A 72,089-nucleotide genomic window follows, 5' to 3' on the forward strand; every position below is an offset into this window, starting at 1 on the left:
TTACCACATATACTGGAGGGTATATACCCTCACAATCTAACTTTCCCTGACTCAGTCTGCAGCCAAAAGGTCTACAACTGAAGGTTTAAAACTGGTGGCAGCGGTGGGATAGTTTTAAACGCCTGTGACGGGAGACGCGCTTAATAACACATTTATATTTCGTGGGTCCTGATTGAGCAGAACAGGTTGAGCAAAATAAACTGAGATTTATTCCCTTGATAGGCAAACACACGACAACTGCAGAATAAACTTAATAATTACACTCACGGGTAGAGAAACAGAGGATAATGTCCAGAAAGGTGCAAAACACCAGGAGATTGTCTTTTAAAATGTAGTCCTTTTGCAAGGGCACAAATTGCCAGCCCCAATCCTTCTGTGAATGTGCAAAGTCTTTTCTGGTTCTTTATGGGTTCGGTCTGGAATCCCCAGGGCTAACGAAATCCTGAAGCAGGGCTAGTTTCCTTGTTGCGATGTTTTTTAACCCCTTGCGTTCTGGAATCGTAGCCGCTGTACTTAGGTCTTATCCGCTTGAAGAAATCAGGTAACAACAGCAGGAACAACAACAGAAGGAACAACAACAACACAGGAATGAGGGGTACAGGCCTTTTTAAGGACAAGGGCCTGTGAAGTGTTACATTAGCCTCATCCCATTGGCAAGGAATTATCTTCCTCCTATCAGAGCCTGCCATGTCACATGGGCAAATCCTACAGCCAGCCCAGGTAACTCTGAGCATGCTCAGTAAGCAGCTTGGTAGCACTGCTAAGTAAAAAGGGGCCATTCATTTCTGGGGACACAATGTCTGGAGTTTGGTCCCAAGGTGTGAAATAGCCAGGATGAGTAACAGGACCTGCTACTCAGAAACATCCTGATTAAGTGACACTTTAAGAATCTGGGGTCTTTCATGTATGCATAACATTTGGTCCTTAATGCATTACAAAGGCAGGCAGGCAGAAAAAAAATAGCATCCTGCCAATACATTTTAAACAGAAAGGCACTTCATCAAAAATATATGTTTCCCTTATGACAAAGTTATATTTTTAATATGTGTGTACTTGGGGGATTACACTGAGGCGGCACCCCAAAAATCAGGGTGCTGGCTCACTCCGTTCCTAAATTAGCAGTCTTAAAAGGGGAACAGCATATAAAATTAACCAAGAAAAAAAGAGTGGTGTGGATAGCGCTAAAAACTAATCGAAACAAATATATTAGTGATTGTAAGGACAACAGTGTGAATATTAAATTAATTAATAAACAAGGCTGCCAGGAACATCTAACCCAAACACAGTTAGTGAGACACAGAAAAAAACAGATACAGACCGGCGCCTTATAGTCCAATTGGATGGTAAATAAAGTCCAATAGATGGCTTGAAATGTCCAATAATTGGTGTTCTAGTCCAGTGGACAGCAGATTCCTCAGCAGCAAAAGTAATATGCCATGCAGGGAAGACAAGAGAACAAAATCATAGTGTGACAAATTAACCCCTTCATCCCCAATACGAAATAGGGGTAACCAGCCGAGCCCACTGCCTTTATTAATGCGCTGATTACCCCCATTTTCACCACACCTCCCCCACTCAAAGCCCAAGGTTTGCCCTGGCCACATCCTCTGGTGGTTGGGCTGACCTGAGGGTTTTTGAAGTCATTAGGTCTTGGGGATTGTCCTGCCGGGAGAGGCCATCAGCGTTCCCATGCTCACTGCCTTTCTTGGGCTGAATGGTGAAGTCACATTCTTGCAAGGCCAGGCTCCAGCGCAAGAGCTTGGCATTCTCTCCCGACACCCTCTGCAACCAACTTAGGGGGTTATGGTCAGTGATAACAGTGAAGTGTCTGCCATACAGAGAGGGCTGTAGCTTCTGTAGCGCCCATACTATGGCCAGACACTCCTTCTCAATAGTGGCATATGCTCCTTCTCTGGGCAGCCGCTTGCGGCCCAGAAACATCATTGGAGGTTCCCTGACCTCCTCCCCCACCTGGCTGAGCACAGCACCAATGCCAAAGTCTGAGGCATCAGTCTGCTCCAGAAACTTGTTGGAATAATCTGGAGCAGCAAGAATGGGTGCAGTCTTCAAAGCCTGAAATGCTTTTCCCCAGGCTGGAGACCAGACTACCAGCACAGACTGTCGCTTCTGGGTCAAGTCAGTCTGGGGTTTGGCAATGGCACTATACTGGGGAACAAACTTCCTATAGTAGCATGCAGTGCCTAGAAATGCCATGCCCTGCTTCTTGGTTTTGGGAGTGGGCCACTGCACTACTGCCTCTACCTTAGCTGGTTCTGGCTTGAGGTGCCCTCCACCCACCCTATGCCCTAGGTATAAGACTTCAGCCATCCCTACTAAGCACTTGGTGGGTTTTAAGGTGAGACCTGCCTCCCTAATCCTGGCTAGCACCGCAGCTACATGAATTAAGTGTGATTCCCAGAAGTTACTGAACACAGCAATATCATCCAGATAAGCCCTTGCAAACCCTTGCATGCCCTCTAGCAAATGATTGACCAGACGTTGGAAGGTAGCCGGTGCATTCTTCATCCCAAATGGCATCACTAAGAACTCATAGAGGCCACTTGGGGTGATGAAAGCCGACTTCTCCCTAGCCTCCTGGGTCAAAGGGATCAGCCAGTACCCTTTACTGTGATCCCTGGTGGTCAGATACCTTGCCCCCACGAGTTCATCCAGCAACTCATCCATGCGGGGCATGGGGTAGGCATCTGAAACCGTCCCTGCATTGAGCTGCCGGTAGTCCACATAGAACCAGGTGGTCCCATCCTTCTTAGGCACTAGGACTACCGGACAAGCCCAAGGGGTCTGGGATGGTACAATTACCTCTAGGGCCAGCATCTCCTCCACCTCCCTCTCTATACTGCCCTTCACCTCTGCTGACACTCTATAAGCGTGCTTATGCAGAGGTCTCATATCCCCTGTCAGCACTGGGTGCTCAGTGATGTGTGTCCTCCCTGGCTTGTCTGTGAACAGAGCCCTATACTGCTCTAGCATAGCCCTGGCATCTGCTCTCTGCCTGACACTCAGCTGAGATCCTATCTCCACCTGCTCTATGGTACCTCCCTGCCTAGCCTCCCCTAGGAGATCTGGCCGAGCTATGTCCTCCTTGAGCACATGGATGTGATAGACTTTGGTCCTCCCTGTCTCCCTGTATGTCCCTACATACCTCTGCACTCTCTCTAGTGCCCTCCTGACCAGGCGGTGGGAGGTAGCCAGAGTATTCCTCATCCTGAATGGCACCCTGACAAACTCACAGAGGCCATTCTGAAGGCTGAAGTCTGACCCCCCCTTTGCCTTCCTCTCTACACTGTCTGCCACTTCTGCTGGTACTCCATAGGTATTCTTATGCAGAGGATGCAGATCACCTGGGAGCACAGGCTGATCTGTACTATGTGCCCTGCCCAGCTTGTCTGAGAACAGGACCCTAGGCTGCTCTACCCTAGCCCCGGCTTCTGCCCCTGCCTGCCTACCTTCCAGGGCCCCTAGCTCAACTAGGACCCCCCTAGGAAACCCTATCCTACCTAAGAGGCCTGGCACAGCCTGAGCTACTTCCTGAAACATGTTCCCCATTCCTGGTAACAGGTTCAGGAGCATCTGCACATAATCACCCGCTTTACCCTCTGGCTGGCAGGCATCCCTGGGGTGGCCAAAGTCTGCCACTGCCCCTGCTGCCTCCGGCCAGAAGTAAGGCTGCAACAGCTGGGTTCTCATGTGAGTGACCCCCTGATGCCCCACTAGTGGACTGGGAAAGGCTACCTGCAACACTTGCTGCCTACCCTTCTTGGGTCCCACTAACCGTCTTCTACCTGTCCAGCCCCTGGCTAACCCAGTAGAACCTGGCTCCCTACCCCAGAGCCCGCGGTGCCACAGCCTGTGGTCTGACCCCCCGCTTTCCCAGGACTCGGACGTCCGCAGTCCCATACCTTCTAAGCTGGGGTCAGCTTTCATCGCATCCCTATCTGCTGTCCCTAATTCTAACCACCCACCCTTAGTCTTTAAGTCAGGGGTAACAGGAACAGGTAAAGGGAACAGTAAGTCAGTCACTGGTCGCGACTCAGTAGTCTGGTTTTCCTGTCTGGTCTCCGCAGAGGCCACTGGAACCGTTGGTCCCAAATGCAGGGGGACAGAGGTTGATTCTGCTGTGATTCCTGATGATAGGCTCTTAGGAATCGCTGCAACAGCAGGCAATTTCGCAGCAACCACACAGATCACAGGCTCCAGGTTATTGCTAAGGCGCACCTCAGCAGTTTCCCTGGACAAAACCCCCACCTCCCTCATGCCATGATTGGCACCCCCATCCAAAATGATCTGGGCACCCTGTAAGGACCGCGGCCCTCCATCAGGCATGGTTCTTTGCACCCCGGTGCCCGGGAGCAAATCTTCTGGCTGCACCAGAATAACAGCAGCACCCAAATCTGGCAAGCTCCCTGCTTGCCGGTCACCAAAGGTAACCCTCCGTGGGTGCCTGCTCAGGACATCAGCAGGCTGCATCTCGACTGATGCACTTGGACATCCTCTGCTCACTGCTGCTGGCTCCGAGGTGACAAAAGCAGCATCTGCCTGGTGTAAGGAATCCACTACTGGCTTTGACTATAGCCTTGCAGAATCATGCAGTTGCAAGCTTCCCCTGGCAATCAAAGGCACATGTGCTGCCTCTCTTTGCAGCTTCTGCCCTGTGCTATATCATTGGAGGAATACTCACACACCCTCCTCCTGTGATTGGATCTCCGCCCTTCATATTCTAGGCGTCGGCACTGAACCAGTGCCGAGCATAACCATTCCTACCTCTATGTTACTGTCTCTGCCACAAACCACCCCAGGCCTCTCTCCTAGCGTTCTTACCTTCCAAGTTCCTGAGTATCTAGAGGCCTGTTCCTGGACGTCCGTGCTGAAGCGTTGTTGTCAGCACTGGTACCTGCTGCATTCCCTCCTAGCAGTGGCTACCCTTCCTTTCCTGCGGCCTGCTGCTATCTCCTTGCAGTGGCCTGCCCTGGACGTCTGCGTGGACTAAGGTCGTGATTATATAACCCCACCTCAGCCCCGCGGTCCGGTCCCGGTTTGTGGCGAGCATCGGCGTAACACCTGGGACATCCCTCTTGGTTGTGGCTCCATGGCTGTGCTCTGTTCCTCTGTGTGGGCCAGCCCAATCTGGGTTACTGGCCCTGCAGCTTGTGAACGTTGCCCCTGATGGGGTTCCCCAGACCGCTCACGGTCCGGGCAATGTGGTCGGATGTTGCCCACCTTGTGGCAATGATAGCACCGTCTCTCAAGCTTGAACTCCCCAGTATAGGGCGTGTCGCCCCCCACTGTATGTTGGGGAGTCCGCTGAGGTGCAGACTGGTCCCCCCTAGCCGGAATGGCTGCCTCTCTGGGGACTGCTGCGTTGCTCACCAAGGCTGTGCTGGTTACATATTCATTTGCTGGCTCTGCGGCTTCCACAGCAGTTACTCTGGGAACGTCCTGTTCCCCGCTGACAAGGTGGGAGTGAGGGGGCCTTCCAAGCGCTGTCGACAGGAGCTCGAGTCGCTGTTCATAGCTGAGCCCTTCTCCCCAGGCGGTGAGGAGTGCAATGAGTTCAGAGGTAGCCAGTCCGGTCGCCGCAGTGACTGATTCATCTGCACCCCCTGGCACCACGCCACCCTCTTCCAGGCGGTCACTGACATCCTTCCCCTGTCCTTGCCGCCCCGGAGCTGGAGAGATCTCTTGCACTCCGGGCTGAGTACTGTCTGCTGGCGGGGCCATCCTGTTCTCATATTCTTCTAAATCCTCCTCCAGCTGACTCTTTGACCGGCCGTCTGTCATGAACCCGTACCCCACACATCTATCCACTATCTGCGCCCAGTTCCAGGTACAAAACCTTCCTGAGCGTGGACTCATGGTGCCACTGGGGTATAGGTCCAGAGACCAGTGAATTATCTCGTGCTTCTTTGGAAGTGTGTGTAAGTTGCCACTTGTCTGAGGAGCTTGCAATCTACAAGGTCCTCACTATATTACAGAACACCACAGGAAACTGGAATATAGGCTCAATCAGTATCTCACCAGCTGCCACCAGTTTTAAACGCCTGTGACGGGAGACGCGCTTAATAACACATTTATATTTCGTGGGTCCTGATTGAGCAGAACAGGTTGAGCAAAATAAACTGAGATTTATTCCCTTGATAGGCAAACACACGACAACTGCAGAATTAACTTAATAATTACACTCACGGGTAGAGAAACAGAGGATAATGTCCAGAAAGGTGCAAAACACCAGGAGATTGTCTTTTAAAATGTCGTCCTTTTGCAAGGGCACAAATTGCCAGCCCCAATCCTTCTGTGAATGTGCAAAGTCTTTTCTGGTTCTTTATGGGTTCGGTCTGGAATCCCCAGGGCTAACGAAATCCTGAAGCAGGGCTAGTTTCCTTGTTGCGATGTTTTTTAACCTCTTGCGTTCTGGAATCGTAGCCGCTGTACTTAGGTCTTATCCGCTTGAAGAAATCAGGTAACAACAGCAGGAACAACAACACAGGAACAACAACAACACAGGAATGAGGGGTACAGGCCTTTTTAAGGACAAGGGCCAGTGAAGTGTTACATTAGCCTCATCCCATTGGCAAGGAATTATCTTCCTCCTATCAGAACCTGCCATGTCACATGGGCAAATCCTACAGCCAGCCCAGGTAACTCTGAGCATGCTCAGTAAGCAGCTTGGTAGCACTGCTAAGTAAAAAGGGGCCATTCATTTCTGGGGACGCAATGTCTGGAGTTTGGTCCCAAGGTGTGAAATAGCCAGGATGAGTAACAGGAAAAAAAATAGCATCCTGCCAATACATATTAAACAGAAAGGCACTTCATCAAAAATATATGTTTCCCTTATGACAAAGTTATATTTTTAATATGTGTGTACTTGGGGGATTACACTGAGGCAGCACCCCAAAAATTAGGGTGCTGGCTCACTCTGTTCCTAAATTAGCAGTCATAAAAGGGGAACAGCATATAAAATTAACCCCTTCATCCCCAATACGAAATAGGGGTGACCAGCCGAGCCCACTGCCTTTATTAATGCGCTGATTACCCCCATTTTCGCCACAGCATCTGCTTTGGTGTTTTTGGATCCTGGGCGATAAGAGATCACAAAGTTAAACCGAGTGAAGAAGAGAGCCCACCTCGCCTGACGCGTCCCGAATCTCCTTGCGCCTTCAATGTATTCAAGGTTCTTGTGGTCAGTAAGGATTGAAATCGGCGAAGTTGTCCCTTCAAGCAAATGTCTCCATTTTTGAAGAGCCATTTTCATAGCCAGAAGTTCCGATTTCCCACATCATAGTTCCTTTCCGTGGCAGAAAACTTTTTGGGAAAGAAGGCACAGGGGTGGAGTGTCCCATGAAAATCCTTCCTTTCAGAAAGAACGGCTCCGGCTGCCAGATCGGATGTGTCCACTTTGAGCACGAAGGGTTTCGTGGAATCTGGATGGATCAGCACAGGGGCGGAAGAAAAGGCGGACTTGAGTTTCTCGAAAGCTAAAAGAGACTCTGCGAGCCATATCTTAGGACTCGCCCCTTTCTTAGTGAGAACCGTAATGGGTGCAATCACCTTAGAAAAATTCCTGATGAATCGTCGGTAGCACAGATGCAGCGGCCGTTATTCGAACAAATCTCGAAATGAATTCCCGAGATATGCCGGTGATCCTCACTAGTTTTGCCGCAGCAGACTATAATGGCCCATCGGATTAACACAGCGGGAGTCCCTGCGGTGTGTGTCCTACCGGGTCTGCTTTTCTGTAAGAGACGCGCAGTAAGAGGCTGAATCCGTCACTCTAACTGCGCGCCTCTCACAGGCGATCGCAGGGGTTTTATATACTTTTAAACATTACAGTAATGTAGCAGGGGGTCTCCGGAGCTGAACCGCATTGATTTCAGGTCCGGGGACCCCTTACTTCCCGAGATACAGGCCCTGTTATGGGGTGCCGGTATCTCCTATGCATGGAAATGTCCTGATCACGTGACGTGAGATCACGTTACTGCTCTGTTACTGCCCCAGCTGTGCTATAACTGCCCCAACCATGCCTGCTACTGCCCCAGCTGTGCCTGGTACTGCCCGAGCTGTGCCTGCTACAGCCCCAGCCCTGCTCTGTTACTGCCCCTGCCCTGCCCTGTTACTACCCCTGCTCTGTCTGTGACTGCCTCAGACCTGCCTGTTACTGCCCCAGCCCTGCTCTGTAACTGCCTTGCCCGGTTACTGCCCCAGCCCTGCCCTGCTACTACCCCAGCCCTGCCCTGTTACTGTTCCTGTCCTTTTACTACCCCAGCTCTGTGTTACTGCCCCAGACCTGCCTGTTACTGCAACAGCCCTGCTCTGTTACTGCCCCAGTCCTGTCTGTCACTGCCCCAGCCTTGACTGTTACTGTCCCTGCCGTTTCTGCCCCAGTCCTGCCTGTTACTGTCCCAGCCCTGCCCTGTTACTGCTCCAGCCTTGTCTTGTTACTGCCCCTGCCCTGTTACTGTCCCAGCCCTGCCCTGTTACTGCCCCAGCCTTGTCTTGTTACTGCCCTGTTACTGCCCCAGCCCCCTGTGAGAGAGAAAGGGGAGACAGAGGGAACATTATGGATATAAGTTTAGTCCTTTAGCTTTATTACAACCTCGGGGGTTATGTTATCCCCAGGTTACCTCCTTCATATCATTGGCCAAAAGGGAGCAGTGAGGGAGCAGTGAGGGAGCAGGCGGTGTATACACCGCTACATGCAGAAGTAACTCTCTCTCCCTAGCACAGTGTCTGGGAAATGTTACTGTGCTGCTTCTATGTGTCACTGGTACTGAAGGCTAGAAAACTACAACTCCCATGATGCCCTGAGTGTGAGCATGCGCAGTAGGACATAGTGCTGTGACCCGGATGTAGCAGGCAGTGATACAGGGAGGCTATGAGAGCTGCACATTGCCCTCACCCGGTAGGAGGAGATTACTGGTAATACAGATACTTCCATGTCTCAGTGCGCTTAGCATAGTGTGGGGACCAGTCCCAATTAGGGGCCCCTATAAATTACAGTCACTTATCTGTGTGAGTTAAGCCTCTCTGCCCTATCCAGTAGGAGGTTACAGCTCAGCAAGCATCTGATCATCTCCCCAGCACCCACCCTGCACCCACAGAGGGGAACCACAGGTCCTGCACCCACCCTGCACCCACAGAGGGGATCCACAGGTCCAGCACCCATCCTGCACCCACAGAGGGGAGCCACAGGTCCAGCACCCACAGAGGGGAACCACAGGTCCTGCACCCATCCTGCACCCACAGAGGGGAACCACAGGTCCTGCACCCATCCTGCACCCACAGAGGGGAACCACAGGGCCAGCACCCAGCCCTGCACCCACAGGGGAACCACAGGTCCAGCACCCATCCTGCACCCACAGAGGGGAACCACAAGTCCAGCACCCACCCTGCACCCACAGAGGGGAACCACAGGTCCAGCACCCACCCTGCACCCACAGAGGGGAACCACAGGTCCTGCACCCACAGAGGGGAAACACAGGTCCAGCTCCCATCCTGCACCCACAGAGGGAAACCACAGGTCCAGCACCCATCCTGCACCCACAGAGGGGAACCACAGGTCCAGCACCCATCCTGCACCCACAGAGGGGAACCACAGGTCCAGTTACTGCCCATCCTGCACCCACAGAGGAGAGCTGCAGGTACCAGAGGGTCCATGAGCTGTGAGTCACAGGGATCTCTCCCACATTGTAATATTTAGATAGAGATGTTGGTGGATTAACCCCTGAAGACTGTAATATACAGTAATGGGAACCCCAGCGTGTTGTGTATTACACATATATCCTCTGGGTTAGAGAGAGGCCAGCAGGACTGCACCTTGGTTATCTTGGGGAAGATACAAGACTGATTCACCTTTATATATTCTGCCCCAAAGTGGGGTAATCATTATCTGTGGCCACCAGGCTGTGACTTGCAGAATATGTTCCCCGTCACTCTGAGCTCGGTTATTATTCTCTTTTGCAATCACCGGTGACGTGTGCCCCTTACATATTGTATATTAACAAGTGTTCCTGTGCCATATTATTGCCATATTATTTTACCATCTGATCATGAATAACACAACTGTTATATTTAATGGTGTTGGCTACTGTTAAGGTGCCTGTATCTGTGCTATATTACAGTACCGGGCAAACAAGGTACCGACAGTGGGGATAAGAGCAGTAAGGAAATGCCAGTGTAAGGGAGGCCCTTTCCTGAAGACCTTACACTGTAACTGGTAATTGGGAGACCTACAGACACCCGAGTAAAAGAGCATTATTATTATTATTATTATTACAAGTGCATCTTCAGTCATGGACTATAGATAATTGCATGAGATGCTTTAATTAGTTGCATTGTCAGCGAAGGTTTGAATACAGGAAGTGAGGGGGTTTGGTGGCTATTGAGTGAAAGAGAGTTCCGTAGGGAGTGAGGGATTATGGGAAAGGCTGTAACATGGGAGAGGGCTGTATAGGTAAATGGTGCAGAGATGAGGCGTCCTGGTGTTGAGTTTAGGAGGCGAGTACGGGTGTAACAAGAGATCTGAGGTGAGATATATGGAGGTGCAGAGGAGTTTAGAGCAGTGGTTTTCAACCTTTTTGTTGTGAAATTCTGGGGATCCCCCATCTTTCGCCGCCCTGTCACCCCCCCGTCATCTGCCTCTCCCCCGTCATCTGCCTCTCCCCCTTATGCTCCCCTCTTCCCTATATTTTCTCCCTTACACTCACTCTCTCCCTCTATCTCCCCCCTCTCTTCTATATATACACACGCACGCACACTCTTCCCCCCTCTCTCTCACTCAAACACACTCACTCTCTCCCTCTATCTCCCCCCTCTCTTCTATATATATACACACGCGCGCACACTTCCCCCCTCTCTCTCACTCAAACACACTCACTCTCTCCCTCTAACTCCCCCCCTCTCTTCTATATATACACACGCACGCACACTCTCCCCCCCCTCTCTTACTTAAACACACTCCATCTATCTCCCCCCCTCTCTTCTATATATACACACGCGCGCACACTCTCCCCCCTCTCTCACTCAAACACACTCACACACTCCCTCTATCTCCCCCTTCTCTTCTATATATACACACGCGCGCACACTCTTCCCCCCTCTCTCTCACTCAAACACACTCACTATCTCCCTCTATCTCCCCCCCTCTCTTCTATATATACACACGCGCGCACACTCTCCCCCCCTCTTACTTAAACACACTCCATCTATCTCCCCCAACTCTTCTATATATACACACGCGCGCACACTCTCCCCCCTCTCTTACTTAAACACACTCCATCTATCTCCCCCCCTCTCTTCTATATATATACACACGCGCCCACACTCTCCCCCCCCTCTCACTCAAACACACTCACTCTCTCCCTCTATCTCCCCCCTTCTCTTCTATATATACACACGCGAGCACACTCTCCCCCCCCCCTCTTACTTAAACACACTCCATCTATCTCCCACCCTCTCTTCTATATATACACACGCACGCACACTCTTCCCCCTGCCCCCTCTCTTCTATATATATATAAGCTGGCGATAAGAGCAACAATCGTCATTTTTTTTTTTTTGCCGAGGGGAGAAAGAAACTGTTAACGGCGCGGCGATAAGCCGCTCATCGCCAGCTTTTCAAATATACAATAATACAGCAAGTAGTAACTTACTCCTTAGAAGTTAAAAGTCCAGTAAGCCTTAAAAACTCTGCTCGCCGAATGGTGTAGCTCCTGGCAGAAATGCCGTGTTGAGACTAGTCGATCCCGCGCGCTGGGGTTGACTGCACGACTTACGGGTTCGGATGCACAGCGTGACCCATACGTCGCAGTCTCATACGTCTCCAGGACTGGTAGCACAAGCGTGTGCGAAATGCGTTGTGGGAGAGTCTACTTTGTTCTGGTTCAGTGCTAAACTGTGACTGTTCCAGTTTAATTCTGCCTTTGCACTTTGTGTGCTTAGTATTTCCCGAGGTGAGAGGTTCCTGCCAGCCCTGGAGACGTATTAGACTCCGACAGGCTTACTGGACTTTTAACTTCTTAAGAGTAAGTTGCTACTTGCTTTATTATTGTATATTTGAATACATATATTGTATTGTATGTCTTTATTTATATAGTGCCATTAATGTACATAGCGCTTCACAGTAGTAATACACGTGGTAATCAAATATATAACAGATAATATAAATAACAGATCATGGGAATAAGTGCTTTAGACATTAAAGTAACATTAAGGAAGAGGAGTCCCTGCCCCGAGGAGCTTACAGTCGAATTGGTAGGTAGGGAGAACGTACAGAGACAGTAGGAGGGAGTTCTGGTAAGTGCGTCTGCAGGGGGCCAAGCTTTATGTATCATGTGTTCAGAATATCCACAGTGCTATTCATATGCTTCTTTAAGCAAGTGTGTCTTAAGTTGGGTCTTAAAGGTGGATAGAGAGGGTGCTAGTCGGATACTGAGGGGAAGGGCATTCCAGAGGTGTGGGGCAGTCAGTGAAAAAGGTTTAAGGCGGGAGAGGGCTTTAGATACAAAGGGGGTAGAAAGAAGACATCCTTGAGCAGAACGCAAGAGTCGGGATGGTGCATAGCGAGAAATTAGGGCTGAGATGTAAGGAGGGGCAGAAGAGTGTAAAGCTTTAAAAGTGAGGAGAAGAATGGAGTGTGAGATGCGGGATTTGATCGGAAGCCAGGAGAGGGATTTCATGAGGGGAGATGCTGAGACAGATCTAGGAAAGAGTAGAGTGATTCTGGCAGCAGCGTTTATGATAGATTGTAGGGGAGACAGGGGAGAGGCAGGAAGGCCGGACAGCAGGAGGTTACAGTAATCAAGACGGGAGAGAATGAGGGCCTGAGTCAGAGTTTTAGCAGTCGAGCAACAGAGGAAAGGGCGTATCTTTGTTATACTGCACCGACACACTTTATTCGAGCAAATACCCAGTATGTACCTGGCAGATACCTGGAATGCGCCGCTCCTCACCTCTGACAAGCCCCGTTGCGTTTGCCTTCCCAGCCTGGGTTCATGCCTGGCTGACGGGCGGCTGATCTGTTAAATGATAATGATTAGGATTTAATAGGCTGCAATGCTTCGCGTGTCTACCAGATGGCATAAATTCATGAATTGTAATGCAGTATATATATATATACTGTGCAGTATTGCAGCCAGCGGGAATAAAATGCTTCAATCCCTGCCTGGAAAATACCTCAATGCACTCGGGCAGAAAACAGTCACAAACCTCAATACACCCGGGTATACCCGAATTCGTGGGACTACTGTAGCCGAGCTCGAATAAAGTGTGTCGCCAGTGTATTGCGGAGGAAAAAGCGACAAGTTTTAGAAATGGGAAATACATCCCCGATAGATGCTACTAATGTCTGGGTGATATTTGCAATATAGCATTAAAGTCCATGAGAGAGTATAACTTCAGGAGAATGCATGTGCAGTAAACAAGCTTGAATGCTCACTTTGTAGCCATAATGTGGGATATCAATGAAATGGTAAAGAAGCCCCACAGTGAGTGTGTGAAATGAGCACTCAATGAAGAGAGCACACCCCACACCCACTAATGGGACAACACACCTCAATCCCTAGGCATGAGCAAGTATATCGCCATACAATATATAAACTGCATAATGTTGAAACACAATCAGTTAACTCACGAATCATCAGGTCCTTCCGGTAAAGGTTAATCCAAGTAGAGAAGAATGGTGGAGCACTGCTAGAAAAAATGAAGGGCTGGAGGCTTGTGGCAAGTTAAAAATGCTTTAATCTATTGCATGAGTAGACCGGGCTACAGAAAGAGAGGTTCTCTAACGCGTTTCGCGCTGTCAAAGCGCTTTGTCAAATAGTAACCATTGTGTGCAGAAATCACTCATTTATAGATGCCGAAATGCGGAAGTATGTTTGCGCCAAAAACCACCCCCCGATCACGTGGTCGGGTGCAACTACGGGTGCCTCAAGGCTCAAGCAACCTCCCCAGTATCGCGCATGCAAAAGGAGACCAACAATATTAAAATCCAACAATATCCACCCACTTTCTGAGTCTCTGCCCTATCAGTCGCCTCCCTGTCATCCTGACCTTCCTTCCGAAAACCAAGATGGCGATCGGAACAATGAACTACGGAAGCCCCAGAAGGACAAAAGAGCCCACTGTACAAAGCAGAGACTTCAAAGCAAGAAAAACTTTATCAATATTAAAAAACAACACAAAAACAATTTTAAAGAGATAAAGAAGAAAAAAAACAAAAAAATATTAATGATATAATAAACCATGAATACTAGAAACTAAATACTATTTAGAAGAAAAAATATAAGAAATATCTATATTAACTATGAATGAACACACTTAAACCCTTAATAGTGAAAATACGTAAAATATGTAGTGATATGAGCATAGTAAGTGCAATTAATTATACTAATAATACTATATGAATCAAGCATATACATTAACTAATTAAATTTTATAAACATCATAATTTATAGATAAAAATATTATATTGAATATAAGTAATAAATCAATACATATATACATGATTATCTGATTGTGTGAACCATATCTCATAAATAAAATATACAATAATACTGAATTCAAAATCCTTATAATGTATAAACACACCCATAAATTAACAATGTAAATTAATCTAAGGCTAAAGTACTTATCAAAAATTGAAACATATTGTTAAATAATCGAAAAACAAAATCTTTAACAGAATAAATACCTATTGAAATTAATAATTTGAAAGAAAATGAATGTGTGAATGTTGATAACCCCTCTCTTTGAATCTGTTGAACAGATCTCTAGACTGGTTTTCAAAAGCTTCCTCTGTTGAGCACAGTCTTTTTAATCGCAAAAACTGGCCTTTCAAAATACCCTTCTTTAATGGCCTAGAATGGTCGCTATTGGCCATAAGGAATGTATTGCAGGAATTGGGCTTCCTGTACATGTCAGTTTGTATTGTCTTGTTGGTGTCGACATACAACATTAAGTCCAAATAACAAATCTGTTGAATTTTAAAATCATAAGTGAAAGTTAAATTATAATCATCATATTTAAAGTGTTGAAGAAAGATTCAAAAGAAAGAAAATCCCCATCCCAAATAAAAAGTAAATCATCTATATATCTCTTATAATATTTAATGTGTTGTCTAAAGTTATTAGAAGCACCATAAATAAAAGTGGGTTCCCAAAGCCCCATAAATAAATTGGCATATGAGGGTGCAAAGGAGGTTCCCATAGCCGTGCCCTTAAGTTATAAATAAAAGTGTGAATCAAAACTAAAATAATTGTGTGTTAACAAAAAAGTGATAGCATCAATCAAAAAAGTGCAAAGTGTAGTAGGTAAATCAGATAAGTGGAGAAAATGTTGTATGGCCGACAATCCTTGTTCATGTACAATATTACTGTACAGGGACATAACGTCCATAGTAGCCCAACAAAAAGTAGTTTCCCACTTAACACGTTGCAGATCTGTTAACAAATGATTAGAATCCTTAAGAAAGGAGGGTAAAGCTTGAACTAAGGGTTGAAGGAACCCATCCACATAACGTGACACACCATCTCCCAAAGATCCAATACTCGCCACTATAGGCCTGCCCGGTGGGCAGGTCAGTGACTTGTGGATCTTTGGGAGATGGTGAAAGATGGGCACAATGGGATATTGACAAGACAGGAAGCCCAACTCTTTGTCATTCAAGACACACAACAATTTGCCTGTGTCTAAGAGTGATTGTAGTTCTTTATTAAATATGACTGTTGGGTCCCCAGTTAATCTTTTGTACGCACTCGAATCTCCTAATTGTCTAAGAGCTTCCTGTCTATAACCAGCAGAGCACTGCACTACAATTGCACCCGCCTTGTCAGCATTTTTGATAACAATTGTATGGTCCTGCTGAAGATTAAATAATTCTATTTTTTCATCTTTTGATAGATTCCCATGGGGTGCCGAATTACGTGCACAGTCCTCTGCTAGTTTTTAAAAGGTCTTCCTCGACCAATCTCTCAAATGTGGCAATGTAAGGCCCTTTAGAGGTATTAGAAATGTTTTGAATGTGAGGGGCGAATGTGAGAGAGGAGTGGAGTGTGACCCCTAGGCAGCGTGCTTGGGCTACTGGGTGAATGATCGTAGTTCCAACAGTAATGTGGAAGGAGGTAGTAGGGCCAGGTTTGGGAGGAAGTATGAGGAGATCTGTTTTAGCCATGTTGAGTTTAAGGCGGCGGAGGGCCATCCAGGATGATATAGCAGAGAGACATTCAGAAACTTTGGTTTGTACAGCAGGTGTAATTTCGGGTGTTGAAAAGTATATTTGTGTGTCGTCAGCATAGAGGTGATATTTAAACCCAAAAGATGTTATTAGGTCACCTAGAGAGAGTGTGTACAAAGAAAAGAGAAGAGGTCCTAGGACAGAGCCCTGGGGTACCCCCACAGAGAGATCAATAGAGGAGGAGGAGGTGTTAGCAGAAGAGACACTGAAAGTACGATGGGAGAGGTAGGATGAGATCCAGGATAGAGCTTTGTTCCGAATACCAAGAGTATGGAGAATATGAAGGAGAAGAGGGTGGTCCACGGTGTCAAATGCTGCAGAGAGATCGAGTAATATGAGCAGAGTGTAATGACCTCTGTCTTTGGCAGTATGGAGGTCGTCAGTTATTTTAGTGAGGTCTTTCCGTGGAGTGAGCAGTGCGGAAGCCAGATTGTAGAGGGTCTAGGAGAGAATAGGTGTTGAGAAAATGGAGCAAGCGAGAGAATACAAGACGTTCAAGGAGTGTAGAGGCAAAAGGCAAGAGGGAGACAGGTCGATAGTTAGAAAGACAGGTAGGGTCAAGATTGCTGTTTTTGAGTAATTATATGACTGTTGCATGTTTGAAGGAGGATGGAAAGGTTCCAGAGCAGAGGGAGGCGTTATAAATGTGTGTGAGCGTAGGAATTATAGTAGGAGCAAGAGGTTTTAGGAGATGGGAGGGAATGGGGGCAAGTGGTAGAGGGAGAAGAGGTGATTGTAGAGGGAGAGGGGGGTTGGCCCGGTACTAAAGGGGTTGCACACCTTATGGCCACCCCCTGACCTCACCAGGGAGGCAAGGGGTTAACTGGACTGCGGTCCAGGAATGTGGCTTACACCTTGTCATGTCATTAAAATGTATGTTCCCCTGTTCCCATGTTTCATTATAATCCTGTTTTTTAATGTTTTAAAGTGCATTTCTGTATCTCCGGTTCAGGAGGTCGCAGAGAGTTGAAATTTGGCCAATATGTAGCGTCACTGTAGGCATTAAAAACTGGCAAATTTCGACCCACTGGGCCCACCAGAACGTAACTTATTAATATGAGCAGATATTAAAGTGTATATGGTATTTTGGATCTGCTCTGAAAATGCAGACTCCATCTGCTATGCTAATACTGTCGCGGCCGAGTTTATTCTTACCTTTGCCCGGTCTCGGCCGCGACAGTAACCGGGCGCGTGCCGAGGTGTCTCGGGCGCGCGCCGGAGCCTCGGAGGATCGATCCTCCGATCAGGGCTTCCCCCTCCCCTCTCCGGGTCCGCCGGGTCCCCCGGAGCCCCCCACCGCAATCCCCCACATCGCGGGACACCATCGATGACGCGCGGTACGCCGAGGGAAATAAACGAGCAAGCCTGGACACCTCCCGGCTTGCGGCTCCAGCCAGCTAAGAATAAAGTGTGCCGCCAGTGTAGGTCAGGAAGGGCAGCCGGATGATTTAGCATAAGCCCTGTGATCAAAAGTTAACTGCCCTGATTGTTTACACTAGGAACCAAGTCCTGATCAACAGACTCTGCCACTTTAATTGTTTACCTGAGGGCGGAGAAACATCAAACTGAAGTGGTTTGTAAGTGTTATATCTACACCTACAAACAATGGAGATCCTGCCAGATACTTCATTTGGTAGACTGGTCGTCGCCCCTGATTTAATTATGGGGCTACAGAAATAAGACCCTCAGAGTCCCAGTACGCATGGGCTAACTAGCTGGGGGGCATGGGTTAAACTGTGTCTCCACGTTAGGGATTGGATACAGATAATTGTTCACCAATAGTCTGTATTCAATGTTAAGAATAGGGTTACAAAGGTATATAAACTGTGTCAACCCTACAGTTTTTAGTTATTCTTCTGATTCCACCTGGAATGTCACCGGATTGCTGGAGAATTGCTAGCTGATACGTCTCCATTCCCCAACCCTAAGTAAGTGTTACCTTCTTGCCTGTTAATTGTACTATATTGCTGTGTTCACCTTTTTAAGGAATAAATATATTTTATTATATCTAAGCCTCGTTCAGTTCAACCCAGATATTTGGTGTTCATTATATCTTGTCATAAGCTACCGTGACAAGCTCTATAATTAACTGGTGGCAGCGGCGGGATTGAACTGAACCTGTATTACAGTGTACTGCGGGACCCTGTAATATAGTGGGAACTCGAAGAGAATTGCGAGTTCCTGGGACTAAAGATATTGAACACACAGTAGTGCAACAGTTAACACAAGTTGTAACACCACCTCACTGCTGCGACCGTGAACCATGAGTGAGGCTGAAGGCTCATCCAACATGAGGACCCGAGCTCAGCTGAAGGACAAGTGCCGTGAATATGGACTGCCCTATGAGAACCAAGAGGTCGCAGGCATGGTTGACTCAATCGGTGACTATGAAGCCCGGCTTGCAGAGCCTCAGGATACGGCTCAGCTTGCCCTTATACAGCCACCCGGAGATCAGGGAAGGAACCCAGTGCCGGGGCGGCTGAATCTCGGGGAGGGAACGAGTGCACCTCCCGGGAGCAGTGCAACAGGAGGGGTACTGGTTGCTGCGGCTACCAGTCCGTTCACCCCTGAAATGTTGGCACTAATTACTGCATGGGGAGACAGAGGGACACCGGAGGAGCGGCTGCAGTTTATCACTATGGCAGTGAACAGACCCGCTTATTGCCCCCCTGTCCAACCCAACACAGATGAACTCAAGCTGGACCAGCACAGTCTCACCAAGTTCGTGGAAGGTACTGATCAGATCGACAGTTTTTTAAAGAACTTCGAAACACAGTGCCGGCGGTACAAAGTGCTTCCCCAGCATATGGTTGCACGTTTATGGACCCCTTACTGTCAGGCTTGGCTAAGCAGACAATGATGGCACTTCCAGATGAGTATGCTGATGACTATGACCACCTGAAAGAACTGTTACTGTTTCAGTACGGTTTTACCCCTGAAGCCTACCGGGGTAAATTCCGGCAGGAAGAGAGGCAGCCCCAGGAGTCCTATGTTACCTACGTGACCCGCATGGCTTTGTACGGGATACGCTGGGTGGAGGGCTATGAGGCACGGATTTACCAACGCCTGCTGGACCTCATCTTTCAGGAGCAGCTCATGGAGCAGTGCCCGCCGGCGGTGAGGGCTTGGGTGTACGACAAGAAGCCCAAGACTTACCAGGAGGCGGCGAGGCTTGCAGATGACTATGTGGCCAGCTGAGCCCTGATGCCTGCCAAAGCAGTAGCCAAGGCGGTGGCGGCGGCACCGGCCAAAAAGTCTGCCAGTATCCCCCAATGGACTCAGAGGCCGCCTGCGGGCAGCAGTCCACCGAAGGCGGGGGAGCTCTGGCACGAGCGCCGGTGCTACAACTGCAACCGCCCTGGTCACATCAGATCAGATTGGCCGGAACCCATGCGTTCTGGCGGACCCCATCAGGGGTAACGCACCCCAGTGCGAAGCCGGTAGCCCGCGTGCGGGTGGCTTCCACCAAAGACTCCGGACCGGTTATGGAACCAACTCCCAGCGAGACGTCCCATGCCACACCTCTCCCGGTTTCATCGGTGCCTACAGCCAGGAGCGGAGGACATCTCAGCACAGACCTGCCGCAGACGGACGGCCGGAGCAGACATCTCACCTCGATCAGTCGGTGACCGGCACGCAGTCGGCTTGATGGATTCAGGAGCTTCATTGACCCTGGTCCGACCTGATATGGTCCGGCCAGAGGAATTACTCCCAGGCCCTGGGATACAGATCTCTGTGGCCGACGGAGAGCCACATTTCCTGCAAGTGGCCAGAATCTTTTTGGATTGGGGGGAGGGCCAGGGTGTGCGGGAGGTGGGGGTTTTACCCGGTTTGGATGCTGAAGTTCTTCTTGGCAACGATCTGGGTCCGATGACCTGCACCTGTGACCGAGTGTCCAAACCCGCTGCAGTGGCGGCGGTTACCCGGAGCCAGACAGCAGCAATGGCGGCGGCGCCAGTCCCCCAGCCTTTGGGACCAAAGTTAGCGGAGGGCGCAGAGGAGCCCGGGGAGGTAAGCCAGGATCCGTTGCAACCACAGACTGACTTACTGTTTCCCCTCACCATTCCCCATTCTCCGGACAATGACATGACTGGGGGGTGGCCAGAATTAGGAGCCCAGTTTAGGGAGGCAGTGAAGACATACCCTACCCTGGCCGGCGTGAGACTTCGGGCGTCCGAATCTCAGGCAGGGGAAGGCACTGAGCGCTGCCTATGGTATAAGGGACTCCTGTATAGAGAAGAAGGGAACCCAGGGATAGAGGAGGGATTGACCGGTAAGCGACAGCTAGTAGTGCCCCAGGGGTACCGACAGCAACTGTTACGGGTAGCGCACTCTATTCCGTTAGCGGGACATCAGGGGGTCAACAGAGCGCGAGCCCGGATATTACAGCGTTGTTACTGGCCGGGGGCATCTCTAGATGTGGGCACTTTCTGCCGCTCTTGTGATGCCTGCCAGCGAGTGGGTAAGGTGGGCGACCGCGTGAAGGCACCCCTGAAACCCCTACCGATAATAGGGGAACCCTTCCAGAAAGTAGCAATGGACCTTGTAGGACCCATTATGATTCCTAGCAGATCAGGGAAGCGCTACATCCTCACGGTGGTGGATTTTGCCACCCGGTACCCTGAGGCGGTAGCGCTTGGCACCATAGATGCCAAGACAGTGGCAGCAGCTTTGCTGAACATTTTTTCTAGGGTAGGTTTCCCTAGTGAGATCCTAACCGATCAGGGGTCGCAGTTCATGAGTGAACTGTTACATTGTCTCTGGGATGCATGCGGTGTACAGCACCGGCGCACTACCCCTTACCATCCCCAGACAAATGGATTATGTGAGAGGTTTAACGGTACCCTGAAGCAGATGCTTCGGACCTTTTATAGAGGCGGAGGGGAAAGACTGGGAGATTCATTTACAATACTTGCTGTTTGCCTACCGAGAGGTACCGCAGGAATCTACAGGCTTCTCCCCCTTCGAGCTACTATATGGCCGCAGGGTACGTGGACCTCTGGACCTATTCCGTGAGGGATGGGAAGGGGAGGCTACTGCTACTGATGCTTCAGTGATCCAGTATGTAGTAGATCTCCAAGACCGGTTAGAGATGCTCATGGGGGTGGCCCAGGACCACCTCAGGGCCGCTCAGACCAAGCAAAAGCAATGGTATGACCGGAATGCCCGTAGCAGGGAATTCATCCCAGGACAGCAGGTGCTTGTTCTCAAACCCACTCGGGAGAACAAGTTGATGGCTGCCTGGTCGGGACCGTACCCGGTTATCCGAAAGGTGAATGAGTGCAACTATGTTGTACAGCTGGAGCCTGAGAGGCACAAGACATATCACATTAACATGTTGAAAGAGTACAGAGCACCGAGTATTGGAGCAGTAATGGCCATTTGTAGCCCACTGCTGGAGGATCCGGGGAGCAATGCTCTGCCTGATCTCCAAGGGGAGGCTAGGCAGGGAAACACTGTGGAGCAGGTAGAGATAGGGGCACAGTTGAGTGCTAGGCAGGAGGTAGAAGCCAGGGACATGCTAGCTAAGTTTAGGGCTCTCTTCACTGACATGCCAGGGACTACACATCTCACAAAACACCCAGTGCACACAGGGGATTTGCAGCCTCTGCATAAGCACGCTTATAGAGTGTCAGCAGAGGTCAAGACCAGTATGGAAAGGGAGATAGAGGAGATGCTGACCCTAGGGGTAATTACTCCGTCCCAGAGTCCTTGGGCAAGCCCGGTAGTTCTAGTCCCTAAGAAGGACAAGACCACCCGGTTTTGTGTGGACTACCGCTTGCTCAACGCTGGGACGGTGTCAGATGCCTACCCCATGCCCCACATGGATGAGTTACTGGATGAACTCGCGGGGGCAAGGTATCTGAAGACTATGGATCTGAGCAAAGGCTATTGGCAAATCCCACTGACCCTGGAGGCTAGGGAGAAGTCAGCATTCATCACTCCAAGTGGCCTCTATGCGTTTTTGGTGATGCCATTTGGGATGAAGAATGCCCCGGCTACCTTCCAACGCCTGGTCAATAGGTTACTGGTAGGGATGCAGAGCTATGCCAGAGCTTACTTAGATGACATTGCTATCTTCAGTAATTCCTGGAACTCCCACTTAGGACATGTAGCCACGGTGCTGGATAGGATCAGGGAGGCTGGGCTTACTTTGAAACCCACTAAGTGTATGGTAGGGATGGCAGAGGTCCTGTACTTAGGGCACAGGGTGGGTGGAGGGCACCTCAAACCAGAGCCAGCCAAGGTAGAAGCCATAGTTCAGTGGCCTGTTCCAAAAACCAAGAAACAGGTCATGGCATTTTTGGGCACCGCAGGGTACTATAGGAAGTTTGCCCCACAGTACAGCGCCGTGGCCAAACCCCTGACTGATTTGACTAAGAAGCAACTGCCTGTGCTTATCACCTGGACTCCTGCCTGTGAAACTGCTTTCCAGGCACTGAAAACTGCGCTTGCTGGGGCCCCCATACTGGCTGCCCTGGACTATACCAAACATTTCCTCATACAGACTGATGCCTCGGACTATGGCATTGGGGCTGTGTTGAGCCAAGTGGGGGACGACGGTAGAGAGCACCCTGTGGTGTACCTCAGCCGAAAACTACTTCCCAGAGAGGTGGCCTATGCCACCATTGAGAAAGAGTGCTGGGCCATTGTGTGGGCACTCAAAAATCTCCAGCCCTATGTATATGGAAGGGCTTTCACGGTCCTCACAGACCACAACCCCCTGAGTTGGCTGCAGAGGGCATCAGGGGAGAATGCCAAGTTGCTAAGGTGGAGCTTGGCCTTGCAAGAGTTTGAGTTTACTATTCAGCACAAGAAGGGTAGTGAAAACAGCAATGCTGATGGACTTTCACGTCAGGACTATCCCTCTGAGACTGAGTTCGTTAAGGGTGCCAGCAGTGCCCCACTGCCCGTTAAGGCCAGTGGGCCACAGGTCACCCATTAAGAAGGGGAGATGTAGAGGGAGAGGGGGGTTGGCCCGGTATTAAAGGGGTTGCACCCCATATGGCCATCCCCTGACCTCACCAGGGAGGCAAGGGGTTAACTGGACTGCGGTCCAGGAATGTGGCTTACACCTTGTCATGTCAGGAAAATGTATGTTCCCCTGTTCCCATGTTTCATTATAATCCTGTATTTTAAAGATGTTCTAAAGTGCATTTCTGTATCTCCGGTTCTGGAGGTTGCAGAAAGTTGAAATTTGGCCAATATGTAGTGTCACTGTAGGCTTAAAAACTGGCAAATTTCGACCCACTGGGCCCACCAGAACGTAACTTATTAATATGAGCAGATATTAAAGTGTATATGGTATTTTGGATCTGCTCTGAAAATGCAGACTCCATCTGCTATGCTAATAGGTCAGGAAGGGCAGCCGGATGATTTAGCATAAGCGCTGTGATCAAAAGTTAACTGCCCTGATTGTTTACACTAGGAACCAAGTCCTGATCAACAGACTCTGCCACTTTAATTGTTTTCCTGAGAGCGGAGAAACATCAAACTGAAGTGGTTTGTAAGTGTTATATCTACACCTACAAACAATGGAGATCCTGCCAGATACTTCATTTGGTAGACTGGTCGTCGCCCCTGATTTAATTATGGGGCTACAGAAATAAGACCCTCAGAGTCCCAGTACGCATGGGCTAACTAGCTGGGGGGCATGGGTTAAACTGTGTCTCCACGTTAGGGATTGGATACAGATAATTGTTCACCAATAGTCTGTATTCAATGTTAAGAATAGGGTTACAAAGGTATATAAACTGTGTCAACCCTACAGTTTTTAGTTATTCTTCTGATTCCACCTTGAATGTCACCGGATTGCTGGAGAATTGCTAGCTGATACGTCTCCATTCCCCAACCCTAAGTAAGTGTTACCTTCTTGCCTGTTAATTGTACTATATTGATGTGTTCACCTTGTTAAGGAATAAATATATTTTATTATATCTAAGCCTCGTTCAGTTCAACCCAGATATTTGGTGTTCATTATATCTTGTCATAAGCTACCGTGACAGTGATCAACAGCGACACATCCTCCTCCGAGATAGCGGAAAAAGAGTCAAGAAAGGCAGGAGGAGAGTTAGGAAGAGGTGTAGGATGGGAGGAAGAAACAGAGTGGATGTTCTGACGTTTGGATTCCACTTTTTCCTTAAAATAGTCAGCAAAGTCCTGAGCAGAGATGGAGGAAGGAGAGGCCGCTGAGGGTGGTTTGAGTAGAGTATCAAAGACAGAGAACAGTCGGCGTGGGTTAGACTTGTGCATGTTGATTAGTGCAGAAATGTAGGCTTGTTTAGCTTGCTAGAGGGCAGAGTTGAAACAGGATAGCATAAATTTGTAGTGAAGGAAGTCTGCGAGAGTGTGAGACTTCCTCCAGAGGCGTTCAGAGGAACGAGTGGAGGAACGCAGCATGCGCGTGTGGGAATTTAACCAGGGTCTAGGGTTAAAAGGGCGAGTGCGGCAGAGAGAAGGCGGGGCATGTAGATCAAGAGAGGAGGACAAGACAGAGATTTAGTTCCTGACCAGGTTGTCAGGGTCTGTAGCAGAGCTTAGAGAGGAGAGGGAGGAGTGTAACGTGGACTCAAAGTAAGGTAAGTGAATAGAGCGCAGGTTTCTGCAGAACCGGGGGGTAGATTGAGGTGGAGAAGGGGAGAAGCGAGATAGAGAGAATGAGATGAGATGATGGTCAGAGAGAGGAAAAGGGGAAATGGAGAAATCGGAGAGAGAGAAGTTCTTAGTGAAAACCAGGTCAGACTGGGATATAGGTTCTCTTCTATTTGATACTTAAACTCTGTTGGCCCCACATTTTGATCCTTTCTTTTAAACTGCAATTGCACAGATTCTTTTAAACAGCAATTGCACAGATTGTTTTGTTGGGTACTAAATCAGTGATCACGTAATTACCAGTAATTTGTAATTTACATTGGTTTCACTAACTTAAGGTTTATACATGTAGTGATTCCATTTATGTGTGTACTTAAATAATTATTCGCTAGGTGATCATGTTTGTGATTTTAAGCTCAGTCTCTATTTCTCATAGGTTTGGAACTTGTTTAGACTATGGTTATATTACGTTACGGTTGCTTATGTATTTCTGTTAACATATTTATATATCAATAATATGAAACAAGTCCCTGATATAAACCTCTACAAATACTATACAATTCACAATGAAGATCTATTGGATATTGTATTTTCCAAGGTTTTCAATCAATTGTTGAATAATTGTTTTTATAATACTTTGTTTTTAATTTTTGTTATTCATTTTTTGTTTTATCCTGTAGTTGTTCATGGAGAGTGCTGTTGTTAAGTCTTAATAAAGTTGTTCTGTATTGATTCATTCTTTCCCCGGGCCAAATGAATCTTGTTGCCAGGCAGCGTGATGCATTGTGACGTTGGTCACAGACCACTCGACGCGTTGACGTCACGCGCAGTGTACGACCCAGGACCCAAGTGGGATAGCATTGGCAGTTGCTGTGGTTTGTTTACACAGATGCCGTGCTTCCCCTGGTGTACCTCTGCGCAATGACGTCACGCGCCTGTAAGGTTATGCATTACTACTGCGCTCACTGACGGGATGACGTCGCAGGTCATGGGTTCAGCACCCGTGGCACGTGATGTACCCGGAAGTCACCGCAACTGGTCCACGCAGCTCTTGGGTAAGTATAAATCGCACTCCTTTTAGAATTTGTATATTCACCTTGATAAAGGACTAAGTCCGAAACGCGTTGGTGTGTTTTGTAACATATTTCTGATCCAATAAATAGCTTTATTTTTGGGAACGTACACCTTGTGGTTTCATCGGCTGTTTTTACAGCACTGGATATAGTGCTTCGTTTTTTTCTCCCTCTTTCTTCCTAAGTAGTGGCCATCCTTGTGGGTGCTGGCTGCAGTCCACTGTTGAAGGCCAAAAGAAGAGGTTGGAGAAAGAAAGCGGGAAACCCAAGGGAGAGAGGGGTCATCAATGTAGCAATTGAAGTCCCCAAAGAGAAGAACAGGGGAGTCTGAGGAGAGAAAGAAAGAGAGCCAGGATTCAAAGTGAGAGAGAAAGGCAGAAGGGGGATGAGTAGAGGTAGGTGGGCAATAGATGAACGCCACGTGGACAGGGAGAGGAGAGAAGATCTGGACTGTGTGAACCTCAAAGGAGGGAAAAGCAAGAGAGGGGGGAATAGGAAGAGTTCGGTAACTGCAGAGAGAGGAGAGCAGGAGCCCCATGCCTCCACCCCTGCCATCAGTGCGCGGAGTGTGGGAGAAGGAAAGGCCACCATAGGAGAGGGCAGCTTCCAGAGCAGTGTCAGACTGAGTGAGCCAGGCCTCAGTTATAGCAAATAGGAGCAGGGAGTGAGAGAGAAAGAAGTCATGTACAGAGAGGAACTTGTTAGAGAGGGAGCGAGCATTCCAAAGGGCACAGGAGAAAGGGAGAGAGGAGGGAGGGTGGCAGGGGATGGGTATGAGGTTGGAGGGGTTGACACCAGAAGGAGTAGAAGTTGCATGTGGAAGGCGAGGACGAGAGCAAGTAGAAATAAGGCAGGGACCAGGATTGGGAGAGATATCCCCAGAAGCAAGGAGGAGAAGCATGGAAAGAAAGAGAATGTGAGGATGATTTGTAGGGGTGTGTTTTAGTGCAGGGTGTATAGCTGTGTGGTGACAGAGGGCACAGGTAAGAAAGGAGTTCATGTGAACTGAGAAGTGGGGAAGAAAGGAGAGATGGAGATATATGAATAGAGTTAGAAACATAAGGAGACTGGTGGAAGGATGTGCATAATTTGAAAATAAGTGAGGTTGCAGCAAATATAAAAAATAAAGGAGGCATCACAGCAATAGTTAAGTGTTGAGATGTGCAGTCTTAGATGATTTCCTCCTTTCCAACGTAGATCAAAAGCAGGTATCAGAAGCAGTAGGTGATGTCCACTTTTCCACTTCTTTTTGAACTTCCTTTTTAAACTTCATATTCTAAAAAGAACTAAATACACAGCAGGGGAGGATATCAGGGTAGACAGACAATTGGAATATGTTTTTACCTAAAAAGAACGAAATACACAGCAGGGGAGGATATCAGGGTAGACAGACAATTGGAATATGTTTTTACCTAAAAAGAACGAAATACACAGCAGGGGAGGATATCAGGGTAGACAGACAATTGGAATATGTTTTTACCTGAGGAAAGAGAAGAGAAGAGATGAGATTCAATAGTCTTCCTTTTTAAACTTCATATTCTACGTGAAACATTTCTACTTTAAAATCCTCTAATATACTGAAGACATTTGGCAGAGAGGTGAGGGGCTGTGATATTGTTAGTATCACGTCATCAGCGTACAGGGCCACTTTATTTGGCTGCTCCCCAATTTGGATACCTGTTATGTTTGGACTAAGGCGAATATGTGCTGTGAGTGGCTCAATGCATAAAGCGAAAAGAAGGGGGGATAGGGGACATCCTTGTCTGGTGCCGCTCTGAATCCGGAATTCCCCTGACGGGAAGCCCTGGTGCCTGACCTTCGCCGTCGGCCCCTGGTACAGAGCGAGAATCACCTCCAACATTCTGTAAGGAATCCGCTCCGCGGTTTACTGGTTGCCTTACCTTGCAGACCGGTGCAGTTCTGGAACAGCTCTCCTGATGTTTGCTGCAGCCTGGATTCACTCACCAAAGCAATACACACTCCCTTTGGTATTTACTGCAGCTGTGCAGCCTATCACTGCAACCTAGACTGGCATTCACTCATTGGAGCAGTACCTTCACACCCCCGCCGGGGATTGGCCCGCTGGCCTTTAAGTATTGCTTTCCCACAATGCTCCTGGCCGAGCATAGTCCTTACTGGATGTCACTACCTGTTCTGCCACAAGCTCCTGCTTGTTCTCCTGTGCTGAAGCGGAGGTTCCGTCCTGCGTCCTTCAGCTTCCTTCAAGCTCCCGCTTGTTCTCCTGTGCTGAAGCGGAGGTTCCGCCCTGCGTCCTTCAGCTTCCTTCAAGCTCCCGCTTGTTCTTCTGTGCTGAAGCGGAGGTTCCGTCCTACGTCTTCAGCTTCCTGGAATCCTGCACTGAAGCAAAGGTATTCCCTACGTCTTCAGATTCCTGGATTCCTGCACTGAAGCAAGGTATCCCCTACGTCTTCAGTTTCCTGCTTTCCTGCACTAGCGGAGGTTTCCCTGTGTATATTCAGCTTCCTGGTTCCTGGGGCCTACTCTTTCCCTAATCTAGAGAGGCCGTGTCCTGGTTCCTGCGCTGAGACAGAGGATTCCCTAGCCCGCTCAGGACTCTTGCGCTGTAGCACTGGTTTACCCGTGCAGCTAGGCGGTGTGTAAATCTGGTCTGTCTTCCACCTCCTGAGACCAGTACCATGGGCCATGGTCGCCGCACGCGCAGAGGCCACCTCCGCGCTCCTAAGCTGAAGCGGGGCTTTCCTGACTACCTGTTGCCGAACTCCTGCTTGGACAATGTTTGTCCTGACCCTGGCTTGTACAACGACGATGCTGACTTCTCCAATCCTGATCCTGCTACATATGACTACGAACTGCGCAATCCGGATCAGCCTGCGCGGTCTAAGGTCGGTGCTTTTACAACCCCACCTCAGCCTCGCGGTCCGACCCTGGTTTGTGGCGAGCAGAATCCTGACAGTATGCTCGGCCGCACAAACTCGGACTCCGCTGAGGTGTGGGTTGGTGAGTTTTTTCCTGAAAGCCTGTCCCGGCCTGTAAACCAGTCCCAGTGTGGATACCAGTTTCTATGTGAGATAATACCCATGCTTGAAGATCTGGTTGTGTTTAAAGGTTTGACCCCTATGCAAAGCAAATGCCGTAATGATCTCATGATGAAGGTTTACCGCCTCCGGGACTTAAAACAATCGCTGGCCGCTTGTATTTGCTTTCCTGGTTACCCTTTAACTTGGGGAAATGTGTACCCTTTGGAATTGGACGACGCCCAAAAGGAACTCTCTTCCCTGGCCTTGTCTTTAGACATTTATATAGCACAAGAGGACCCTCTCCTCATGTTGGCTGATGCCCAAAAAACACTCCATACCCTTTCCATGACTTTGGACATTTGCATAGAGGAACAGGATCCTCCCCTCGCCAGCTTCGCTGCCGCTTGGCTGTATCCCTGGTCTACCACGGATCCTTGCCCTGAGTATATGGCCGGGTTCCCTGACACCAATGATATATTTACGTTAACCCCTGCCGATCAGTCCTGTGAGGTTCCCCTGGAGGATACATATGTTTCTCTACCCAACACTAATGTTCTAGTATCAGAGAATAAGTTCATTAGTTCTCCTATTTCTTTCTCAGAAGCCCTTTCTCTAGGTCTTGAGGGTTTTCCAGCTTTAACCCCTGTCGATCAGTCCTGTGAGGTTCCCCTGGAGAATACATATGTTTCACTAGCCAACACTAAGGTTCTACTATTAGAGAATAAGTTCCTTAGTTCCCCTATTTCTAACTCCGAATCTGTCACTCCAGCTCTTGAGGGTTTTCCAGCTTTAACCTCTGCTAGGCAGTCCCGTGCGCTTTCTCCGTCAGAGAAAGAATTCCTAAGTTCTGTTCCCAGGGTCATTTCTGTATTAACCCCTGTGGGGCAGCTCTCTGAGTTTCCTTTGGTAAATCCCTGTTCTCTGTCAGCCATGGTCACGCCCCTAGCTCCAGAGGAGAGATTCCTGGTCTCTCCTAATACAGAGAGAAGATTACCTATGTTTTACTCTCAGGCATTGTCTGCATTAACCCCTGTAAATTCTTGCTGCCTCCAAGTTAATGCCTTCGTTTTAGCCTCAGAGAATGAGTCCACAAGTCAGACAGCAGAGGTTGCATTGAGGGATTCCCATAACCGTACGGAGTCCTTAGATATTCTTTGCTATGAATCCCCTGCTTCAGCTCAAGTTTCCGCAGTTTCGTCTCCGGAGACTTCGGCTAAAGTTCTGGTTCCTGATAAATGTATTCAGGAGTCAGGTTTTTCCCTAAGCTTGGTCGCAGAGTTCCTTCTCCCGGGTATTTCACTGAACCAGCCTGTCGCCCACATAGCAGTGATCCCTGCTTCAGCGCATAGTTCCCACATTATGGAGTCTGCAGTAATTTCTGGTTTCCCAGACATTCCTTACCAAATACCTACTTCAGAGACCAGTACAGTTATGATTAACCTCCGTGTATTGTCTGAGTTCTCCTCTTTAAGTTTAGGATTAAAAGCATACAGTAGTCTGTATGTCCCTCCTGGGGTTCATATTGTGTTCCCAGGAATGTTTGCTGACGCACGGTTTTCTCCCAAAAGTGACGCTTTTTCATATAGATTAGTAAAAGGCTTGCACACGGTTTCCCTTTTCGCTGAATTGTGTCTTACTAGTTTTGAGACTCTGAGAGGTAATGATTCTCCTTCTGATACTGAAGCTCTTCCTACAATGAGTATCCTGTCTGGGGGTCTCCCTGATTTCTCTGTCCAGGCTAATCCTCCAGGGATCAGCATATCTGTGGTCACTCGCTTAGTACTGTCTGAGGTCACCATGCATATATTACAAGTCCTGGGGTTTAAATCTGAGCTTTTTAGCTGTCCTGCCTTTGCTGAAACCCAGTCCCTCAGTACTGTGTCTAAATATGCCCCAGCAAACATGGGGTTACTCTGGGAGGAGATTAAAGCTCCTGTCTTAAAGGGTATTTTTTCTCACATGTCCAGCAAATCTAGAACTTCAGTAATTGTTTCTAAGTCACTTATCAATACATCTGATTTTTTCTCTAATCAAACCCAGACACCCTCACTATCGGTTAGGAGTCCTGTGATCAGAGATTTTGCACTAGAAAACACACCTATTCATGTTTTTGTCAGGTTAGGTACCCCTGTGGTTAGGGCCATTGCAGTTTCAGAGAGGACTCCTTGTACTCCTAAGGTGCCTGTCATTAAGAGTTTTCATAGTTCATACTTGCTGCTTGTTGATTCTCAGGTTCCTGTCACTAAGGTACAGACTTCAGCTTCTGATGTTAGCTTCCCTCCCACCACTACCCTGGCTCTGCCTTTTTCTCAAGTTACTGATATGAAAATCCCAAGGTCTATTCCTGATTCACTGACAATACTATCTCCCAATGAAGATTTCCCAGTATTGGAGAGCTCTACTGTTCTTTGCTTCTCTACTCCTGCTAAACCATGGTTTTGTCCCTCGGAATTTTCGGTTGCCCCTGTTATTTCCTCTCAGTCGGAAATACTCGGTACGTATCCCAAGATTTCGGTCCCTATGCCTGGTTTACTGCTTGCCTTGTCACCTTCCATACCAATACCGGGAGATGCTTCCAACCAGCCTATACCCTTACTAACCGTTACCTGGGAGCCTTCTAGAGGAAAGATCCCTCGCAAATTCCAACATGCAGTGGTCAGCCAAGACTTTTTCTGTTACAAAGTTCCTCCTGGTGTATTCGATCAACTATCAGGGCCGCTGATCCTAGATTCAGGTTCCTTTATTAAAGACTGGGCTTTCAGTGGGGGTTCTTCTGCCGTTTCTGCTCTGGAACTCTCTGGTTCTTCACAGCCCTGGATTTCCAAGACATTTTGCGAGGCGAGCCATGTACCAAGGATGTTTCTTCCATCAATCTCATATCCTAGAACTGTACTCACCAAAGAACTGCTCGTTTACGGATGCCCTTTCCACCTAAAGAATTTTAGGAACAACTCAATGTCCCCAAGGCCCATGGATGGTCCTGTCTGGCCACAGTTCTCACCAGGGGGTGGGGGTACATTAAGGACTAACCACGAGTCTCTGGACCACGACTCTAACCCCAATCCTAGACGGTTCAGCAACAATTCCCGGTCCTCCAACTTTATGAGTGCTCATGTTCGCCCGGAGGTCTCGCGTGAAGGGGGGGTACTGTAAGGAATCCGCTCCGCGGTTTACTGGTTGCCTTACCTTGCAGACCGGTGCAGTTCTGGAACAGCTCTCCTGATGTTTGCTGCAGCCTGGATTCACTCACCAAAGCAATACACACTCCCTTTGGTATTTACTGCAGCTGTGCAGCCTATCACTGCAACCTAGACTGGCATTCACTCATTGGAGCAGTACCTTCACACCCCCGCCGGGGATTGGCCCGCTGGCCTTTAAGTATTGCTTTCCCACAATGCTCCTGGCCGAGCATAGTCCTTACTGGATGTCACTACCTGTTCTGCCACAAGCTCCTGCTTGTTCTCCTGTGCTGAAGCGGAGGTTCCGTCCTGCGTCCTTCAGCTTCCTTCAAGCTCCTGCTTGTTCTCCTGTGCTGAAGCGGAGGTTCCGCCCTGCGTCCTTCAGCTTCCTTCAAGCTCCCGCTTGTTCTTCTGTGCTGAAGCGGAGGTTCCGTCCTACGTCTTCAGCTTCCTGGAATCCTGCACTGAAGCAAAGGTATTCCCTACGTCTTCAGCTTCCTGGATTCCTGCACTGAAGCAAGGTATCCCCTACGTCTTCAGTTTCCTGCTTTCCTGCACTAGCGGAGGTTTCCCTGTGTATATTCAGCTTCCTGGTTCCTGGGGCCTACTCTTTCCCTAATCTAGAGAGGCCGTGTCCTGGTTCCTGCGCTGAGACAGAGGATTCCCTAGCCCGCTCAGGACTCTTGCGCTGTAGCACTGGTTTACCCGTGCAGCTAGGCGGTGTGTAAATCTGGTCTGTCTTCCACCTCCTGAGACCAGTACCATGGGCCATGGTCGCCGCACGCGCAGAGGCCACCCCCGCGCTCCTAAGCTGAAGCGGGGCTTTCCTGGCTACCTGTTGCCGAACTCCTGCTTGGACAATGTTTATCCTGACGTCTCCTGTCCTGACCCTGGCTTGTACAACGACGATGCTGACTTCTCCAATCCTGATCCTGCTACATATGACTACGAACTGCGCAATCCGGATCAGCCTGCGCGGTCTAAGGTCGGTGCTTTTACAACCCCACCTCAGCCTCGCGGTCCGACCCTGGTTTGTGGCGAGCAGAATCCTGACACATTCTCCCCCCCCAGTCCGAACTCCCCAAGCGTCTCTCAGGTAGGGCCAGTCGATTCTATCGAATGCTTTCTCTGCATCGAGACTAAGCATCATCGACGGGATATGTTTCTTTTGTGCCAGATCTATCAAATCTATGATCCGTCTAGTTTTATCTGATGCCTGTCTCCCACAGATGAACCCTACTTGGTCGGGGTGGACCAACCGCGGCAACACCTGGTTAAGGCGATTAGCCAGTAATTTGGAAAAAAAAAATTGTGTCTGAGTTAATCAGAGAGATGGGTCTATAGCTTTTACAGTGCGCTGGGTCTTTCCCCTGTTTGTGAATCACAGAGATAGACGCTTGGAGCATCGAAGCCGGGATGGGGGCACCCTCCATAAATGAGTTACACAACTTTAGCAGGTGTGGAGCTAGCAGATTACGGATTTTGTTATAGTATAGATTGGAGAAGCCACCTGGACCGGGGGCTTTGGATGCTTTCAGTGATTTCATTACCTCCAGTAGCTCCTCTATTGTGAAGTCTGCCTGTAGTGCGTCCCTCTCCTCTCTGGACAATTTAGGTAGTTTGGCCTCTGTTAAGAATGTCTTCAGGCGAGCCTGAGTGGTGCCATTGTGGACCACTTTCGCTCCATCGTATAGGGTCTCGTAGTATGATTTGAATTCCTCTACTATTAATTTAGGGTCGGACGTGAGATTCCCTTGTGCTGTCCGAATTGACTGAATTTGCGAGACTTGATTACTGTCTCTAAGCTTATTGGCAAGTAGGGTATCTGGCTTGTTCGCCTTTTCATAAAATTTTCGTTTGGACCAAGACAGCTCTTTCTTAGCACAGGAGGCCAGCAGTAAGTTTAGTTTAGTTTTAGCGTCTAACAACTCCTTAAGGGTCGTTGCATTTTTGTTATCTTTGTGAAGGGTTGACAGGACCGCCAATTCAGTTTTCAATTGGATAATTATTGCGTCCTTTTCCCCCTTCCGCTTACACGCAATCCCAATGAGTTCTCCTCTCAGAGTTGCCTTATGGGCTTCCCAAAGGGTGGACTGTGAAACCACACTTCCCTTATTCTGCTGAAAGTATACCCTGATTCTATGCCCCGCTTTTTGTGAGATTTCGGGGATTTTTAACAATACTTCATTAAGTTTCCAGTTCGCTCCTGGTCTGTCCAGACTGAATTCAGTGCACCGCAGCTCAATCGGCGCATGATCTGACCACGAAATATCATGGATTCCCGAATGGGAAATCTGCGAGACCATTCTGCTAGACACAAAGAGATAGTCTATCCTACTGTATCTGTCGTGGGGGTGAGAGTAGAATGTAAAACCCTTTTCCGTGTGGTGTTGCTCTCGCCACACATCTAATAGATTATTTGTTCTCAGTCCTCTGTTCCATGTTGCTCTAACTTTTGACCGACTGTGACCCTCCGGGGTACATCTATCCAGCAGCGGGTCAAGAGTCTGATTAAAATCTCCCCCTAAGATAGTGCTCCCCTGAGCCAGTTTTCTAAGTATGGAGAAAAATCTCTCTAGGAAAGCCTCCGCGTTGTCGCTTGGGGCGTATATATTTGCAAACGTGATAGGTTGGCCCCGTATTTCCCCTATGACAATCAAAAATCGACCGTTCTTGTCTTTTTTGACGGTTTTCACTTTGAGTGGCAGTCGGTTATGGACCTGAAGGGCCACTTCCTTTTAAACTTGAGTTGTTCAGTAGTCCTGCCACTTATAATGGGCCACTTTGAATATTTATTTATAAAATATTTTACCAGGAAGTAATACATTGAGAGTTACCTCTCGTTTTCAAGTATGTCCTGGGCACAGAGTAAAACAAATAATACATGGTTACAAATACAGTTACATAAATGAACAGGGTATACATTATATACAAGACATTGCGTGCATAGTTAAAGAAGATATATATTATGGGCATATGAAACAGTTACAGACCAGATTAAAGTGTGAGACAGCCTTAGATTTGAAAGAACTTAAACTGGTGGTGGATGTGAGAGTCTCTGGTAGGTTGTTCCAGTTTTGGGGTGCATGGTAGGAGAAGGAGGAACGTCCGGACACTTTGTTGAGCCTTGGGACCATGAACAGTCTTTTGGAGTCTGATCTCAGGTGATGAGTGCTGCAAGTGGTAGGGGTGAGGAGCTTGTTCAGATAGCTGGGTAGCTTGCCCATGAAGAATTTAAAGGTAATTCAGGAAAGGTGAACTTTGCGCCTAGACTCTAGTGATAACCAATCTAGTTCTTTGAGCATATCGCAGTGATGTGTGTTGTAGTTGCATTGGAGAACAAAATGACAAATTGAATTGTAGAGGGTGTCAAGTTTGCCAAGGGGGGGTTGAGGTGCTGAGCCATATACTATGTCTCCATAGTCAATAATTGGCATTAGCATCTGCTGTGCGATACGCTATCTGACCAGGAGACTTAGGGAGGATTTGTTCCTGTAAAGTACCCCTAGTTTGGCATAGGTCTCGGTTGTCAGGGTATCAATGTGCATCCCGAATGTTAAGTGGGAGTCAAACCATAAGCCCAGGTATTTAAAACTAGTGACAGGGGTTAGGGTGGTGTTAGCGTTGGTTCTAATCAGGAGCTCAGTCACTGGAAGCTTTAAAAATTTAGTCTTGGTCCCAAACACCATTGCTACAGTCTTGTCAGTGTTTAAAAACAGTTTGTTTTGGGAAATCCAGTTTACGAGTCTCAAAAAGTCAGACTGAAGTATGTGTTGAAGGTCAGAGAGGCTATGGCTGTGTGCATATAGGATTGTGTCGTCTGCATACATGTGTATTGAGGCTTCCTTACAAGCTGTGGGCAGATCATTAATGAAGACTGAGAAGAGTAGGGGCCCCAGAACAGAGCCTTGCGGGACACCACAGGTGATATCCAGGGGGTTGGAGTTAGAGCCTGAGATGGACACATGTTGGGATCTTCCTGATAGGTAGGACTGAAACCAGTTTAAAGCATGCTTCCCTATTCCAGAGCTCTGGAGTTTGTTAAGCAGGATAGCATGATCAACTGTGTCAAAAGCCTTTGCAAAATCTAGGAATACTGCACCAGTGAGTTGTCCCCGTTCCATTCCACACTGGATTTCATTGCAAACTTTTAGCAAGGTAGTTACGGTGGAGTGTTTGGGACGAAACCCAGATTGGAATTGGCTATGAAAATTTGTCTTGGTATAGAAATCGCTTAATTGGGAGTGGACACATTTTTCCATGACTTTGGATAGAATTGGGAGAAGTGAGATTGGCCTGTAGTTTGAGACAGTGTTTTTGTCCCCACTTTTGAAGATTGGGACAACTCTGGCAGTTTTCCATGTCTTAGGGATATGGCCTGCAGACAGGATAGAGTTGACTGGACGCAATTGGTTTGGCAATGGCTGGGGCACCAAGTCGTAGGAACCTAGATTGTAGTAAGTCAGGTCCACATTGGCTGCTTAGTTTTAGTTTGAGGAGCGCTTGTATAATCTCCTCTTCAGATACTAGGCCAAATTGAAAATTGTGGGCAGTGTTGGGAGGGGTTGGGACTATAGGGGTACTCCCAGGATGAGATTCAGGTTTGTGGTTTGGGCTCCGTTTTGCTAATAAGTTAGTGGCACACCCCACAAAGTAATCATTGAATGCATTTGCAATGTCAGTGGGGTTTGTCAGAGTAATATCCCCCTTAGTGATACTACTTGGTTGTTGATGGTTAGGAGGCTGGAATATATTGTTGATAACCTTCCAGAAGTTAGCTGGGTTTGATGTATTTTGGTGGAGATTGTCAGAGTAATATTGTGCTTTTGCATGCCTTGTTTGCCTTGTGTTTGCCTTGTGCACATGTTCCGCATGCATCTGTAGTGATTGAGAACCTTGGTAGTGCCAGTTACTTTGTAGCTTTTCCACAAGGCATCCTTGAACTGGTAGAGTGCTATAAGGTCAGGTGTAACCCATAGAAGGTGGGCCCCCCGTACCCTTATTTTGCGTAGTGGAGCATGGGTATCGCAGAGTTTTAAGAACTCAGATTGGAAATAGTCGAGCGCAGAATCAGGGTCGGGAATTAAATCGATTCTGTGCCATGGGCAGTTGGTAAGGTCATCCAGAAACTGTTGTGGGTTAAAGTTTTTAAATGTTCTAGTGAGGAGAACTTTAGGGCTTGATTGGGGCGGTTTAATTTTCCTTACACAGTAAGGTGGTTCTGTCTGCTTAATTAGCACATCTGAGGCACATTCAAACAGATGGTTTTCTACACAGGATTTTCCCTGCCTAGGTGTCAAACCTTAATTCAATTAAGAGTTGAAGCAGACAGGATTCAGATATGGGATATTACCTAAGATTGTTTCAGTTGCATATACTGACATACACACAGCAAAGAGTTGAAGCAGACAGGATTGAGATATGGGATATTACCTGAGGAGAGAAGATGATTTTTGTTAGGGTAAGGGGTCCTTCCTTTTAAACTTAAGTTGTTCAGTAGTCCTGCCACTTATAATGGGCCACTTTGAATATGGGCTTCATCCTTGGTGCGCTACTGTGTTTCTTTTTCTCTTTTCATTCTGGAAACAAGTTATTTCGTTTATTCCCGTCCCAGTAAGTGTATTTTTGTTTTACATTGTGTGTATGTCTTTTCGTGGAATAAATTACAATTTATTTTACCTCCTTGCTTTGCTCAATCATATGATCCCGGTATAAGAAACCTAGTAAAAAGTCAGTGTTCGCTGTCCCTTTAATTCCTCTCCTATGACAGCGTTTTTCTCCTTGTTGCTCCCAATCTCCGGTGATCAGCAGGGCACTTCCAAATACATATACACACAAAAGGGGCGCAAAAAGAGAAAAAACAAAGACTGAATTAATAATAAAATAATACTTTATAAATCAAATAGTGAAAAACATATCTTCCACATTAAAAGAAACAAATCCTAATAGATCACTGGATTAATTCAGTCTTTGTTTTTTCTCTCTTTGCGCCCCTTTTGTGTGTTAAGAGACCTGGTCTACCCCTCCCGCTACCCCCATATGCAAAATTCTCCCAGGAATGATTTCCTCAGGCCGCACTAGGGTAAGTGTAGAGTTAGAGACTCCAAGTCCTTGGGTGAGTTTCTGACCCACCAGGACTGACTGCAAGTGGGCACCTCTGTTTTCTCGCAGCCCAGATACCACACAGGCACCTAGGCGCCCTCCTGAGGGGTGATCCTCTCCAGAGGCAGCGGCAGGCTTCTTCCTGTCTGGGCAGTCGATGCTGTTGTGCCCCTGCTTTTGAGAGTAGTTTGTAAGTACACATCCAAGGCACTGGCAAGCTGAGAACTGCTGGAGTCCTCAGAATATGATAGTCCTGGGTTCCTGGGCAATTTCCAGGGTTGTTCTGGCACAGTGTAGCGTCTTGCTCACTAGCCTTCTCCAGCAAGATTTGTATGAGCTCTTCTTTATTTTTACCCAGACCCTGGAGCTCACGCTCCTCACACAGAGCCATCAGTGTCTCTTTTGTCTGGCATTGGTATAAAGCAGCCATATTCACTACACTTTACTCAAAATAACAAGTTAGCAAAAGAAAAACAAGAGGGGGGGAACGAAACCACTCTGACGCGTTTCAGGCAAACGTCCTTTATCAAAGAGTACTAGGCCTGAAACGCGTCAGAGTGGTTTTTATTTGGCGTTCCCTCATATGCCATGATTAAAGTTTATTTTTAACCTCACTTTTTTGGTGTTTAACCCAAATTTTCTACAGCTGTGTTCTGCTTAATCTTCTGGATTACCCTTTTTTCAAGATTTTAAATTCTACATGATCCATCTCAAGTTCTACAAGATTTACCTGATTTCGTCCAAGTACAGCGGCAGCATTTCCGGAGTGCAAGGGGTTAAAAACATCGCAACCAAGAATCATACCCCACGTCAGGAATTCGTTAGCGCTGGGGATTCCAGAACGAATCCCAACAAACTAGAACGAACTCCTTTCGTTTGGCGGAAATATAGGGCTGGCAAGTTGCGCCCTAGCCAAAAGTCTGTGAGTCAGAGACTTTATTATTTCATCATTCGTTCTGTGGACATTTTATTTTGTTTCCCCATCCCAGTAAGTGATTATTAAGTGTATTCTGAAGTTGTCGTGTGTTTGTCTGAAAATAAATAAATCACAATTTTATTTTGCCCGCCTTGTTGTGCTCAATCCAGAATCCCAGAAATATAAAATTGCTCATACGTACTGGTCTACCGTGACAATGGGCGATTCATCTATAGGAAAGAGGGAACTCTGCAATGATGTTGGTCCCTTTTAATGGAGATAAGGACACTATCCACTGAGTATTGAACATATTGCTCCCTATGATCCTGTATAAAAACAGTCTTAGAGAGGGAGAGAGGCTGTACATTCGTCTTTCTGCCAGGAATCCACCTCAGAAGAGAGATAAGGCAAACGATGGTGCAGATAGTATAAACAGGTAATCTTTATAGACACTAAAATCACATAAAAATGCGCACTTACACTGCCACACATACATATACTTGCATGGGTTTAGATTCTGTTCAGAGTGTCGAAGTTCTCACCGCCGCCCGAACCGCACAGCGTCCCTTGTACTGTACAGTGTGTTATGTTGCACTAAGAGGACATCACTATTCTTATGGCTGCTGATCTCCGACTCTTCTGCGGTTTGTATACTAGGTGGTTATGTTATAACTTAATTCTGATCCATTCATGTAATTTGCAGGGATTGAAATTAAGTTCCTGTTTGAGGAAGGACCATATGTTTGTTTTGACGCCCCTGTCTCCTCTGACTCCTTTTTGGGGCATTAATGTATTAATAATATTAGGTTTGAATGTGTATACTAAATGCTGTATATTTGTCCAAGAAAACAGATCATACTAATTACATTTCTTCTTCTCTTTTATACAGGCACAGCTGTCACCCAACAAATATAAATCAAGGAACCTCCTATCTCAGCACCTCCAGAGGGGCACTGCCCACTACCAGCATGGACAGAGGGGCACTGCCCACTACCAGCATGGACAGAGGGGCACTGCCCACTACCGGCATGGACAGAGGGGCACTGCCCACTACCGGCATGGACCGAGGGGCACTGCCCACTACCAGCATGGATCAACACTTGTTAAGTGAGTATAGTAGATATTTTGGATACCACATACCAATATCAGAGGCGGTGAAATCACAAGAAGAGCCCCCACTCCCAGCTTTACATGATTGACTTCCTTTTCTCGTTGGCAGGTTTTCCAGTGGTTGTACCGGAGAGGTTAGAGATTAAGGCAGTGAAAGAAAAACCGAACACTGAGGATCATCTGACCCCAATAAAGAGAGAAATAGATGCATTTGCTGTTGAGGGTGAGTACCATAATATCCTTTTGTGCAGACCAAGGTTATCTAGTTACAAGTAGTATGGTCTCATTTAGGGAATATTCAGGGTTAGTTGCCTCTCATAGGAAGTCCCTACGCCTGCTGAGTATTCTGGAACATGCCACATACAGCAGAATTAGAGGAGCAATATGTCTCTCTAACGACTATAAAGATTGGTAATGCGGAGTTATGGGTCTCTGACATCAATGGTTGGGCTGGATCGCATATGGAAAAAACAATACGATTTTTCAAGGGCACCTTCCACTGTTTGGCCAGTGTATTCTGCCTGTGCTCTTAGACCCTAAATGTGAAGATAATGCGGAAGTTTCTGTATAAAGGTGAGGCTGACACGGAGGTGTGTTCAAAGGGTATAAATGGTTTATTATGAGCACAGCATCAATACCAGTAATATAGCCCGCTCTGTCCTTTGAGTCCAGGAGAAAGCAATCAAGGGTACTCTTCTCTGATCAAAACAAATCTTATTCAGGGCTTATAATTATATCTTAGAAAAGCTGTCACAGTAATCATTCTTACTACAGCATTTTCTCTGAGCATACTCCAAATACCTCCCTCCTTTCATAACTGTATCTCTTTGTATAGTGTTATCTGTTGCTGGGCCTAGCTGTGTGGGATACGCGGTGTAAGTCTGGCTGTCCTGTCAGGAATTCCTAGGTTGGCTTTTTCATGTTGCCTTGTCTCTTTGAGACTGTGGACGGACGTTCACAGAGGTACACAATTAGGAGGCTTTATAATGTGAAATTATAATAGGCTTTATTGTGCCTGTTCCTTTTCATCAGGAAAATTATCCAAACAAGGAGGGGAGGAACAAAGCTTCCATTCACTTGGGAGTAATTCTAGTGAAAACACTATGCAACCAATTCACATCTCCCTAGTCAAGCATTTCTCCCCAGCCCCAAACATAGCATGAAAATAAGCAGATATAAGCAGTCTCTTAATAATGAAAGTCTTATCTGTTTATCAGCTGTAGAGTAAGCTTCTCTGCTCTCCTGGAACCGCACGGAGCGTGCACAGAAAATCAGCATCCAGGTTTAGAAGTCTTATTTGGGCCTTGTGTCTTGAAAGCAGCTCTGCTAACTTTTGGCAGAGCTCAAAACAAGTGTGTCTCCAAGTTCAGCTTAGGTGTCAGCTAAAGAGTTCTCACTTACTGTTTGAACAGACAGGCTTTTGTAAGCCATCTCAATCAGGCAGGTGGTGTTTAGTAATTAACTACCAGAAGTTAACCACCACACTGCTAGATTAAAGGCACATTACTGAACAGGGATAAGTCCCCTGTTACAGAGACATTAAACCATTACTTGCTGGATCCCACTGGCCAAGTTTTAAACAGTCTCTCCTGTTACCCAGAATATATAATGGTAACGTGCAGGGGTGTTTCAGGTCAAACATATCTCCCCCCTTTTGGCCCAAATCCAAATAAGGCCATACCTTCTTCTGGACTCTTCTCGGGAAGCATGTGAAACGAGCACAACATTCACACGCCTAAGTATACTGAATATGATTAGTTAATAAGTGGCTTATATAGTATGCTACGTTGTGTTTGTGTTTGATACTACGCTCTGCGAAGCTTGCAATATATATTTCTAATAAAAAAGCACATCAAGAATTGAGCAAGAAAGAAAAATATAACAATGATCAAAACCATAACGGGGTGAAGACCATATGACTGCGAAATGCTAAAGACCCCAACAGTAGGTTAATTGAATAACCAGATACTTGTAGGGGGGGCCCCTAAACATAAACTTGATAGAAGACAGGTACTGGGTTGCAGTCCCGGATGGTAAGCTCACTAATAATTTATTTATTTATAAAATATTTTACCAGGAAGTAATACATTGAGAGTTACCTCTCGTTTTCAAGTATGTCCTGGGCACAGAGTAAAACAAATAATACATGGTTACAAGTACAGTTACATAAATGAACAAGGTATACATTATATACAAGACATTGCGTGCACAGTTAAAGAAAATATATATTATGAGCGTATGAAACAGTTACAGACCAGATTAAAGTGTGAGACAGCCTTAGTTTTGAAAGAACTTAAACTGGTGGTGGATGTGAGAGTCTCTGGTAGGTTGTTCCAGTTTTGGGGTGCACGGAAGGAGAAGGAGGAACGTCCGGATACTTTGTTGAGCGTTGGGACCATGAATAGTCTTTTGGAGTCTGATCTCAGGTGATAGGTGCTGCATGTGGTAGGGGTGAGGAGCTTGTTCAGGTAGCTGGGTAGCTTGCCCAGAAAGTATTTGAGGGTGAGACAGGAAAGGTGAACTTTGCGCCTAGACTCTAGTGATGACCAATCTAGTTCTTTGAGCATTTCGCAGTGATGTGTGTTGTAGTTGCATTGGAGAACAAAACGACAAATTGAATTGTAGAGGGTGTCAAGTTTGCTAAGGTGGGTTTGAGGAGCCGAGCCATATACTATGTCTCCATAGTCAATAATTGGCATTAGCATCTGCTGTGCAATACGCTTTCTGACCAGGAGACTTAGGGAGGATTTGTTCCTGTAAAGTACCCCTAGTTTGGCATAGGTCTGGTTGTCAGGGTATCAATGTGCATCCCGAATGTTAAGTGGGAGTCAAACCATAAGCCCAGGTATTTAAAACTAGTGACAGGTGTTAGGGTGGTGTTAGCGTTTGTTCTAATCAGGAGCTCAGTCACTGGAAGCTTTACAAATTTAGTCTTGGTCCCAAATACCATTGTTACAGTCTTGTCAGTGTTTAAAAACAGTTTGTTTTGGGAAATCCAGTTTTCGAGTCTCAAAAAGTCAGACTGAAGTATGTGTTGAAGGTCAGAGAGGCTATGGCTGTGTGCATATAGGATTGTGTCATCTGCATACATGTGTATTGAGGCTTCCTTACAAGCTGTGGGAAGATCATTAATGAACACAGAGAAGAGTAGGGGCCCCAGAACAGAGCCTTGCGGGACACAACAGGTGATATCCAGAGGGTTGGAGTTAGAGCCTGAGATGGACACATGTTGGGATCTTCCTGATATGTAGGACTGAAACCAGTTTAAAGCATGTTTCCCTATTCCAGAGCTCTGGAGTTTGTTAAGCAGGATAACATGATCAACTGTGTCAAAAGCCTTTGCAAAATCTAGGAATACTGCACCAGTGAGTTGTCCCCGTTCCATTCCACACTGGATTTCATTGCAAATTTTTAGCAGGGTAGTTACGGTGGAGTGTTTGGGACGAAACCCAGACTGGAATTGGCTAGGGAAATTTGTCTTGGTGTAGAAATCGCTTAATTGGGAGTGGACACATTTTTCCATAACTTTGGATAGAATTGGGAGAAGTGAGATTGGCCTGTAGTTTGAGACAGTGTTTTTGTCCCCACTTTTGAAGATTGGGATAACTCTGGCAGTTTTCCAGGTCTTAGGGATATGGCCTGCAGACAGGATAGAGTTGACTATGGAAGCAATTGGTTTGGCAATGGCTGGGGCACCAAGTCGTAGGAACCTAGATTGTAGTAAGTCGGGTCCACATTGGCTGCTTAGTTTTAGTTTGAGGAGCGCTTGTGTAATCTCCTCTTCAGATACTGGGCTTAATTGAAAATTGTGGGCAGTGTTGGGAGGGGTGGGACTGTAGGGATACTCCCAGGATGAGATTCATGTTTGGGGTTTGTGCTGCGTTTCGCTAATAAGTTAGTGGCACACCCCACAAAGTAATCATTGAATGCATTTGCAATGTCAGTGGGGTTTGTCAGAGTAATATCCCCCTTAGTGATATTACTTGGTTGTTGATGGTTAGGAGGCTGGAATATATTGTTGATAACCTTCCAGAAGTTAGCTGGGTTTGATGTATTATGGTGGAGATTGTCAGAGTAATATTGTGCTTTTGCATGCCTTGTTTGCCTTGTGCACATGTTCCGCATGCATCTGTAGTGATTGAGATCCTTGGTAGTGTCAGTTACCTTGTAGCTGTTCCACAAGGCATCCCTGAACTGGTAGAGTGCTATAAGTTCAGGTGTAACCCATGGAAGGTGGGCCCCCCGTACCCTTATTTTGCGTAGTGGAGCATGGGTATCGCAGAGTTTTAAGAACTCGGATTGGAAATAGTCGAGCGCAGAATCGGGGTCGGGAATTAAATCGATTCTGTGCCATGGGCAGTTGGTAAGGTCATCCAGAAACTGTTGTGGGTTAAAGTTTTGAAATGTTCTAGTGAGGAGAACTTTAGGGCTTCAATGGGGCGGTTTAATTTTCCTTACACAGTACACTATTGCATGGTCACTGAAAATATCAGGAAGGATGCCAGAGGATTGGATTCTGCTGGGGTTTGAGGAGAGAATCCAGTCTAGCAAGGAATGGTTATGCGATTTCAGGTTTTTCCGTGTGGGTTGGGAAATGAGTTGTGATAGGTTAAGTGACTTGAGTTGTATCTGGATTTTGTGGTTTTTAGGGTCAAGCCAATTGAAGTTGAAATCCCCTAGAACTAGCAGCTCACTCTTCTCATTCAGAGAGGAAATGGAGCCAAGAAATTGGGTGATATAAGTCAGGGATTGTAGAGGGGCTTTATGGGGGCGGTAGATGCCAGCAAGCAAGATGGGCTTAGAAAAGGGGAGGCAGATTTTGCCAACTAGAGTTTCAAAAGAGGGTGGACTTGGTGGGCAATTTAACAGTGTAAATTGTAAGGTGTCTGCAATATAAAATAACACCCCTCCTCCTCTCTTTGACCTATCTCTCCTAAAAATGGAGTATCCCTGAATGGCAATATTTGCATCAGGGGTTTTAGGGGATAGCCATGTTTCTGTAAGAACGATGGCTTTGGGTTTATGCATAAGGCACCATGCCCTTAGTTCATCCAGTTTGGGCAGCAGGCTCCGGATATTTATGTGGGCGACAGATAGCCCTTTTTGGAATTTAAAGGTGGAATTCTCAGGGGCATGGGACAGAGCTGAAATGGGAGGACCTGGGTTAGGTTCAATATCACCTGCTAAAGAGAGTAATAGTATGAGTAGAAATTTGGGTAGTTGTTTGCAAGTTGTAAATTTGTGGTGTTTTCCATTAGAGTGAGCAGTGGTTGGTGTGCTGGTTTTTAGAGTTCTCCACCAACATTCAGTAGATAGTGCAAGGCTTTTGAGTAGTCCAGGGTGTATGGTGATGTTGGGTGTAGGCCAGGATGGAGGAGTTTGTAGTGGATAGAGGGAGTAACATCTCCATGAGGCCAGGAGAAAGAAAAAAGTTAAAATACATAGCAGGTTCATGATGCCAGAGGTAGGCAGTGCTGCAAGGAGCTGTTGTGAGCAGAGTGAGTGTGAGCAGACTAACAGCAGGTGTGTGCCTATTCCTTGTCAAATGTTTAGCTGTATTGCAATGCTAGAGTCAGTTCAGGGTTTCAGTGTATTGTGCAGTCAGTTTTGGGGGAGACTGCAGTGAATAAGTTGTAAAGGGGTGGGGGGTTGAAATATGCAGGTTAGCAAGCATGGGATCATAGTGTGAACTGAATAGCTTACCGTTTGTTGTCTTGAGTAAAAGAGTGTGCAGTAGATCCAGTCCCCAGTCACCTCTAGTCACACTGTAGTCTAACTGTATTTATCACTTAAAAACCTCACTTTAAATGCCTCACTATCTAATGCCAATTGCAGTTCCTGCAGATTGCAGGAGAGGTGTTTGTTATATACAGCTAAAACAGTCACATGACCCTCCCCCTCCCCAATCAGTCAGCTTGTTCCATTTGGTCAATTAACAGCACAGAGTTAAGAGGAAAAAAAAAAAAAACTTTTTAAATTCAAACATACTAACTTATATCAATTCTACAAGGCCAGATTCAGTCTTTTACACAGGGTTTCAACATCAGGAACATACTTATATCAATTCTACAAGGCCAGATTCAGTCTTATACACAGGGTTTCAACATCAGGAACATACTTATATCAATTCTACAAGGCCAGATTCAGTCTTTTACACAGTGTTTCAACATCAGGAACATACTTATATCAATAAGTGACACTGTTGTTAACAATAACACCAGGAAGATTGAGCATAATAACACCCTATAACGTACCAATTGTCTAAATAAAGTCCTGAACAGGAAAACATGTAGCAAGCGATTGACTCACTCTGAGTGCTGCACAGTCCATGCGATCCAAAGGTGTGGGGTCCCCAGGTGTGCTTCCGTCCAAAGGTGAGGGGTCCCCAGGTGTGCTTCCGTCCAAAGGTGAGGGGTCCCCAGGTGTGCTTCCGTCCAAAGGTGAGGGGTCCCCAGGTGTGCTTCCGTCCAAAGGTGAGGGGTCCCCAGGTGTGCTTCCGTCCAAAGGTGAGGGGTCTCCAGGTGTGCTTCCGTCCAAAGGTGAGGGGTCCCCAGGTGTGCTTCCGTCCAAAGGTGAGGGGTCCCCAGGTGTGCTTCCGTCCAAAAGTGAGGGGTCCCCAGGTGTGCTTCCGTCCAAGGGTGAGGGGTCCCCAGGTGTGCTTCTGTCCAAGGGGTAGGCTAGTAGAGAAGGAGAAAAACTGGAAGAGCACTACTGTAGGTATCAAAAAAGTAGAAAGGAGGGTGCGTATCCCATAAAAAGATTATTTATTGGTCATGGAAAAACAGGGCAATGGAGAGCCCTACCAACGTTTCACGCTTCACAGAGCGCTTTCTCAAGGTAACATAACAGGGTGAAACCTGACACTCATTACATGGTTCATTGTTAGGTTATATCTGACAATTGCTTTCCACTAAGATACTTGTGCATACTCCTTCAATTGATTAATAACTATGGGTGTCTTGTCACCTTGGTATTGTAATTCCTGCAGGATATTTTCCTCATTTCCAACATTCTTTAACCAGTCCCTAAATGCTATTCCCATTCCCAAGAAACAAAAAAAGACGTGTGCTGCGCTGTTCTATTACCAAAATATGTGACTTATATGTGATCTCTAAACACTTAAACTAAACACTATAGTGTTTCTCGTGTGGCTGCATTACCAGTGATTTGAGCACCCTGGTCAAAATTAAGATAACGTGAAAAAACAGTACTAAATGGTGCCTAATGAAAATAATACTAGTAAAGCAATTACTAAACAAAGTGAATAATACACGTATTCTACCTAAACAATACCAAGCAAAATACCACTGTTAACAGTGTTGTTTAAATGACTATCCAACTTAGTCCATTGCTGCTTGAAAGGATCTTAATTGGACTCAGCATATGTAAAAGGAAGTACATCTTAGGGGTATCCAGCAACTCTGGAACCCGACTAGCTAGGCACATTCTGACAAGACTTTCTCCATAAACCCCCTCCCCCCCCCTTGAAACTCATAGCCCAGCAATCGCTGCTTGCTGCCACTCCTGGAAAGGTAAAAACACAAAAATTCTTTATTGTCGCACATTTTTACAGAATGCATGTACAATCACTGGGCTCACAATCTGACACTCCTGAACCCCAATACATGGATCAGAGGAATGTAACAGAGTGAGTAAACGTCACCAGCCCTATGCCTGGCAGACCTATGTTTAGGTCTGCAGTGCAGCAGTGACAGGGATAACATTTAGTTTGAAGGTCTTATTAATTAGTCTGATCCCAGCTGCCTCTACAAGGAGCTTTAAAACCACAGGCTGCGCACATGCACACACATGCAGCCTGTCTGACTCAGTGAGATGCTGACAGGCTGAGGGAGAACTACTGCTATAAGGTCTGTCTTCACTATGCTGTTTTGATATACTATTATTCTGGACTCTGAACAGCCCTTGTTGGAAAAATGGAAAAGCCTTGCTCAGGACTTGTTTTCTGTTTGTTTCATATGCTGAGGAGAAGCTGTTTTATTTTTTGTGTGCCATGTTCTGAGGCTTAATAAATATTCCTTTTTCAAACCTCACGTGTGGTTGCATGTACCCTGCAACAGGGAGGGATAGGTTTCAGTCACAGATAACATTCCAGGATGCACTGTTTTTAAGTTGAAACCTTTCTTGCTTTATCCATTGTAACATCGCCAGAAGAAGCGATCAGTGTATCTCAAAAGCTCGCACAAATAAAAGCATTTCGTTAGCCACAGAACGGGATCTTCTATTAGTTTTTTTTTTTTAAATATATATTTAGATTATTATATTATTGTTCATGATCATTCACACATTCATACATCTTTTTGAGTTATTTGGTTACAGTTGTTTTTGCTTGTTATATCTTGTCAAGTTTATCTTTTAATTACTTTGTGTTATTTCTAGATTAGTGGTCACATTATTGTATTTTGCTTTTCTTTCAATTTTGTTAATTTTTCACAAAGTATCTATGTTGTTTCTTTCTCCTTAGATCCTTACATATCCTGCTCCATGGTTTATATGTAGAATTGTTCAGGTGTGTTTTGAGCAACCTACTAGCTGCCAGACTATCCTATTAGAGAACAGAGGAGGGTTGTAACAGGGTTTTATCACTGTTTGAGATAAACGGCCTTTAAATCCAGCAGGGAACTGGTTAATTGCAGACAGGCAAGTCATTAGACTCCACCTGGCCACATTAGAGCTCTTAGAGAAGCCTCCTGTTGAAAACAGGAGAGAGATTTCCTTAGCTCACAATGAAGCTGACATAACGAAAAGGAGGGCTGTGTTCTGAGAGCAAGACACAAGGGGACCAGACCTCTATGCCTGGACCCTCAAGCAGGCAACTACCCGGACACCACTGACCTGAAGGGCCACCTGCGTTAAGCTACCGCTGAGACATTGGGGTGGAAAGTGGGTAAGGGGCTCTTCCCCCAGCCTTGCAGAGAGGGACTGGGGAAGTAAGTTAGCTCTTACACAGGGATAGGTTTTTGTTTTATGTATATTTTTGTTTGGGGTATTGTTTAAAGGAACAGGCAATAAAAACTTATATTAATTTCACCTTAAAAACGGTCTCCATTGCATACCTCTGCACACATCTCTTACAAGGGTATTTAAGAATTATCAGGAGTATCTGATTACTCTTTGACAAAGTACCCATCTGGGTATGAAACACGTCAGAGTGCGCTATTGACATGTATGTGTCCTTTTTTCATTAAAATAACCGCTTTTTATTGATTGCGTTTTGGATTTTTTACCGCTTCGCCTCCTTCTCCTCACTATGGAACGTATACGGGGGTCTTTGAATGTTGGCACATGCGTGGTTTATGTAACGCATAAGCGGGTCATTTGGGAAATGACCGTTCTACTGAACAGTACTGTATGTAACTTGTTTAAACTTATATTTACCTTGATTATGGTTGGGGCAGGTACTCAGGTGAAGGCAGGTACTTGTGTTGGAGCAAATACTCAAGGGATCGGTTCAGGAAGGTCTATTACTTAATGGCAACTTTCAAAAGGAGAAAGATTATCAACATACCCATCTATGATGCGTGAAGTGCACAGCAACCATCCCTTTTGCCAGGACGTGGAGTTCTAATAAAGCAATCATTAATGATTAAGTTGTGTCCAATAGAATTCCTCCCACCTTTTTGGTTTGGCGTTTTTTCGTAGTATGGGTACTTCTCAACTACAGGCATACCTCGCATTAATGTACCCAATGGGACTGGAGCGTGTATGTAATGCGAAAATGTACTTAAAGTGAAGCATTGCCTTTTTTCCACTTATCGATGCATGTACTGTACTGCAATCGTCATATACGTGCATAACTGATGTAAATAACGCATTTGTAACAGGCTCTATAGTCTCCCCGCTTGCGCACAGCTTCAGTACAGGTAGAGAGACGATATTGCTGTTAAGGATGTGCTGACAGGCGCATGCGTGAGCTGCTGTTTGCCTATTGGGCGATATGTCCTTACTCGTGAGTGTACTTAAAGTGAGTGTCCTTAAACCGGGGTATGCCTGTATATACTCACTATATATCCTATAGGTATAACTGCAAGCCGGTATTATATTGTATAAGGAAAGTGCCATGTTCCATGCCATGTACAGTACGACACAAACATAATGAGACAGATTAGGTTAATGCATAGGGGTTTTTAATAGTGTGAAACTGCTACAGTACAGATGTACAAGGTTATTAGACAAAGTGAGGTGTACCTTTTATCTGCTCTTCGGACTCCTGTTAGGTTATTACTAAACTGTAGCATTCACAGTATCATAGGAGAAGAGTTTCGGTGCTCCACCTGCCGGCCATGCACTTAATTGCAACAACACAAATAATCCGTCTGACCACAAACGAAGTCCGTGCGGCTCAGCTCGGCCATACCACAAAGTGCTTACACCGCACTTCAGCGTGGCTGTTGAACATAAATCACACTATATGTCCAAGTTCCACCAATACTAAAGTTACAGATACTTCTCCTATATTTGTATTTACAGAATTTTGATCTAGAGGAAGGCAAACAAAAAATCCCAGTGAAACATTATCCAATGGTGTCTCAAAGTTGATATAATTAACTCACTAGTATGATAGACCAGGCGTTCCTTACCTTTACTTCTCATGCACAATGTCAATGTTAATAATGATATAATAATTATTTGGAGGATATACAGTACATGTACACTTAGATAATCAATACAGTAATAAATACAAATTATATTTGTATAAATATAAATTCACTGTATGAGCTGCTAGAATCGAATTTTAGGTCTTTGGGAACCACCACAAAAGTGAATGGGGTCCTCTAGATATCATGGGGCCACAATGTTAAAGACATGGGAATAGAGTAAAGAGGCCATTTTGTTAAGTAGTGGTAAAGTAAATTTTTCAAAGTGCAGTGTCTTATTAGTAATTTGCTTTCAGTCATTTGATTTACAGGTCGAAAAACATTTGTTTTTTTTCTTTTTTGTTTCTCTTAGAAAACTGCCAGAATGATGAGCAGAACTGGAGTGGGAAACGGTTAAGTACTAAGAACAACCTCCTCAAACATCAGATTATTCATACAGGGGAGAAACCTTTCACATGTACAGAGTGTGGGAAAAGTTTTTCTCGGAAGAGCAACCTCCATGACCATGATATGATTCACACAGGGGAGAAACCTTTCACATGTACAGAGTGTGGGAAAAGATTTTCTCGGAAGAGCAGCCTTCTCAGACACCACAGGATGCATACAGGTGAGAAATAATTTGCTTGTTCAGAGTAGGGTTGAGCAATATATCAATAGCAATATCGTGGTAATAAAAATGTCTCAAAGTTGATATAATTAACTCACTAGTATGATAGACCAGGCGTTCCTTAACTTTACTTCTCATGGCCATTGTCAATGATTTGGAGGATGTACAGTACATGTACACTTAGATAATCAATACAGTAATACATACAGATTATACATGTATCAATATTAATGCACTGTATGAGCTGTTAGAAAAAAATGTTAGGTCTTTGGGAACCACCACGAAAGTGAATCGGGTCCTCTAGATATCATGGGGCCACTATGTTAAAGCCACGGGAATAGAGTAAAGAGACCGTTTTGTTAAGTAGTGATAAATGAAATTCTTCAAAGCACATTGTCCTTTATTAGTCATTTGCTTTCAGTAATTTGATTACAGGTTGCAAAACATTTGAATTTTCTCTTTTTTGTTTACTTATCTTAGAAAACTGCCAGAATGATGAGCAGAACTGGAGTGGGAAACAGTTTAGTACTAAGAACAACCTCCTCAAGCATCAGATTATTCCTACAGGGGAGAAACCTTTCACATGTACAAAGTGTGGAAAACAATTCCGTGATGTCAGCCACCTCCGCCAACACACTAGGATTCACACAGGGAAGAAACCTTTCACATGTACAGAGTGTGGCAAAAGGTTTTCTCGGAAGAGCACCCTCCACGAACATGCGAGGATTCATACAGGGGAGAAAGCTTTCCCATGTTCCGAGTGTGGGAAAAGGTTTTCTGCGAAGAATAGGCTCGTCAAACACGAGAGACTTCATACAGGAGAAAAATGTTTCACATGTACAGATTGTGGGAAAAGATTTTCTCAGAAAAGCAGCTTCCAAATCCATGAGAGGATTCACACAGGGGAGAAACCTTTCACATGTACAGAGTGTGGCAAAAGGTTTTCTCGGAAGAGCACCCTCAACGAACATGCGAGGATTCATACAGGGGAGAAAGCTTTCCCATGTTCCGAGTGTGGGAAAAGGTTTTCTTGGAAGAATAGCCTCGTCACACACGAGAGACTTCATACAGGGGAAAAATGTTTCACATGTACAGATTGTGGGAAAATATTTTTTCAGAAGAGCAGCTTCCAAATCCATGAGCGGATTCACACAGGGGAGAAACCTTTCACATGTACAGAGTGTGGGAAACCATTCAGGAGTGAGAGCTCCCTGCGCCTACACAAGATGATTCATACAGGGGAGAAACCTTTCACATGTACAGAGTGTGATAAAAGCTTTTCACAGAAGAGTAAGCTCCTCAAACACCACAGGATTCATACAGGGGAGAAAGATTTCACATGTACAGAATGTGGGAAACAATTCAGTATTCAGGAAAATCTTCGCCAGCACAGCAGGATTCACACAGGGGAGAAACCTTTCACATGTACAGAGTGTGGGAAAAGCTTTTTGCATAAGCAAAAGCTCCTCGACCACCATATAATTCATACAGGGGAGAAACCTTTCACATGTACAGAGTGTGGGAATAGGTTTTCTCGGAGGAGCAGCCTCCGCAACCATGAGAGGATTCACACAGGGGAGAGACCTTTCACATGTACAGTGTGTGGGAAACCATTCATGAGTGAGAGCTCCCTGCGTAAACACAAGAGGATTCATACAGGTGAGGGACCTTTCACATGTACAGAGTGTGGGAAACAATTCTGTATTCAGGGCCAGCTTCTCGAGCACAGCAGGATTCACACAGGGGAGAAACCTTTCACATGTACAGATTGTGGGAAACAATTCAGAGGTCAGACCTATCTCAGCCAACACAAAAGGATTCACACAATGGAGAAACCTTTCACATGTACAGTGTGTGGGAAAAATGTTTCAAACAAATGCCGCCTCCTCATACATGAGAGGATTCACACAGGGGAGAAACCTTTCACATGTAAAGAGTGTGGGAAAAGCTTTTCACAGAAAAACAGCCTCCTCCTACATGAGAGGATTCACACAGGGGAGAAACCTTTCAAATGTACAGAGTGTGGGAATAGGTTTTCTCGGAGGAGCTGCCTCCGCAACCATGAGAGGATTCACACAGGGGAGAGACCTTTCACTTGTACAGAGTGTGGGAAACCATTCATGAGTGAGAGCTCCCTGCGCAAACACAAGAGGATTCATACAGGGGAGGGACCTTTCACATGTACAGAGTGTGGGAAACAATTCTGTATTCAGGGCCAGCTTCTCGAGCACAGCAGGATTCACACAGGGGAGAAACCTTTCACATGTACAGATTGTGGGAAACAATTCAGGAATGAGAACTCCCTGCGCAAACACAAGAGGATTCATACAGGGGAGAAAGTTTTCACATGTACAGAGTGTGGGAAAAGATTTTCACTCAAGTGCAGTCTCGTGAGACACCAGATAATTCACACAGGGGAGAAAGTTTTCAAATGTACAGAGTGTGGGAAACAATTCAGTTATGAGACCTCACTGCGACTACACAAGAGGATTCATACAGGGGAGAAACCTTTCACATGTACAGAGTGTGGGAAAAGGTTTTCTCAGAAGTGCAGCCTTCTCAGACACCACAGGATTCATACAGGTGAGAAATAGTTTGCTTGTTCAGAGTAGGGTTGAGTAATATACCAATAGCAATACCATGGTAATAAAAATGGCCAGTAACCTAATACTTACCATTATTTTTTAACATAATATTCTAATCTCCTTGCTGCAGAGAGCTGCGTGGGGAGCGGGTCTGAAAGAGAGGAATGGGGGTGGGCCTGGCAGAGAGTGAGGAGGGGCCAGGTCTTACATAGAGAAGATTCGGGTGGGTCTTTCAGAAAGAGGAGGGAAGCGGTTCTGGAAGCTCCATGACTATCACATGCTGCAGCTTCAAGGAATCCTCCTGTTTGTAACATCACCCCTTTCTCCCCTCCCACATGCCTCTCAACCCCTTCCTTTCCTCTATGACTAAATCCAAAGAGGGAGTTGGAAATAATGCACAGCACTCGGGGTCCTAAATTAAAGTCAGGAAAGAGAGACCAAAGCATATGCTAATACAATTCCTGATTATACAAATATGTGGAACTTATAATGCAGTCAGCAAGAAAGGCAAACCTCTACATAACCCGCACAAATAAGATTATTCAAATACAACAGCACAGGGAAAATGAGAAACAGATGCAAAGTCGTGAAATGGAGACATGATATTCAGAAAATAGGTTTGAAATTCTTCATATGGTACCTTGTTAAAATGTTATACATTGAGAGTTACCTCTCGTTTTCAAGTATCTCCTGGGCACAGAGTAAAACAAATAATACATGGTTACAAGTACAGTTACATAAATGAACAAGGTATACATTATATACAAGACATTGCGTGCACAGTTAAAGAAAATATATATTATGAGCGTATGAAACAGTTACAGACCAGATTAAAGTGTGAGACAGCCTTAGTTTTGAAAGAACTTAAACTGGTGGTGGATGTGAGAGTCTCTGGTAGGTTGTTCCAGTTTTGGGGTGCACGGTAGGAGACGGAGGAACGTCCGGATACTTTGTTGAGCCTTGGGACCATGAACAGTCTTTTGGAGTCTGATCTCAGGTGATAGGTGCTGCAAGTGGTAGGGGTGAGGAGCTTGTTCAGATAGCTGGGTAGCTTGCCCATGAAGAATTTAAAGGCAAGACAGGAAAGGTGAACTTTGCGCCTAGACTCTAGTGATGACCAATCTAGTTCTTTGAGCATATCGCAGTGATGTGTGTTGTAGTTGCATTGGAGAACAAAACGACAAATTGAATTGTAAAGGGTGTCAAGTTTGCTAAGGTGGGTTTGAGGTGCCGAGCCATATATTATGTCTCCATAGTCAATAATTGCCATTTGCATCTGCTATGCGATACGCTTTCTGACCAGGAGACTTAGGGAGGATTTGTTCCTGTAAAGTACCCCTAGTTTGGCATAGGTCTTGGTTGTCGGGGTATCAATGTGCATCCTGAATGTTAAGTGGGAGTCAAACCATAAGATGGTTATGGAAATCAGGAACTCTTTGTGGTGGAGGCCAAATCATTCCCTGAATGTAAAGAATTAGTTGCAGGACCTTCCACCAGATCAATCCGAATATCAAAGATGAACTATCCTAATTAAGGGTCTGTTGAAAGTCTAAATAAGAACCAGCTTTTTCATACATAAAGACTTTCTTTCCAACTTTTTTAAAAGGAATTCAAAGTTTTGCAAAATGTAGTATGTAATAATTATCATCCATTGCTAAATTATAAAAGTATGAATGGGGTAGTGACTCTTTACTATTCGTAATGCAACTGAATCAGCCTATCACCTTATTACTCCTCCCCCTAATGTTAACAATTCTCATAGTGTAAGTTAAGAGTGTTTTTCATAGGTGTACTGGAGGTATCTTTCCATACATATACCTGGCAGGTATGGAACAACATCATGACCTCTCCCTGCCGACCTATATGTTTAAAATTTTTTGATTCTACTGGATATTGTGTTTACGTTGTTTGCCCTGTTATTGCCGAGTGTTGGAGAATAAAGGAAGTGTGTGTATGTTAGAGGCCCTGCATAGGATTGGGCCGGAGGACTTGCAGTGATGCACTGTGCGGGGGGTGCTCCTTCCATGGTTTCAGAGTTTCATCAACTCGATTACGTGTAATCAGGGATCACATTCCCAAACCATAAAGGCATGTTGAGAATCACTTCATTTAATGTAAGAGGTTTGAATTTTCCCATAAAGAGGAGAAGAGCATTGATGGCGCTTACAAGTCAACATCCCGACATTGCACTACTACAAGAACCACAATTTACATGCTGAACATATAAAGCTATTAGCTAAGGTGATATCAAATGTGTATTTCTTCAGCTGCAATTGAAAACGCAGAGGAGGGGCAATATTAATTAATAGATCATGCCCCTTTACTATCACTGCTAAATGTAAAGAGGAATTTGAGGATTCAATAATTAACCTACTATTCATTTTTTGGAGATGAGTACAGTAGCTCAGCCTTGACCATATTAAGCTCGACAGGCAGAGAATGGGCACCCAGATTTCTGACTGGACTGCAGGTGTAATCCAAAGGAGTTAATGAGGTCGCCCAGTGAGAGCGTATATGGAGAGGTGTAAGGGACATGTATCTGAGCGTTGAGGTCCACTAACAAAGAGATCCAAGGGTGTTTTTTTTAGCGTATGTCAGTCAATATTACAGTAGAGGCAACGTTTATTCGAACATTTGCCGTAAACTAGCCGGGTTACATTCTGGGTATGTGCTGGGTATGTTCTGGGCTAGTTTGAGGCACGTTTAAGGCATTTCTGCATTGACTAACGACCCATAGGATTAACACAGCAGGGATCCCTGGCAGTCCAATTCAGTTTGAATGGGACTGCCAGGGACCCCCTGCTGTTAATCTGATAGGCCATTAATCAATGCAGAAATGCTGGGGCTAGTTTAAGGAAAGTTTAAGGCATGTACCCAGCATGTACCTGGGTGTTTCCTGGGTATTTTGGGGAATTGCCACTGGTTTTTGTTCGAATAAGAGTTGCCTCTACTGTATGCTTAAAATGAGTGAGGAAAATTGACAGAGTAAAGAGATCACTTAAGATATGAGACAGAAGTCACGTGAGTGGAAAGACGTTAAAAACATAGCAGGCAGCACAGGGACTAGGCAACAGGAACTGGGTTAGGGACTAGGCAACAGGGCTAGTGGACTAGGCAGCAGGAACTGGGCTAGGGACTGGGCAACAGGGCTAGGGACTGGGAAAAAGGGCCAGGGGACTAGGCAACAGGGCTTGTGGACTAGACACCAGGGGACTAGGCAACAGGGCCAAGGGACTGGGCAACAGGGCCAAGGGACTAGGCAACAGGGCTAGTATACATGTGGGCAATCCCAACACTTTAGTGAAACACAAGCTGTGCCAGGACATCAGCACACAATGTCTATCACATGCATAATGTGCAGTAACGCGTCACTGTACTTAAATGTAGCCCTGTGCATTATGTCATAGGAAATAGTAACAGCATAAATAGCAGAAAGGTACATTGCAAAGTTCCCACGGCAATGCGCCCTGCACAAGGAGAGGAAGCTATCGATCAGTACTCAAGAACGGGGTTCCCACAGCAATTAAGCAGTATTAAACGAGTTATACAGTATCTAAACATCAGAGAGACACAGTGTCACGGGGCTGACACCTGTTCACAAGAATGACAGATGAATCTTTGTAAAGGTTTTGATTACCTGAATCATATGATTATGACTTCATGATTATGAGGTTGCAAGGGACAGATATGCGTTTGTCGCTCGCTTAGGAGCAAGCCGGTCACAAATAGTCTTGTTACATTCGGCAAACTCATCTGAACATATTACTATGAATCGCATTATTCAAATTATTATAGAAATAAAGATATGGGACGTTTTATATATTCAAGCAAGTTTGGGGTTACAAAAAAAATGTAATCGTAAAAATGTTATTGAGAGATTGATGAAAGTTCTGGGTAAGGACAGGCCCAAAATTGGGGTTTCGGTGTGTTTCAAAGAAAGAGGTTTTACAAGCATCTGGGTGTATGAATTAGATTTTATCCAAGAGTGTTTTATGCCAACCAGACACGTGAAATCTCATATTCTCAACTCCGTACCCTTGTGAGGAGAAAGCTTATACGTTTGGTAACGTATAGAAATTCTGTTTGATTCTTTTTTTTTTTATAAACCTGTCTGCCTTTATTGTTTTGTATGTGTTGTATGTTCATGCAATGATCTTTTTCTGTAAACTAAGCACTACTACTTTTGTATATTAAAACGAAACTTTAAAGTATATATTTGTGCTCTGTTTTTACATTTGTAGACTGTAATTTACATTTTCGGTCAAATTTTGTGCATGCGCAGAAGCGCCCGTGCACCTGCTGGGAGTTGCAGTTCCGGAGCTGGATGTGAAGCGTCCAAAGGAAATCTGAAGCAGGGAACCCTAAGAGGGGTGGGTTTATATGGGGGGTTCACAACATTTTGATGAACTGTTCAAAAGCTTTCGCTGAACTAATAATCCTGCACACACTTCTAGCAGTTCCCCACCCACCTCACACACCAACGTTTTACTAACAAGACAACAGTAATGCAACCGCTTATAAACACCCCACATCCCCCCCCCCGAGCCATTCATGAACATTCTTGTAGACTTAAGTAGAACTGTTAAGTACTGTAGTCAGCTTCAGACGGGCCTCGCAAACGCATGCGCATGTGGATGTGTGATAAGCCCTTACTGAGGAACGAATCTTTCCCCCCACACACATTCAGTGTGAATTTCAAGTCTGCAATAGGGGGGAACCCCCCCCCCCCCCCCAGAGCCATTCATGACAATTCTTGTAGCCTTCTTGAAGGACTGACTGATTTTAACTAACCATTATGTGAAATGTTATACTTATGTTTTTGAAACACTAATCTATATCTATAAGTCTCAAATAATGTTTGTGTGTGTATGTCTTCCCCCTGTGTGATTGGCCCTGTGTTCCCCCTGTGTCATTGGCCAGGGCACACCCCCCACCCCCCCACCCCCACCCCTCACATTGCAAGGAACATCTCACTTGCAGTTGAAACCTAAGGAGAACAACTTGGCAAACCCACACTCCACCCCCCACACACCTCCGACGCTCCTCGGCGCAGGCCTCACCTCTCCCCCACCACCAACCCCCCACCCTCTGGTCACTCCACTCCCACCCGCCGCTCCTCGGCGCCATCCTCACCTCTCCCCCACCAACCTCCCTCCCTCCGGTCACGCTGCTACCACTCGACGCCGTCCTCACCTCTCCCCCACCAACCCCCCTCCCTCCGGTCACTCCTCTCGGCGCCGTCCTCACCTCTCCCCCACCAACCCCCCTCCCTCCGGTCACTCCACTCGGTGCCGTCCTCACCTCTCCCCCACCAACCCCCCTCCCTCCGGTCACTCCACTCGACGCCGTCCTCACCTCTCCCCCACCAACCCCCCTCCCTCCGGTCACTCCACTCTGCGACGTCCTCACCTGTCCCCCACCAACCCCCCTCCCTCCGGTAACTCCACTCTGCGCCGTCCTCACCTGTCCCCCACCAACCCCCCACCCCGCCCCGAGCCATTCAGGAACATTCTTGTAGACTTAAGTGGAACTGTTAAGTACTGTAGTCAGCTTCAGACGGGCCTCGCAAACGCATGCGCATGTGGACGTGTGATAAGCCCTTACTGAGGAACTAATCTTTACCCCCACACACATTCAGTGTGAATTTCAAGTCTGCAATAGGGGGGAACCCCCCCCCCCCACCCCTCCTGAGCCATTCATGACAATTCTTGTAGTCTTCTTGAAGGACTGACTGATTTTAACTAACCATTATGTGAAATGTTATACTTATGTTTTTGAAACACTAATTTTTTATAAAAGGTGACACAAATTGTACTGTACTGCACTGTACTGCATATTGCTGTAATTTTTGTTTGGGGGTTGGGTGTTTCAATGATTCTCGTGAATTTAAAGAAGAATTTTTTTATTTAATCTGGATAATCATTGAAAAATGACAAATACTGTAATCATGAATAATACAAATGTACAATCTTGTCTTTATCTTCTTCGTATTGGCTGCATTGCATTCTGAAAATGCGAGTAGTAGCCCCCCCCCCCTCCACACACACACACAAAGCCTAAAGCCAAATGTATTTTCAACTGCTAAGCGACCCCTCCCCCCGAAGTCATTCTTTAAAATCTTTGAGGCTTTGTTTACAGTAATGGTGTCTCTGAGTCTTCTTGAGGCCGGCGGTCTTGGAGAGGATTTGACGAGAATGACTCCTCCACACCCCTCCCCCTAAAGCCATTCATTAAAATCTTTGAGGCTTTGTTCACAGTAACGCATGTGCACGTGTGATAATCCCTTCTCGGAGAGGATTTGGCTACAATGACAACTCCACACACATTCCAAGTGAATTACAAGTTTAAGGGCCGGTGGTAACTGTAGCACCCCCCTCCCCCCCCCTCACCACTTCACACACAGCCTTACAAACAAATCAATGTGAATAGAAATGAGAAATGCTTATCCACACCTTCCCCAAAACAAGTCATCTGTGATAAGCCCTTCTTGGAGAATCCCCCACACATTCAAAGTGAATTTCAAGTAAAAAAAAAAACATTACAGTATCTTCTTCTTAATGGCTGCATTGAATTCAGGAGTTCTTTTGTCATTGAGAGAGGGGGGGGGGTTGTGTAAATTAATGACTGTTGCTACAATATACACACAGTTACATAATTTGACACATGATGCCCCCCCTCCCCCTTCCTTTTTTAGTGCAGCAGCTCTGAAAAGAAAAGAAAAAATTAGTGCAGTAAAGTGCATTTAAGGCATTGCGTATATCACTATATTGGACTATACAGTAACTACTGTCAAACGATATACTCTACAGTACAGGCATACCCCACATTAACGTACGCAATGGGACCAGAGCATGTATGTAAAGCGAAAATGTACTTAAAGTGAAGCACTACCTTTTTTCCACTTATCGATGCATGTACTGTACTGCAAACGTCATATACGTGCATAACTGATGGAAATAACACATTTGTAACAGGCTCTATAGTCTCCCCGCTTGCGCACACCTTCGGTACAGGTAGGGAGCCGGTATTGCTGTTCAGGACGTGCTGACTGGCGCATGCGTGAGCTGCCGTTTGCCTATTGAGCGAGATGTACTTACTCGCGAGTGTACTTAAAGTGAGTGTACTTAAACCGGGGTATGCCTGTATACAGTAACTGTATAACTACAGTATATACTGTAACTCTATACTACATTATAACTATTGTAGAACTATATGTAAGAGACGTGTTCAGAAGTACGCAATGGAGACCGTTTAAAGTGAACTAAAATTAGGCTTTATTGCGCCTGTCCCTTTAACACAGCAAAACATATGAAAATAAGCCAAATAAAAATCTATCTCCGCTTTGGAGAATATCTACACATGTAGTCCAGCTCTCTCTAACTGGGTGGTTAGCAAAGCTATTTACCACCCCCAAATATATACACTGGCGACACACTTTATTCGAGCTCGGCTAGTCCCACGAATTCGGGTATACCCGGGTGTATTGAGGTTTGTGACTGTTTTCTGCCCGAGTGCATTGAGTTATTTTCCAGGCAGGGATTGAAGCATTTTATTCCAGCTGGCTGCAATACTGCACAGTATATATATATATATATATACTGCATTACAATTCATGAATTTATGCCATCTGGTAGACACGCGAAGCATTGCAGCCTATTAAATCCTAATCATTATCATTTAACAGATCAGCCGCCCATCAGCCAGGCATGAACCCAGGCTGGGAAAGCAAATGCAACGGGGCTTGTCAGAGGTGAGGAGTGGCGCATTCCAGGTATCTGCCAGGTACATACCGGGTATTTGCTTGAATAAAGTGTGTCGGTGCAGTATACAGATATATAACAGTCCCATAAGAAAGTCTTATCTGTTTCTTGTAGTTGTAGGTGAAGGCTTCCTTGTCTGTTTTCCTTGGTCTGCAGCCTTGTGTGCTATAGAAATATCAGGATCCAGGTTTAGAAAGCTTAGCCCCCTTTGTCTTGCTGTCAGCATACAGTCCAGTCCTTGTGCAGCTCAATATATCTGTCCTTCCTTGGTTCAGCCCCCAATTGTGAAACTAAGGAATCCTCCTGTCGTTCCTGGTCAGCTCCAATTGTGAGCTCAGGAATGCTCCCTTCGCATATTTTTTCTGTCACGGTATGTTTTAATTATTTTTCATAATTAACAACTTGATAGTGGGCACTTATGTAGGTACATTAGTTGGTCTGTTTACATATCTCCCTGTACATCTGGCTGTGCTGCATGCTATACATTAATAGACACCTTAGGCCTGTCAACATGGCGTCATGGACGCCTTAGGGAATATGCAGTGTTAATAGTTCTTAGCCTCATTAGATCCCCCCCTCCAAGATGGTGGCTATACAGCCTGAGCACCGGATGTCATACTCCTATGGGTGTAGCAGTCAACAGGTAATTGAGCACAGGTGTTTGGTCACATGTGGTGACGGTATATATATGTCTGTGTGTCAGGCACCCCCCTTGAGAAAGGTTCCACTCCGGAATCGAAACGTCGGATTGGGTGGCCTGTTCATTTTGTATTGATGCCTAATACAGACTTTTTTGCTTATACTGATCTGAGTGCAGTCTTCCTTTATCGGACGTGAGAATGGTAATGTTGTTATATATGTAGCCAGGTCCCCCAGGCTCACCCTTATCTCCGCTGCAATGGGAGAATAAGGGAAGGGTGCAGGGAGCGCTCCGGTACACCGGAGGCTCCACGGCGGCCCGAGTATTCAGGGCGTCGCCATTTTGGTACTCGCGCATGCGCGACAGAGAGGATGTTGCGCATGCGCAGCAGGGGTTGCGGTAGCCCGCGAAGCATGGACCAATCAGAGGAGACATAGCGCAGGGGACTACAAGCCCCAGGAGCCTCAGCGAGACAACGTGATGCCAGGGAGCCAATAGGGCGACAGGTTTGGCGGTAGGAAGACATAGGAGGTTGCACAGGGTAGCACGTTAGGCAGAGAAGACCGGGAAGGGGAAGGAGCTCTGCGTGTAGAGAGGCAAGTAGCCTCTACACTAGGCCTCATACCCCAGGCCCAGTTATACCCTGAGTCACAGTCAGTTGGAGATAATGCAGGGACAGGCCCTAGACTAGGCACCTGTCACATTAGAGAGAGAGAGAGAAGTGTCAAGACCCTGAGACTGTTGCGGCACCATCGCCGAGATTTGGGATCAGACCTCTTCAAGCACAGCAGCAGCCAACCGGGTGGGATCGCCCTGGAAGGTACCTCTGACGCATCTTCATCATCAGATCCTTTGCGAAGTCTGTTTGCAGGTCCGAGCGCCGGAGCGCTCGGCAGGTAACATCCACAAGTGCACCAACTATAAAATCAGTACATAAGTGGCTGTGCAGTCACACACACATACCTTACTTTAGGGGTCGGGTCGTGGTGTGGGGGAATTGGACACGGTGAGGGTACATGGTGAGGGGTCGATGTCACGGTAGCTTATGACAAGATATAATGAACACCGAATATCTGGGTTGAACTGAACGAGGCTTAGATATAATAAAATATAATTTATTCCTTAAATAAGGTGAACACAGCAATATAGTACAATTAACAGACAAGAAAATAACACTTAGGCCCGGGCCATAGATGTGTGGGGTGAGCGGAGGGAAATTACAGCCTAACACTAGGGAATGGGGTAACTTTGGTACAATTGCTGCCATAGTTTCAATGACTTGCCCCTCGACTTTTACTTTTATCAGAGTCGTGGTGTACGGAAGCGTACACCCATGTACACATAATACCCGCAACTTCTCACCGTGGTGTAACCGGAGAGGCTTAACCAACTTCCCAGATACCAAGTTAATATTGCTCCCTGAGTCTACCAGTGCGGAGACTGGTTTTCCATTTAACATCACCGTGGTGAGGAAGTTGTGGGTACGTTTTCCCTCGTGGGTCATACCCACCACTCCACAAAATTCAGACTTCACAGAACCATATGCACACTCCATTGGCTCAGACAACTGTGGGCAGTGAGCCTTAATATGCCCCGTCTCCCCACACTCAAAACAAACAATTGGCCCAGTTCGTTCTTGAAACCCTTTCTGAAATTTAGCGTTTCTGTCCCTATCCGGGTTTTCTTCCACCCGCTCAAATCGTGCGAACGGTCGTGGGTCCTGGCGCCAGCGCTGGCCTCTACTGTTCGTGTTGGGACGTGGGTTGTAGTTTGTGCGAGTGGGGCGTGACAGTTCACGGGTAGCCAGAAACTGTTCCACTGCGCCTACCATGGCATCACAAGAGAGAGGATCTCCCTGCCCAACCCACTGTTGAAGGTCCTGGGGTTACGCTCGAATGAAGCGGTCCAACAACCCCATCTCAAGGATACGTGTCGGGCTATATTCCTCTGGTTTCAGCCACTTGGACGCTAGGTGAATCAAATCCCATAACTGGGATCTGGGCGGCTTCTGTTCCTGGTATTTCCACTTATGGAACCTCTGCGCACAAACTGCGGGAGTCACACCAATCCTTGCAAGGATTTCGCTTTTCAGACAGTCATAGTCTGCTGCGGCTTCTTCGTCAAGGTCACAATATGCTTTTTGGGCTTCCCCCAGTAAAAAGGGTGCGATAATCCCAGCCCATTTGGTGCGGGCCCACCTTTCCCGGGAAGCGATTCGCTCAAAGGACCTGAGGTATCCCTCGACGTCATCGTGCGGCGTCATTTTCTGCAGGTACTCGTTCGCCTGGACGGGCCGCGCCGGGGCCGTACTTGACAAGCCCATTTTTATCTGGGCCAGCTGCTCAATCAGCTGCTTCTGTGTGTCTGCAATAATGTCAAGCTGGGCTGCAAGTATCCGGTTCGTCTCGCGTTGTGCAGCCGTGCTGTCCTGTCCCTGTTTGTTAGCTTCTTGCTGGACAGCGGTGCTGTGTACTAAGGCCTTCACAACGTCCTCCATAGTGGCAGCTACCGCGTGGACAGATTCCACCAGTCGCAATCTGTAGCTCCGCCCCTTTTACAGGGTGTTCGACATCCCACTTCTGACACCACGTGTGGCAGGATGGCCGTGGTAAGTGAAGAGACAACACAACTTTTCTGATGAAATAGTGCTGGTGGATTTATTTGTCCAAAAAAAGGTAACTAAAACAATGGGTACACTGTACCTTTAAATTAAACGTAAACAAAAAAAACCTAACCCCGGTCGGGGGACTGACTAAACAAAAGTGCAGGCTAACTACCTGGCTGGCTAGCTAACCTAGTCCAGCCCAACAATAGCAGTTGGCTCCTTACCTGGGAGCTTTATTCCCCCCCTTGGGACAGGATCAATCTGGGCAGCTTGTGTCTGTCAACACTCCTCTGTCTTCTCTCTGTGCGTCAGAGAGAGACTGCTGCCCCAGAGGCATTTCCTCTTCCTGTTTTTAAAGCAGGTGAAGGAGCTTAATTCAAATCACCTGTGGTCTGCTTGACAAGCTGAGTTAACCCCTCGTTTACTGGATAGCATGCATACTGCCATCTCCTATTCACATACACGGAGTCAATGACCCTGTCACACAAGGTGCAAACCTCATCCCTGGACCGCAGTCCAGTTAACCTCTTGTCTCTCTGGTGAGGTCAGGGGATGGCCATATGGGGTGCATCCACTTTAATACCAGGCCACCCCCTTTCTCCCTCTACACCTCCCCTTCTTAATGGGTGACCTGTGGCCCACTGGCCCTAACGGGGAGTGGGGCACTGCTGGCACCCTTAACGAACTCAGTCTCAGAGGGATAGTCCTGATGTGAAAGTCCATCAGCATTGCTGTTTTCACTACCCTTTTTGTGCTGAATGGTAAATTCAAACTCTTGCAAGGCCAAGCTCCACCTTAGCAACTTGGCATTCTCCCCTGATGCCCTCTGCAGCCAACTCAGGGGGTTGTGGTCTGTGAGGACCGTGAAAGCCCTTCCATATACATAGGGCTGGAGATTTTTGAGTGCCCACACAATGGCCCGGCACTCTTTCTCAATGGTGGCATAGGCCACCTCTCTGGGAAGTAGTTTTCGGCTGAGGTACACCACAGGGTGCTCTCTACCGTCGTCCCCCACTTGGCTCAACACAGCCCCAATGCCATAGTCCGAGGCATCAGTCTGTATGAGGAAATGTTTGGTATAGTCCAGGGCAGCCAGTATGGGGGCCCCAGCAAGCGCAGTTTTCAGTGCCTGGAAAGCAGTTTCACAGGCAGGAGTCCAGGTGATAAGCACAGGCAGTTGCTTCTTAGTCAAATCAGTCAGGGGTTTGGCCACGGCGCTGTACTGTGGCGCAAACTTCCTATAGTACCCTGCGGTGCCCAAAAATGCCATGACCTGTTTCTTGGTTTTTGGAACAGGCCACTGAACTATGGCTTCTACCTTGGCTGGCTCTGGTTTGAGGTGCCCTCCACCCACCCTGTGCCCTAAGTACAGGACCTCTGCCATCCCTACCATACACTTAGTGGGTTTCAAGGTAAGCCCAGCCTCCCTGATCCTATCTAGCACCGCAGCTACATGTCCTAAATGGGAGTCCCAGGAATTACTAAAGACAGCAATGTCATCTAAGTAAGCACTGGCATAGCTCTGCATCCCTTCCAGTAACCTATTGACCAGGCGTTGGAAGGTAGCCGGGGCATTCTTCATCCCAAATGGCATCACTAAAAACTCATAGAGGCCACTTGGAGTGATGAATGCTGACTTCTCCCTAGCCTCCAGGGTCAGTGGGATTTGCCAATAGCCTTTGCTCAAATCCATAGTGGTCAGATACTTTGCCCCCGCGAGTTCATCCAGTAACTCATCCATGCGGGGCATGGGGTAGGCATCTGACACCGTCCCAGCGTTGAGCAAGCGGTAGACCACACAAAACCGGGTGGTCTTGTCCTTCTTAGGGACTAGAACTACTGGGCTTGCCCAAAAACTCTGGGACGGAGTAATTACCCCTAGGGTCAGCATCTCCTCTATCTCCCTCTCCATACTGGTCTTGACCTCTGCTGACACTCTATAAGCGGGCTTATGCAGAGGCTGCAGGTCCCCTGTGTGCACTGGGTGTTTGGTGAGATGTGTGGTCCCTGGCATGTCAGTGAAGATGGCCCTATACTTAGCTAGCATGTCCCTAGCTTCTCCCTTCTGCCTAGCACTCAACTGTGCCCCTATCTCCACCTGCTCCACAGTGTGTCCCTGCCTAGCCTCCCCTAGGAGATCAGGCAGAGCATTGCTCGCCGGATCCTCCGGCAGTGGGCTACAAATGGCCATCACTGCTCCCATACTCGGTGCTCTGTACTCTTTCAACATGTTAATGTGATATGTCTTGTGCCTCTCAGGCTCTAACTGTACAACATAGTTGCACTCATTCACCTTTCAGATGGCCGGGTACGGTCCTGACCAGGCAGCCATGAACTTGTTCTCCCGAGTGGGTTTGAGAACAAGCACCTGCTGTCCTGGGATGAATTCTCTACTACGGGTATTCCGGTCATACCATTGCTTTTGCTTGGTCTGAGCGGCCCTGAGGTGGTCCTGGGCCACCCCCATGAGCATCTCTAACCGGTCTCGGAGATCTACTACATACTGGATCACTGAAGCATCAGTAGCAGTAGCCTCCCCTTCCCATCCCTCACGTAATAGGTCCAGAGGTCCACGTACCCTGCGGCCATATAGTATCTCGAAGGGGGAGAAGCCTGTAGATTCCTGCGGTACCTCTCGGTAGGTAAACAGCAAGTGCTGTAAATGAATCTCCCAGTCTTTCCCCTCCGCCTCTATAAAGGTCCGAAGCATCTGCTTCAGGGTACCGTTAAACCTCTCACATAATCCGTTTGTCTGGGGATGGTAAGGGGTAGTGCGCCGGTGCTGTACACCGCATGCCTCCCAGAGACAATGTAACAGTTTACTCATGAACTGCGACCCCTGATCGGTTAGGACCTCACTAGGGAAACCTACCCTGGAAAAAATGTTCAGCAAAGCTGCTACCACTGTCTTGGCATCTATGTTGCCAAGTGCTACCGCCTCAGGGTACCGGGTGGCAAAATCCACCACCGTGAGGATGTAGCGCTTCCCTGACCTGCTAGGAATCATAAGGGGTCCTATAAGATCCATCGCTACTTTCTGGAAGGGTTCCCCTTTTATCGGTAGGGGTTTCAGGGGTGCCTTCACACGGTCGCCCGCCTTACCCACTCGCTGGCAGGCATCACAAGAGCGGCAGAAATTGCCCACATCTCGAGATGCCCCCGGCCAGTAGTAACGCTGTAATAACCGGGCTCGCGTCCTGTTGACCCCCTGATGTCCCGCTAACGGAATAGAGTGAGCTACCCATAACAGTTGCTGTCGGTACCCCTGGGGCACTACTAGCTGTCGCTTACCGGTCAATCCCTCCTCTATCCCTGGGCTCCCTTCTTCTCTATACAGGAGTCCCTTATACCATAAACAGCGCTCAGTGCCCTCCCCCGCCTGAGATTCGGACGCCCGAAGTCTCATGCCGGCCAGGGTAGGGTCTGCCTTCACTGCCTCCCTAAACTGGGCTCCTAATTCTGGCCACCCCCCAGTCGTGTTATTGTCAGGGGAATGGGGAAGGGTGAGGGGAAACAGTAAGTCAGTCTGTGTTTGCAACTGATCCTGGCTTACCTCCCCGGGCTCCTCTGCGCCCTCCGCTAACGTTGGTCCCAAAGGCTGGGGAACTGGCGCCGCCGCCATTGCCGCTGTCTGGCTCCGGGTAACCGCCGCCACTGCAGCGGGCTTGGGCACTCGGTCATAGGTGCATGTCATCGGTCCCAGATCATTGCCAAGAAGAACATCGGCATCCAAACCGGGTAAAACCCCCACCTCCCGCACACCATGGCCCTCCCCCAATCCAAAAAGATTCTGGCCACTTGCAGGAAACGTGGCTCTCCGTCGGCCACAGTGATCTGTATCCCAGGGCCTGGGATCAATTCCTCTGGCCGGATCATATCAGGTCGGACCAGGGTCACTGCAGCTCCTGAATCCAGCAAGCCGACTGCTTGCCGGTCACCGACTGTGACCGGGGTGAGATGTCTGCTCCAGCCGTCCGTCTGCTGCAGGTCCGCGCTGAGATGTCCTCCGCTCCTGGCTGTAGGCACCGATGAAACCGGGACAGGTGCTGCATGGGACGTCTCGCTGGGAGTTGGTTCCATGACCGGTCCGGAGTCTTTGGTTTAACCTACCCGCACGCGGGCTACCGGCTTCGCAGCTGGGGTGCGTTGCCCCTGATGGGGTCCGCCGGAACGCAGGGGTTCCGGGCAATCTGGTCTGATGTGACCAGGGCGGTTGCAGTTGTAGCACCGGCGCTCGTGCCGGAGCTCCCCCGCCTTCGGTGGACTGCTGCCCGCAGGCGGCCTCTGAGTCCATTGGGGGGTATTGGCAGACTTTCTGACTGGTGCCGCCGCAACCGCCGCCTTGGCTACTGTTTTGGCGGTCATCAGGGCTCGGCTGGCCACATAGTCATCTGCAAGCCTCGCCGCCTCCTGGTAAGTCTTGGGCTTCTTGTCGTACACCCAAGCCCTCACCGCCGGCGGGCACTGCTCCATGAGCTGCTCCTGAAAGATGAGGTCCAGCAGGCGTTGGTAAGTCCGTGCCTCATAGCCCTCCACCCAGCGTATCCCGTATAAAGCCATGCGGGTCACGTAGGTAACATAGGACTCCTGGGGCTGCCTATCCTCCCACCAAGGTACAGATGGTGCGGAGCTGCGGTGATATTATTCACGCCGGAATTCACCCCACGCGTAGGAGGATATCCCGGCAGATCCAAACCCAGTGGTATAGCAGCACACGTGGCTGGAGCCAGGGCAGGTACCGTTATAAAGTGCACCAACAGATTACTCACACGGGACTAGTGGCTGCGCAGTCACACACATCTATCTTACGTGAAGGGACATATTGTGTGGGGTTACTGGACACGGGGTGGGAACACCCAGGAAGAAAGGGGTCGCGTCCTGCGAGACGCAGTAGTGGTGTCTCCTCCAGAGGAGGACACCTGTTGATATATGAATAAGTACGTTTGCACTGGTACAGTTATTGAGTTGATACATATGGTTAATGTGTTGTGTTATATTGAAGCTGCATATAGTAAATGGTTATACCTATACTCCAGTGTATGTGATTACTATATGCGGGTCCTGTGTAGGGGACATTCTATACTCCTAGAATCCTGCACAGGTGGAGGCGCTGATCAAGATACGTTCCAGAGAGCACCCCAGGCTCCAAGCAAGCGGAGGCTCAGGCCTCTTATGAACTTGCAGGTGTACGCACCACACGTGGTAACACATAGGTTCCTCCTCACATACACTATATATGCAGTTGGGTGGGGGAACACCCGTTACATATATATATATATATATATATCCTCTATATATATATATATATATATATATAGAGCAAAAAATGTGGCGCCAAAATAATACTAAATTACTATGTATATTAATGAACTGTAGTGCTAATATCTAATATATAGGAATTAGGGAGTGGCCGAGACCAGTAACTAAGAAACAGGTTAAAGCCTTCCTCGGCCTGGCTGGTTACTACCGTCGCTTTATACCAGACTTTGCCACCCCCTCGACCCCTCTCTCCGACCTAACGAAAGGAAAGAGTTCAGTCATGGTGAAGTGGTCTGACCAGGCGGAGAAAGCTTTCCAAAGCTTAAAAGACGCCTTATGTGCTCATCCCGTCCTGATCACCCCAGACTTCACCAGGGAATTTCAGGTTCAGTGTGATTGACCAATTTTCCGATGTAGGGATAGGAGCGGTCCTGTCACAAAGAGTCGGAACAGAGGAACACCCCATCATATATATCAGCAGAAAGCTAACTGTCCATGAGAAGAGATATGCCGTAGTTGAGAAAGAGGGCTTGGCCATCAAATGGGCGTTAGAGACTCTAAAATATTATTTATTAGGGAGAAAATTTACCCTAATAACGGACCATGCACCCTTAAAGTACATGCAACAAAATAAGGAAAAGAATGCACGTGTAACCCGCTGGTTTTTGAGTCTCCAGGGGTTCCAGGTCACAGTTGAACACAGGCCAGGCTCCAAACATGGAAATGCTGATGCATTGTCCCGAGTATACACCTCCCTATTTTCCAGTGCTCACCCGATAACGATTGATCAATAGGGGGGGGGGATATGTGATATATTGAAGCAAAAGGTGTTTGAGGGGAGGTACATAGGACCCAGCACCTTCCAGGGTGTGTTCCCTTCACTCTCACCTGAGCCCTAATTAATGAGCTTCAAGGTTAAAAGGCAGCACAGACAGCTTCGTGTGCTGCTGCTGTGCTGATCTGAAGGCGCACACACAGACAGCCCTGTGAGATACTGCAAAGGGAAGCTGCAGGTACAGTGTCTAAAGTGGGGAAAGAGCTTAGTTTCCCCCACTGTTAGTTAGGGACTAAGCTGTATTAGTCAGAACTCTGAAAAGGAGTTAGGTTTTTGTTTCTGTTTTATCTTATAAGTTACCCTGTTCCTGCTTTGTACCTGGCAAATAAACCCTCCTGTGCATCAACACTACGTTTCCCTGCCTTTGATCTGGATAAAAGAGACTGCAACGTGGTGTGGACATCACAATATATATATGTAGCCAGGTCTCCCCAGCGCTACCGCACCCCCCTCACCTGACTGCCGATCGCGGGGGCCGCCGCGTCCAATGGCGGCTCCGTTCGGCAGTGGCAGGGGAGAGGGCGGTCAGGTCCCGGCTCGGGGGTTGCCGGGGACGCGTGCGGCCGGTTGCCAAGGCCGCACGCGCATCTCAGGGCTCCCGGCGCTCCCGGAGCCGGGCGGATAGGGCGCCGCCATTGCGCTTCAACTCGCGCATGCGCAGTGAGTCCCCGGCGGCCCAGTTAGCTCGCGCCTGCGCAGGGAGGCTGCGAGAGACAGGGCAGAGTCGCGCATGCGCAGGGAGAACCCTAGAGCCAGGGAACAGTTGCGTGAGGGCAGGGAAGGCGCAGGAGAGTCGCGCGAAAGTAGGGGAAGTTAGTGAGAGGTTGCGGCGGCCATTACAGGTTTGTGTAGGCAGAGGGAAGGCACGCACGCGGCCTCAATGTTATTGTAGGGGCCTCGGGACTACAATTCCCATGAGGCATAGCGAGGCAGGCACCAGGTGCTTGATAGGAGCCAATAGGGCT

General features: G+C 47.1%; 1 protein-coding gene across 1 annotated transcript; it reads left to right on the forward strand.

The window, feature by feature from the left end:
* Positions 1 to 8,859: 8,859 nt before the first annotated feature.
* On the forward strand, positions 8,860 to 58,236 carry LOC142467840 (uncharacterized). The gene is made up of 5 exons (XM_075573782.1): positions 8,860 to 8,934; positions 39,997 to 40,214; positions 40,327 to 40,440; positions 51,186 to 51,440; positions 51,921 to 58,236. Exons 1-5 carry the CDS (start codon positions 8,891 to 8,893, stop codon positions 54,032 to 54,034), a joined length of 2,745 nt encoding a protein of 914 aa, XP_075429897.1. The 5' UTR covers positions 8,860 to 8,890; the 3' UTR covers positions 54,035 to 58,236.
* Positions 58,237 to 72,089: the final 13,853 nt, after the last annotated feature.

The sequence above is a fragment of the Ascaphus truei genome, chromosome 1 (genome assembly GCF_040206685.1).
Source record: "Ascaphus truei isolate aAscTru1 chromosome 1, aAscTru1.hap1, whole genome shotgun sequence".
Classification (NCBI taxonomy): domain Eukaryota; kingdom Metazoa; phylum Chordata; class Amphibia; order Anura; family Ascaphidae; genus Ascaphus; species Ascaphus truei.

Bases quoted from the DNA above. Each gene is read 5' to 3' on its own strand.
- LOC142467840 (XM_075573782.1), top strand. From the start codon at position 8,891: ATGAGAGCTGCACATTGCCCTCACCCGGTAGGAGGAGATTACTG. The intron at 40,441-51,185 runs GTGAGTACCATA...TGTTTCTCTTAG, and splicing joins AGATGCATTTGCTGTTGAGG to AAAACTGCCAGAATGATGAG. The intron at 51,441-51,920 runs GTGAGAAATAAT...TACTTATCTTAG, and splicing joins ACACCACAGGATGCATACAG to AAAACTGCCAGAATGATGAG.